At 47.4% G+C, this 70,898-nt stretch overlaps 4 protein-coding genes and 1 long non-coding RNA gene across 6 annotated transcripts; 3 read left to right on the forward strand and 2 right to left on the reverse strand.

Annotated features, from left to right (window-relative positions):
- Window positions 1–9,253: 9,253 nt before the first annotated feature.
- LOC120685774 (glutamyl-tRNA(Gln) amidotransferase subunit A-like) lies at window positions 9,254–16,033 on the reverse strand. The gene is made up of 13 exons (XM_039967862.1): window positions 15,627–16,033; window positions 13,482–13,574; window positions 13,267–13,383; window positions 12,951–13,175; window positions 12,786–12,868; window positions 12,548–12,648; window positions 11,358–11,481; window positions 11,109–11,263; window positions 10,880–11,016; window positions 10,625–10,795; window positions 10,301–10,525; window positions 9,961–10,194; window positions 9,254–9,839 (listed from the first exon to the last, which is right to left on the reverse strand). The coding sequence occupies exons 1-13, from the start codon at window positions 15,852–15,854 to the stop codon at window positions 9,741–9,743; spliced, it is 1,992 nt and encodes a 663-aa protein (XP_039823796.1). The 5' UTR covers window positions 15,855–16,033; the 3' UTR covers window positions 9,254–9,740.
- An 8,904-nt stretch (window positions 16,034–24,937) lies between these two features.
- LOC120686325 lies at window positions 24,938–27,937 on the forward strand. The gene is made up of 2 exons (XM_039968525.1): window positions 24,938–25,360; window positions 26,871–27,937. Exons 1-2 carry the CDS (start codon window positions 25,044–25,046, stop codon window positions 27,364–27,366), a joined length of 813 nt encoding a protein of 270 aa, XP_039824459.1. The 5' UTR covers window positions 24,938–25,043; the 3' UTR covers window positions 27,367–27,937.
- LOC120686326 (germin-like protein 11-1) lies at window positions 27,609–28,892 on the forward strand. Its single transcript, XM_039968526.1, has 2 exons — window positions 27,609–27,781; window positions 27,997–28,892. The coding sequence occupies exons 1-2, from the start codon at window positions 27,770–27,772 to the stop codon at window positions 28,696–28,698; spliced, it is 714 nt and encodes a 237-aa protein (XP_039824460.1). The 5' UTR covers window positions 27,609–27,769; the 3' UTR covers window positions 28,699–28,892.
- A 2,272-nt stretch (window positions 28,893–31,164) lies between these two features.
- LOC120686323 (respiratory burst oxidase homolog protein B-like) lies at window positions 31,165–36,558 on the reverse strand. Its single transcript, XM_039968524.1, has 5 exons — window positions 35,414–36,558; window positions 35,121–35,277; window positions 33,654–35,033; window positions 32,402–32,910; window positions 31,165–31,522 (listed from the first exon to the last, which is right to left on the reverse strand). Exons 1-5 carry the CDS (start codon window positions 36,090–36,092, stop codon window positions 31,413–31,415), a joined length of 2,835 nt encoding a protein of 944 aa, XP_039824458.1. The 5' UTR covers window positions 36,093–36,558; the 3' UTR covers window positions 31,165–31,412.
- Window positions 36,559–39,767: 3,209 nt separating this feature from the next.
- LOC120686108 lies at window positions 39,768–41,959 on the forward strand. Of its 2 annotated transcripts, XR_005679969.1 has the most exons (3): window positions 39,768–39,839; window positions 39,962–40,604; window positions 41,587–41,959. It is a non-coding gene; the product is annotated as an uncharacterized LOC120686108 (long non-coding RNA). The 2 variants fall into 2 exon arrangements; XR_005679968.1 differs by having other exon boundaries at window positions 39,962–41,959.
- Window positions 41,960–70,898: the final 28,939 nt, after the last annotated feature.

Below are 70,898 nucleotides of genomic sequence, written 5' to 3' on the forward strand. Positions count from 1 at the left end.
TTGACGCTCTGCTTCGGTGAGCATGGTCTGCTTCCCCTTCGCTCTTGTCGTCATCTGTGGCTCCGAAGGTTCTGCTTCCAAGGCCTGCTGCTGAGCCCGTCGCGCCTCTTCGATGCGAGCGTCGAAGCGACGCATCGCCGCGATGTCTTCGGCTGGCCATCTGCAAGGGCGTCGACGGAGATGCCCTCGCTGGTAGTCCCGTTCGTCTATGTTGCTGCCACTTCGCCCTGCGAGGGTGTTGTCGTCGTTGTCGTCGTCGTGTCCTCTGAAGTGGCTCCGGTTTTTCCTCTCTTCTTCGTCGCCGCCATGTGGTGTATCGAACCGACAGGTGGGCGGCAAACTATTGGTGGAGAGCGTCTCCGGAATAGATTTACACTACAACAGTAAGGGACAAGTAGTAAATGTTCTCTCTCTCTCTATCCAATGTGTCCCATCAATGAACATTACAGGGGGTATTTATAGGTGGCGTTACGCCTCCAATGTACAATTACTCTTTTGCACCCTTACAACGGTCATATTCCCGGAATATTCCTGGACGTACACGTGATTTCCAAATCTCAGCCTACGTGCGGCACAGCTCAGAAGGGCCCACAACTCCAGGCGACCCTCTTCGACCTGATCGACGAAGACCGTGGGGGCCCACTGACCACTCCTCGTCAGGACGCTTGTGTCGCCCGGTCTTCGCCTGTCTTTGTCTTCCGAACCGAGGACCCACGTGACGGGCCATCTCCGCGCTTGCTCTTGACATCGGCTTCATTGCTCCTGACGTCTTGTCTTCGCGCGCCTTCGGCGACCGGCCCGAAGGTGGTGTCCCCAACAGTGCCCTCGTGGAAGATGGAGGACGAGGGAGCTCGGGAGGATGTGGTGCCTGCGGGCGTTGTGTTGACGGCGAGGAGGAAGAGCTCGGCGTCGGCCTCGGCGTGGCAGTTGGGCGCCAGCCTCTAGGAGAACCACGACGTCGCGCGGGAGGGAGAACCACGATGTCACGCGGGAGGGCCGCCAGCAGAGGCCGCGACGCGGGAGGGCGTGTAGCCGCCATTCGGGAGCACGTCGGCGGTGGGGAATTCGACCAGGTGAGGATCTCCCGTTCGTTCTTCCTTCCTTCACCCGCATGGCATTGCAAGCAATCGGAGTCGGATGGAATTGCTACCGATTCCATGGCTTGCTCTTTTTCTGCTTTTGCGATGAACATGCTCTGCCCAAGCTAAAATTCTGGGCTAGCTCCGCCACTGCACGAGGTTAGTACTAAGGTAAGAGTGATACTGTTAACGTAATCGGAAAGCAGAGCTATATGTTCTAGTTTAAGGGATAGCAAAGCATTTTGTTTGGTTAGACTCGTGAATAGTCAAGTCAACGAAGAGCGGGATGTAATTAGATAACACCGGCAGGCGGGTGGTATCGCTGTTTCAAGGGCATTATTATCCGATATCGCGCTAACTGATTCCGTGTCGAACCAAAAAAAAAACAATCAAATGCCGAACCAAAAAAACAAGCAAATGTGATTCAACGCCCCTGTGAACCAACGACGGAGCAAAATGCCAACCAAACATGTCCTAAGACCAATCTTTATGAATTGAGATCGTAACATATATATCTGCCTGTACTTTTATGAGTTGGTTTGGATCGCGTGGTTAAACTTTGATCCTCTTATTTGGATGCCAAATAGGAGGACTAATATGAGTTAATTATACAGACAAAACTAATTGTTGAATAAAAACCATTAGCCTAAGTAGCCCATTTACACCCCTAGAACAAAATTTAGCCCCTCTATCTTTATCCATCCAAATGGGAGCTGATGATAATCCACGGTACATTTTAGGTCAGTCTCAATGCACAGTTTTATGGTATAGTTATTATCTTGATTGACAACTATATAACTGTCAGATGAATTTCATGGTGATAAAATTCTCCTCACATTCCATGATACTTCATCCTTCTCTCTCATTGCCACGTCAATAAAATTGATCATATTTAATTCCATAAAACCCTATCGAGAGTGAGTAGGGGCATAGCCGGGGGGGGGGGGGTCCTCCCTTAGCACCACTGGTATTAATTATCAAGATTAGCCTATATTAGTCCCCCTCTCAATAGTAGTAACTATTTGGCCCCCGTTAATGCGAGACTGAGACCGGCCTTATATCAACACGTAGATGTTCAAACTGAGTACCACTGCAAACCTCGAGGGAGTAACGTCAATTCAAGCCTTGGCATCCACAGCAAGGAAAGGTGAACACAAATACCCACACGAGTGTCACCCTCTGACCCTCACACACGCACTGGCTCTCCCTGCAAACTGTGCATTTTAATTTGCTCTCTTCTTCTTCTTCGAATTTTTTATGCTCTCTTCTCTTGAGCCCCGCAACTCTCTCTCTCTCTCAACTCTCATCCTGCTGCACGCGTCGTACACAAGGAATCTACTAGTAGATGAAACCCACCCAATCTTTCACACTAGCTGTAGCTGCAGTGCATCCACGCATACACGTTCAGTTCCTCGGCCCTCTAAACAACCCCATCCTCTGCTTTTCAGATCCACTCTGATTCAGACCCCCAACCCAACGTTGAACCACACAACGCAAGGTGCTTGCTCCTCCCGGGGGTTGCAGGCATTGCCAAGTCTCTAGGCACACAACACACACCACAATGCCATCGCATGACCTCAGAGATTGCATGCGTGTGTGTTGCACGCGGAGGCAGGCGAGCGAGCGAGCGTGTGCCAACCTTTTGTCTGCTTGCGTCGCCCAGTTTGTTCAACCGAGGCTAAGGAATCTTTTGCGTTACCAGAGAGAGAGAGAGAGAGAGAGAGATGTGGTGTGTGCCAGGCCCGGCTCAGGGTCTGAAACGAGGAAGAAAATGAGGGTTTGATTGGCTAAGTGTTGCGTGCTTAGGATGTATAAGATCTTGGTTTGGGGTTTCAAGAGGTTAAAAACTGAATGAGGTGGTGCAGAGCAAGCAGGTGAGGAGATAAGGATAGGGGATATGCCCTAGAGAGGATTCTTTTGCTCAGTTCCAGGTGCTAATAATAACCAAGTGCCACTGGTTAGCTTTCTGAAAACACCATAGTAGGGGTTTTGATAATGCGCTTGCAATTGGGATAAACTGAGTGGCTTATATTTTTTGAAAGATTAGCAGAAGCACTGCTATGCCGTATAAAAAGAGGGTCACATGGCCAGTTGCTAGCAACCAATTTATCAGCCAGGTCGTTGCATGGTTAGTCCCTAGCAACCGATTTATCAGCTGTTAAGAGCTTGCTCTGCACTAACTGCAACCAAGCAAAAAAAAAGAAAAAAAACTTATGTGTCGTTTGTTGCCGTCGCCCTGCGCATTCCAAAATGCCATGCCATTCAAGTAGCAGCTAGTACTATGATCTATTGAACTGTGCGACATGTGCGGATTTGTCAAGCTAACTCCAATCAACTTTGGCTGTAGGCACTCACTTGTGAGGGGGTTTTTTTTAAAAGATACTTGTGAGGGTTCGAGGCCAGGATCTTCCTTTATCTTTAAAAAAAACCTCCAATCAGCTGTCCATCTTCAAGTGATTTGCATTGCATGGTCCGGCTGATCTGACAGTGACACTTGCTGGTTCACCAGGTCCCAAAGCTGCACAAACTCGGCCATTTCAAGAAAAGAAAGGAGTACATTTTCAGCTAGCTATACTAAAGAACACCATTCAGAGTCAGAATATAGAGCACGCATGGGAGGGAGGCCGGTGTTTTTTTTAATAAAGAGGGAGGCCGGTGTTGATGTGCCTCTCTCTCTAGACTTTCAGCAAGTACGCTCTCCCTGACGTTTCAAACTGCTCCACAAAACCAGGAACAGTGCTGCACACAGTAGCTTTGACTAACGATTAGTCAATTACCGTATGTTCATCTCAGGCCAATCCCAATGCAGAGTTACTTTCTAGGGATGCCACATCATCTCAAAAGAATGAAACTGGTGAATAAAACTGGAACCCCAGTGCACAGTTTCGTTTCACAGTTTCTTAGGCCATCATCCCCTGTCCCAACCACCACTCGCGCACGCCACCGCACGCCGCCTCGCGCCCGGCCTCGCCGCCCTCGCCGGGGCGGAGCGGGCCGCGCACGACCCCTCCCGCCCCCTCCCCTGCGCGCCGCTCCCTGCTCGAGCTCGCCGCGGCCGCGCGCCCCTGCTTCCGGCACGAGCTCTCCCCGGCCTCCCACCTGCTCTGTGCGGCCATCAAGATCCGCGACGGGCGAGGGGAGAAGGAGGAGGCCTCTGCCGCGCCGGAGGAGCAGGTGCGGGCGGACGGCGGGGGAGTCTACATGGCGGAGGCAGGCTGCCGCGACGGTGGCGGGGGGCGGCGACATGGCGGAGGCGGATCTGTGCGAGCTCGAGCTCGGCGGGAGGGGCGCGGCGTTCTTCGGCGAGGAGTCCACCTGCGCGGGGCGTGGCGCGGCGGTGATGGATCTCGAGCTCGGCGGCGGCGGTGATGGAGCGCGGTGAGGGAGCTCCGGGCTGGGTCGGCGCGCGGTGGGCCACGGCGAGGGCGGCGGCCTGGGGGCGGAGCTCCGTCCGCGCGGGCGGCACCCGCCCCTGCCTCCTAGAAGCCCGAGCTCCGGCGGCAACGGCGGCCCAAGCTCCGAGCTTGCCGGCCGCCTCCACAGCTCCTCGAGCTCGCTGTGGCCTCGAGCTTGCTGACCGTGGGAGCGGAGGGAGAGGAGGCGCACGCGAGGAGCTCCGCCGCCGCCGAGGAAATCGCCACATCCGGGATCTGCGGAAGACACAAAGTCGCTCAGTGCGGGTTTCATCCCGTTTCCTAGCCTAGGTAACGGTGCGGGACTCGTTTCGTCGGGACGAAATGAGGATGTTCTCTTTCTTCGTCAATTCCCTGCCATGTCACCCTGTTGGCCGACGTGTCACCCGATTTACTGTACATGAAACGCCGGTGAAATCCGCACTGGGACTGGCCTAAGGCTAGTTCCAACGCGGAGCAGTGTCGATGCTGCCTTGTAGGCGAGAGAGTGCAGAGATAGTGCATCTAGAAATCACTGGTCCAACGCGTAGTGTCTTCGTCTACCTCGCAATAAATATTTCTGACTCTTTCTCTCTCCTGCTCAGCACTCTCTCAATCTCTCGTTCCGGCGGAGTGTGGGCGGCTGGGCATCGAGGCCTCGCTCTGGACATCGGCGGCGTTGTACGGCCCTGCCGCGGGGTCATCGCCCCGGGAGGCGGCGGCCCACGGGTGGATCACCCAACCCCGCCGCGGGACGCCACGCCTTGGGAGGCGACGGCTTCGATGGCCAGCGGCGCGAGTTCCTCGCGCCCGGGAGCGGTGGCGCGGGATCCTCTCCCCGGGAGGCGGAAGCTCGAGGGCCGGTGGTGGCTCTGGGGCAGGCGGCGCGGAGTCCTCGCACTACCTCAAGGCGCGTCCATGGATGGGAGACCCCGACTAGGGGCTGCAACGGCGTGACCGTGGCGAGCTCGGGCAGTCGCCGGCATCTCGTTGGGAGGTTGCGGGTGCGATGCCGAGGGGATGCGGGAGGAGGTGGCTCGGGGGCGGCGGCGGGGTCGCCTTGGTCGCCGCGTTGAAACGGTGTCGTTTCTTGGATTTTTCCTTCTCTCATCTTTTTAATTGCGCTGCCACATCAGTTTTTGCCAAGTTGGCACCGCTTGGACACCATCCGGCGTTGAGCGTTGGGACCGGCCTCATCCTACTTGTTGCCATCCGATGATTGCTGCCTAGTCCCGGCACCTTGCCTGGCCACACAAACACGACGCACTTTTTGGACTACCAGTGGACACATACCACTCCGGCACTCCCTGCGACCATGGCAGACCAAGCACCTGCCGCGCGGCTGAGAGGGGCGCGCACGCGAGCCAGGCGCCACGCAACGCCTGCATGGCTGCATCGGCAGGCCGGAGAAGACGACGGCGGCAACGGGCAACCGGCCAGCCGACCGGTCAATTACAAGGCGGCGCCTCTCCGGCGACGGCCGCCGCAGTCAATCGCCACCGCATTCGCCGTCTGCACGCCGACTATTCCTCGCAGGCGCCGACAGTGACACCGCCGTGATCGTGACCGCCGCCGGCATCATCGCTGTCACTTTCCATGGATAGACCGACTGTTAGTGGTTGCGATCGTTCCAACAACTGGCAGCCACCAGTCTTCTTCTCTGCTCATTCTCAGCTGGTGCTGGTCTACGTTCCAAGGCATGTGCTTGCCTGCTGGGACCGAGAGAGCTTGCAGTCTCTCTCCAGCAAATTGATCATTGATGGAGACAGAGACCGGCCGGCCGGACGGACGTGCACAGGATGACGACGGCATCCCTCCATGCCCGGGCGGCGGCGGCCGCCGCCGGCTAGCTGCGGCCTGCGGCTTGCATCTCCGTTCAGCCTGGAGATCAGGGCGTGTTTAGATCCAAAACGTAAAATACAAAATTTTTATAAATTATTTGCATGGTGTACTAAATATAGTCGAAAAATAAATCGCATTACACAAATGGACTATAAATCGCGAGACGAATCTAATGAGCCTAATTATGATGTGATTAGACACTAAATTGCTACAGTAATACTACAGTAAACATGCTCTAATAATAGATTAATTAGACTCATTAGATTTGTCTCGTAGTTACAGACAAGATTTATAATTAGTTTTATAATTAGTTTACATTTAATACTTTAAATGTTAAAAATTCTCTTTCAAAAATATAATAATGCAAAATACAAAGTGATCATAGTGTCGTTGAATTCTGTGCAGGGGGATGGAACAGGGGACTTGGTTTTGCTAGGTGTTCCTCGAACAATTATTGACTGCTGCTGTGTTGGCATCCTCGTGTCAGTTGGACAGCTGCTTGGCTGCGCGCTGCAGTGTTCTTCAACCATTTTCCAGATGCTTCATGCTTTTGGGCGCACCTGGAACGATGTTCCAACACTGTGGACGCCAAAACGGCGCCGGTTTTTATTGTGCTCACTGAACCTGGAAATCTGCATGTTTAGTTCCGCGCTACTTTGCGCCACCAGATTTCTTTCACATGTGAGTAAAGACTTATTTGGAAGGGTTTATTATAACTTCGGCTTCACATGTTTCGCACAAATACAGCGTGAAGCCATATTTTACAAACCCAGGCCAAAATAAACTAGAAGCTAGGTACCAGGTGAAGCCAGTTTTTCCAGCTTCACCGAATTTGTCTTCACTCGTAAAACGGTTTTAGGAAAATTCCTCCCAAACAGTCCCTAATTGTTTGTTTTCAATCTGTCAATTTGGTAAAGAAAAAGATATCCAATTGCATGCTGAAATGTTATGTTTTATCTTTTTTTCCCCTCTATGAGCGAATTAGCAAATTGCGATCTCGTCAGATATCCTCCTTTTTTTTCTTGAATTTGCGATCTCTCACACGACTTTCGCTTCAGGGCTGCACCAATTTGTTTCCGTTCCTGGTTTGCAGCTTGCAGGATGGTCGTGTTTTCTTTTTCCACAGGTAAGTTTTTCTCGGTCCACATTGATTCCTTGAGCAAGAACTTTTGCGGCCCGATAAAAACTCGTGCAAAATTTCTGTGGCCCAACCCAATTCTGCCAACTAGCAGGCATTCTGGGTCGGCATGCGCATACAGTTTAGGGAGTTTTTTTATATTATTTTTTTCGATTTTTCAAAAATATATACCACAATTTTTTTTTGCAAATCTGGCATCCTGTCGCCAGTTCAACTGGCGGTAAGGACATACCGCCGGATGAACCGGCGATAGGGGTATTGTAGTGATGTTATTGCCAATTCATCCGGCGGAATATTTTTAACCTGGGTCGCTCACTTTTAAAAAATTATAACTAATTTATATGAACTCAGATGGAGATAAACTTGCTATGAAAATTGTAGATCTCGACGAGATATACAACTTTGTAGTTCAAACTTTTTTCATTTGGAGCCATCTTGATGCTCAAATAATCGATAAATGCTCAAGATCTAAAATTTATTTTTGGATCTGAAGCTTGTGACAATTATTTGAGCACTAAGATTGCTTCGAATAAACTAATTTTGAACTACAAAGTTGTAGATCTTGTTGAGTTCTATAATTTCTGTATGAAGTTTATCTCCATGCGAGTTCATATAAATTAATTATGACTTTTTAAAGGTGTGATGTCCAGTGTTCAGACCAAAATTTAAATTTTAGATCTGAAATTTGTGTCGATTATTTGAGCACCAAGATGGATACAAATGAAAAAAAAATTGAATTACAAAGTTGTAGATCTCATCGAGATCTATAATTTTCATATAAAGTTTATCTCCATCCGCCGATAGGTGGCGTAGAAAAAATTTTGAACTTAAAAGATTAGGCTTTTTCACGGGCCCAGCCCTAACCTAGAAAATGCTCAAACTCCATACACAGCAATTCAGAGCACCGGATTTCCTAAACCTCTCGGGTGACTATGGTTTGTGTTTCCACCCACATTTGTATGGTTCTGATTTTGTGAAGACTCTGCGGCTAATTGAAATCATGATGGGTGGGGGTGCATGCTGGGCTTTTTTCCTACGTGGGCTGCTATGTCAATACGTCATTTTTCTTCGAATACCCTATTTCACTTGCTACAAAGGCACATCTTTCTTTAACTCCCCAAAAGCTCTTTGCATTCATAAGAGGAATATTTTTCTGCGAGGACATGGCCCGGCCCCAGCCGAGTGCCGCGGGTCACTGATGGTATTGGTAACATGGTCGTACCGACCTCCATGTTACTGGTTTGGTGCATTGTTGATCTGTTGGATATCTAAACGATTTCCTTCTATTTTCATTTATATTTCTTTATATTATTTAATCCAATTATTTTAATCGTTTATGGTGTGTTGTTGGGTATATGAGTGATTCGCTTTTCTATTTTCATTTCAATTTCCTTTTGTGATTTTTGGTGCTTGATCAAAAAAGAAAAATTGTTGTATCATTCTTTCCTATTTGTTCCTGTCATTTGTGGGCATACCTTTTCATTTGATAAAAATGCTGGTGATAACTAAATATTTTTTTTCCAGATGTTAGGTAGCTTTTGCTCCCGATAGAATAAATTTTAGTGATTTATGTCTAGATTCTAACTTGTTTTTTCATTGTTTCCCTATGTCGTGTATTTGAGTGATAAGAGTTGTCCCATCAATCACTTTTTCATAGTTGATATGTTGATGAGATGTCAAGATTCTATTGGTTCAGAAGTGATCGATATCCGTAAGCAACACTCGGATGACTAGTAGCAACTCCTGTTCAGCAAACCACTCGAACAAAAAAAAAATTTACGCCATATGGTGGATCAACGATATTTTTAGAGAAAAGGTGGATCGACGATATTCAGGGCAAATGTTTTCTGTTCCTTTTGGTCAAACTGTAAAAGTCAAGATATTCTAGAAGAGGTGCAAAATAAGAAGAAGAAAAAAAGAGAAGAGCCTACAAGTAAAAATGACTGCAGGCCAGAATACCACCGGCCTAGAAGCAATATGGCTGCCCAGCCATTAGCCCATTACGATCCTGGCTGGCCCAAGATCAGGCAAAGTGTCAGGTCCACTGAAACGTTTCAGGACAACACATTTCTGGCCTTTTACGGCCCTTTTAATCACCTGAATCTTGCTACGGACCTACGGGGCACCTCCTCTTTTCAGCTTCCTTCCGTGACTCTGTTCGCGTCATCTTCACTGCATCCAGCCAACAATATTTCTCTCACACACAAAACCAGCACCAGCCAGCAGAACACAGTCCGTGGAGACCATTTTTGCAAGCATCATCTCAACTCATGAGCAGGTTGCCCCTACCTATGTATGTATCCTGTCATTCGGCCCCAGATCGTCGATAGGTGGCCGCTGTTTGTTGTGATCAGTGACAGACTGGTAAGCCATTGCCAGCGCCAAAGCCTGCGAGGAAATGGGAGTTTCTGAACCAATTGCAAACCGCAGAGACAAGTTTCTTGGTCTGAAGGTATGAATGCCTGTTACTGTTAAGACATCTGGTATGTTACGAGAGGAAGAAACTTACAATGTGGTCATGGTCAGGTGGAGCATATATGCCCGTTGTCACAGTGGTTCTTCTCTTTGTGCCACCTTTCGGTGGGTCCTCGATGCTCTTCAAGCCCGTTGGCACCACGACCACCGGCATACCAACAAGGTTTCCGAGACAGACGCGCTCCCAGTCGGTCACGTTGCCGATGAAGGCGTCAATGGTGAAGCCATCTCTGACTTCCTTGATCAGCTTGCCCCGTGCTCTCTGTGCCTGTTTGTATGATGTCCAGGATAGAAATAATAAATCTCAGATCCCATGGCCATGAATAAGCAAGCAGCACCAACAAAGGTGCAGTTAAATTTTATTTGTATAGCACCTGTATATAATCAACTGCTGGGACCAATCGTGCACGGCGAAGCTCCACTGGCCATTGGTCCTGTGCCTCATAGTCATCGTCATGTCCTTCCCGCTGCCAGTTGTCGAAATGCGCAAGCATATCAACGTCCATTGTTATGTTCAGGATGGACTGAACTGATTCCACAGTGTAGTTCAACTTGAAAGGGACCATTTTGACACCTTTAGAGGAAAGAACGTCAACAACCTGGCACGCTCACAACAACAGAACCGTGTTTGAGGAGTGGATCAGGAATGACCAACACATAAACCACATATCAATGAACAGACAAAAACTCTGTGGTACCTCCATTTCAGCATCATCAAGATAGCCAACGGTGAGTTTTGTGATGTCGACACGAAATGGATCGCCCAAAGCAACCTCACGAGATGATGGATCACCGGCATCCTTTCCGCGAATTGCGTCTAGTACAATAGCACAATCTACTGCACTTCTGCAGAAAGGACCAAGCTTATCCTGGAATTGTACACTCAGATCCTCATCAATACAAAGATTGGCACAAAACCTGAGAAATTAACAATGAGTGTTGCATGTAAATACCAAACTCTCAGAGATGCTCATGACATTGGTCCGTGCAACTGTTCCAAATGTTGGGCGCAATGCAGTTACTCCACATCTAGCAGCAGGGTATGTTATGGATCCTGCAGTTTCTGAACCAATTGCAAACGGAACCATTCCTTGTGCAGGGCAAAAATATATATCGTCACGTCATATAGCAGCATATATTTTATAAATTCCTAGTTCACATATACAGATCATATAGACTAACCTGCAGAGGTGCTAGCCGCTGGACCTGCTGATGAACCGGTAGAAAATTCCTCAATGTTCCAGGGGTTTCGTGTCCTTCCACCAAACCATATATCATCATAGGCAAGTGAACCTGTAACAAGCTTAGCTACAAGGACTGCTCCAGCTGACTTCAATCTGAGGGACAATTGCGCACATGAATGGTAGGCAATCAGCACTGATCTCACATGATAGCTTAAAGAATGATGCATAACCTGGAAAATGAACAAACCTTTTGTACACGAATGCTTCGGTATCAAAGACTTGATTCTTAAAGGTCCTTGAGCCCCAAGTGGTCTTGTAGTGTGGTACTGCAATTATATCTTTCAGGCCATATGGAATACCATGCAAAGGACCTGGTATCAATTAGTTTTGACTTTTTAGCATAACATTGAATAAGCAGTAGAACTTGCAGTTTAAATATCACAATATTCGTAAAAAAGGCATAATTAGACCTATGGAGAAAAAAAGGGCATAACTAGCCCATTGATGAAAAAAGGCACTTGTTCACATTTTACTCCACAGACTGGTATGCTTTCAGACTAATAGTCACATCACATGAGCAAAAACTTGAAACTATGGACTCCGCGATAAGATGTACTGAGATGACACCCAAGTGATGCTACTTGTAATGAGAAAGGTCTTGATTCTTAAAGGTCCTTGAGCCCCAAGTGGTCTTGTAGTGTGGTACTGCAATTATATCTTTCAGGCCATATGGAATACCATGCAAAGGACCTGGTATCAATTAGTTTTGACTTTTTAGCATAACATTGAATAAGCAGTAGAACTTGCAGTTTAAATATCACAATATTCGTAAAAAAGGCATAATTAGACCTATGGAGAAAAAAAAGGGCATAACTAGCCCATTGATGAAAAAAGGCACTTGTTCACATTTTACTCCAGACTGGTATGCTTTCAGACTAATAGTCACATCACATGAGCAAAAACTTGAAACTATGGACTCCGCAATAAGATGTACTGAGATGACACCCAAGTGATGCTACTTGTAATGAGAAACTACATATTCCCGGTGAAGCGAAGGGAAAAGGTAGACCAAAGATACAGCCAATAGTTTTTTTTTCTCGAACGGCGCATGAGGACTGCGCGTCATTTCATTTAAGATAGAAAAAAGGAGGTTAGACAACCCCTGTACTCCGTACAGTTTTGTAAAGGTCGACTCTTACAAAAGAAAAACAATCCATGACCATGCCCCTAGGACCTAAGGTGCCAGGGGCATCGACCTATCTAGGAGCTCCTTGAGTTTGGATGCTCCTGCCATGCACCAAAGAGCACACTCGCTGGACACAGTCTGGAGGAGCAACTGAACACTTGGACGAGCACCCTCGAACACACAAGCATTGCGGTGATACAGCCAATAGTGGAGATAACATTTTAAAAATTGCAGGCTGATTAATTATGTACCTAGATATTTTCCTTGTGCCAGCAAGTCATCTGCCTCTTTTGCTTGTTTGTATGCTAAATCTTCAGTATAAGTAACAACAGCTTCAAGAACAGGATTGTACCTAATAAAGATATAAACGTTTACATTATTAAGATGATATAATCGTGAGCCATATGTTGTGTTCACGCAAGTCATATGAATAAAGTTCATTCCAAAAGTCCTATGAATAATGCATGGAAAACAGGAATGCGGATTGACCTCTTTAATCTCCTCAGAAATACATCCGTAAGTTCACGAGATGTTATTTGCTTTGTCCTAATAAGCTCTCCGAGTTCGATTACCTGAAGTTAGCATTACTTATCTTATTTGAGAACAAATAAATTTGTATAAACTATGTGTGGCAAGATGGTTCAGAAAACTGACCGACATAAAAGCAATATCTTCGTCATTACTTGGACGATGCACCGCAGATGCACGAGGGTAGTCAAAAGTTATGGCCTCACTTTTCATGCTGTCACCATTCCATGATGATTTGAAAAGGAGAACAGAAGGGTTGTGCAATCCACCATTCTCTGAGGCGACCAATTTCCGGTTTTCTCGGAATGCAGGTACATTAAATTCTTTTGCACCATCTTCCATCTCACGCAGCTACAAGAAGCAGAGCAGTGTATGTTAATTGACAATGTCAATATATCAACTTTGTGTAAAGGCTATAAAGAGATCATTGGTTCAAATTTACTTTTGAATCATTGAAGAAATCTGCATCGAAATACTTCAAGGAATCCTTTAAAGCAATCACATCGCTAACTGGTTCTTTCTTCAAAACTTCTGTTTCAGAAATAACTCCCTTTGTGTCCTGAAGATGAACATATAAGAATAAGATGGTCCAACAGTCCAGAACAGGGTACACTAATAGTAGTAGATTAAAGTTTTTAACAGTAGAAAAGGTCATGCCTTCCAAATCTTGTGGTATTTGGAAACAAGAGTATATGAATGACACCTCCCACTGTTTGGCAGGGGCAACCATGTACATTTTGATGGCCACGCCTGTGTTCCACAATCAATGAACAATAAACTTAGTTATGGCCTTTCGCATATTGACATACAAGTTCTAGCTATGTGCCTCTTGAACCCTGTAGCTAGAATTAGAAACTGCAGAGGGGCACTTGCCGTCATTAGATTTGGCGCATGACTTTTGCAAAACTGATTATTAAAAATGTGGTTACCTTCGACTGAAGTGGTGGGCTGGTGGCAATACTTAACTGTAGTACTACCAAACGCGTAATCACTTGCATAAGACTATAAAATGCATAGCATGATTGTTCTCTATCAATGGATACAGCCCAATTCGCTGAGAAAACTTAGCCCTTGTTTAGATGAATAAATTTTTGGATGTAAAGCACTGTAGCACTTTCGTTTGTATTAGATAATTATTGTCCCACAATGGGTTAACTAGGCTCAAAAGATTCGTCTCACAAATTATAGACAAACTGTGTAATTAGTTATTTTATTTACCTACATTTAATACTTCATGCATATGTTCAAAGATTCGATGTGATGGAGAATCTTGTAAAGTTTTGGAATTTTGAGTGCATCTAAACAAGGGGTTAATCAACATAAGTGCCAGGAAATGGGTATACGACACATTTCGCTTCAATTTGTACCATTGTGCTACCTGGCCACCCCCTGCACACCTGCAGTTACCTATTGCGAATCAAAGAGGGGGGGAAAGAAGAAAAGAGAAGCACCGAAGATAAGTACGTTAAGCACACCAATTAAACTAAGCTACCAGGTCCAACTAAATATCTTTGTAGTAGGCATTGTCGTTGTCCATGGCCCCACTAACTATTTTATTTTTTGAAGGAGGGCCCTGCTAACTTTGACCGCTTGGCTTGTCAGTTTCTCCAGATCCTAATGCTACGAGTAGCAAGGTCTTGGATGAACACTTGGCTATCGTTGTTGATTGAGCAGGCATGGTTTCGGTCCATCTCAACTAGGCCTGCTAATGGGTTGGATTGAAATGGGTTTTATGGGGTGGGTTTTGAAATGGAGTGTGTTTGGATGATTTAAAATGAGTTGTATTAGTTAATGGGGTGGGTCGGGGCGGGTTCTATATAAATGCGGGTTGAGGCGGGTTGTGGTGGGTTGAAATGGATATTTTTTACAAAATAGTATAACTATATATATAAATGTGGGTCCCACGTGAGAACGGGACTCTGAAATTAAAACCACGTGTTTATATCAGAAAATTTTATCGAAATTGACTGAATTTTGTTGGAGATGACTCAGTACGACTGGCAGCTACTCTGTGCAAAGCAGCGTGGCTAGAACTACACGTGGGCTCCACATGAAGAGCCGGACCCTGGAATTAAAACCTCGCGTTCACACTATAAAATTTTATCGAAATTGACTGAAATTTGTTGGAGATGACTCAGTACGACTGGCAGCTACTCTGTGCAAAGCAGCGTGGCTAGAACTACACGTGGACTCCACATCAAGAGCCGGACCCTAGAATTAAAACCTCGCGTTCACACTATAAAATTTTATCGAAATTGACTGAAATTTGTTGGAGATGACTCAGTACGACTGACAGCTACTCTGTGCAAAACAGCGTGGCTAGAACTACACGTGGGCTCCACATCAAGAGCCGGACCCTGGAATTAAAACCTCGCGTTCACACTATAAAATTTTATCGAAATTGACTGAAATTTTTAGAGATGAGTCAATATGACAGATACTCTGTGCAAAGTAGTGTGGTTAGACATATATATGGTCCCCACATTAAGTGTAGAACCACTAAATTCCTATGCATAGTAGAACCCATGGGTTTTTATGGGTTACCCGCTTATAATGGGGCGGGTTGGTTAGAGTTGGGAAATTAATTAATTGGGTTGGGTGGGGTTGGGTATCTAAATATGTTAATTTTGGGTGGGGTTGGGTATGGGGCGGGTTCCAACCCATTAGCAGGGCTAATCTCAACCATCAGCCCCAGCCCAACACCGTTGAAAGCCAGAAAAAAAAAAGAATTCTTTTTTTTAGGACAACCAGAAAAAGATCCCACAATGAAGCAGAGCTTGAGGTCGAGGAGTGATGGCGTACCATGGCGGGCCAGTCGATGGCGGCGGCCCTGGTCCTGATGATCCCGCCTTCTCCGCCCGTATCCCCTGCTGCTGCTGCTGGAGGCGCCCCGGCGGCGGCGAGGGCGGGCGTCAGGAAGGCGAAGCAGAGGAGTGGGGCGACAAGGAGGTAGAGGTGGGAGTGGAGGCGGCGGCGGCGGCGGTGGAAGGGGAAACGTGGCGGCGGCCCGTGAGGACGTGGCGGCCGCATGCCCGACACCTGTTGCTCGCACGCGCGCGCTGGGGGTGGAGGTGGAGCCGAGGAGAGAGAAGGGAACAGGCGGGGAGGCGGTGGCCGGTCGGCCGGTCGGGACGGGGCTCGCAGATGCAGCTCGGCTCACTAGCTTGCTGCCGCCTCTTGGCCGAGTGGGAGGAGGAATTTTGGCCGGCGGGCCCCGCCTCACTGCGGAGTGCAGGGAGGAAGCCGCCTGGACAAGACGGTGACAAGCTGACAAGCAAGGCGCTACCACTTACCACTTGTACCTAAAATTCCAAAACTTTATAAGAATCTGTTACATTAAATCTTTGAACGTATGTATAAAATATTAAATATAGCTAAATAAAATAACTAATTACATAGTTTGTCTGTAATTTGCGAGATGAATCTTTTGAGCCTAGTTAACCTATTATCGGATAATAATTATCAAATACAAACGAAAAGTGCTACAGTACCAAAATTCCAAAAAAATTTGCAACTAAACAAGGGCTTGGCCCTCGTTTAGTTGCGCGTGTAAAGTTTTTGAAATAGAATCTTTTCATATTTGAAGTATTAAACATAGACTAATCATAAAACTAATTACAGAAATCGTCTGTAAACTACGAGACGAATCTAATGAGCCTAATTAATCTATCGCTAGTGCATGATTATTGTAGCCATTACTGTAGCAATTTAGTGTCTAGTCATGGCCTAATTAGGCTCATTAAATTCGTCTTGTAATTTACAAGCAAACTATACAATTAGTTTTTTATTTCGTTTAGATTTAATACTCGATGCATGTAAGATTCCTCTTCGATGTGATAGTTTTGGAATTTTGAATTTTGCAATTAAACAAGAGGTTGGTGATTGGTTGGAGGCGCACTCATGTGAACAAAAAATGTGTGGTTTTTATCTTTGATATTTTATGATCAATCAACCCCTCGACTAACTGAATCGACTCGCTAACCGTTCCTACCTCATCTTAACAGCAGTGCTAGACAAGTAATCATCCGGCTAATCTTGTTTAGCCGTGTCGTGACATGGCAAGGAAAGAGAAGTATGCAGTTTCATGGAATGGGCACGGTTATCTAGTTTCTTGTCTGGCCTTATGGTGGTTAACTAGCAAAATTTTACTTTTAGTTTCAGTATCACTACTCAAGAATGATACACTCACCTCACAACGATGAGCCGATGAATATGGAAAAGCACTACTTGTTTTTTTTGAACGAACCACACATGATAGTGCGTGTTTCATTGATATAGCACAAAAGTACAAGGCTACGGCCCTGGAAGGTTATAGCCAGGAAAAAAGAAAAAAAACTCATCCGATTGGATTGGAACGTCAACACGGGAAACTCACAACTCAACTCACCCGGTTGGATTGGGACATCAACACGGGGAAACTCAACCATTGCGGAGGAACACGCGACAGATAGAAAGAGACCAAGCCGTCGCGACCAACCACCTAATTGCACATGTAGTTGCCATGAAGACACAGACCCGCGCCGAATGGGAGAAGAGTGAAGCAGACGACACCAAACCGAGCAGCCACCGCCATGCGGAACCTGTCGCAGTAGCACCACTGCAACGCCACACACCATCTGATAGAGTGGAATCACCGAATCCAGACCTCACGCCAGCCACCTCGCAGTCGCCACCACGAAAACACAACGCACGGGGGCCTCGCCACACCCGCAGTTGGATTCCTCCTCGCTCTCGTCGCCACGTCGAAGACACCGCATGCGGGGGCCTCGCCACTGCCGGCTCAGTACTCCGTGTCTCGGATTCGTATATAAAATCGCCATCAGGATGATGCATCATGTTGCCCTGTTTCCAATATCTCCATCAAACGGCCGAGTCGCCCCACTCGCGCGTGCAACCTTCGTCGCCATGCCAACAAGCCAGGTTGTCGCTTGCGCCGTTTTCCGACGATGGACCGCACCTGAGTAGCCACAGCGTAGCTGGACCGCCGCCACAATCCCCGCCGCCACAATCCGCTGCAAGCCATGTCGTCCCACCTTGTCGTTGCCGCAAGCGCCATCCTCTGATGCTGTCCCACGCCGCACTGACAGCTGCAAAGCAGTGCCAGCTAGATATGGCAGCGGATCGGGTTTGGTGCGGGTATCCGCGGGTTTCGGTTTTTCGGGTTTCGGGGTTGGTGTTGGTTTTTTGCCCACGATTTTCAGGTTCGGGTTTGGATTTGGTTTCGGGTTTCGGTTTTGGGTTTTGGTTTATCCAATGGATATCCGAAATAAATCATTTGGAATTAAAACTCATATTTTATAATATTTTAATGATAACTTGTTTACTTAGACTATTAAATTTATTGAAAGTTGACTCATGGAAATATTTATTATTTGTTGCCTGTTGTTTATACATGTGAATATGTGTATATTTATCCGCGGATTTTGGGTATCCATTCGGGTTTCGGGTATCCGCGGATTTGGTTTTGGTGATGGATTTCCACCCGAATCGGTTTCGGGTTCGAGTTTCGATTTCGGGTTTCGGTTTTGGATGCACGGAGACTCCACCCGATCCGAACCCAACCCGTTGCCATCCTTAGTGCCAGCCGCAGCAGTTCGCTGCAACCAGCCGACCCGACAATCACAAGGCGACCCCCGATCACCAGCACAAAGTTGGTCGCCGCCGCAGGAGCTCGGCAACTCCTTTCAAGCTCGCCACCTGCACCGAGCCGCCCCGCCATGCCAGTGGCAGGCCTCCCGCCGCCTGGCCAAGAAGTGTCTCCACCAACAATGCCTTCAACAAGGTAGCGACACCAAAGGTGCTGCCGTCGCTCATCCAACAAGTGGACAGGGTTTTCACCCGGAGAAACCCGCGCAGAAGGGATGGGCTCAAGATGACACCCCCCAACAGGGAGAGCGACGCCTTCAAATGCCGTTGTCATCACACCAGCAGAAAGCCGGCAAGTCTTTCGCCCGGAGAGTCCCGCTCTAGCTGCACGTCCCGCGGCCGGCAGCGCAGCCGTGCCACCACACGCCATGGTCAACTTGCATCTTCTCGCGCTGCACCATCCACAATCGCGGTGCCGCTCACCACTGCCAATCCACCTCGCACCACCCCATGGCCACCGCGCGCGGCCACTCACAGGCGTCGCCGTCGGCCGTGGACCAAACGCAGCCCCGCGGCGAGGACCGCCGCATCTGCTGCCTCCACGACCGCGGCCATGGAGGCCTTCCCAGGTGCAGCACCGCCCCAGAGCCATCGGGCCGCAGCCAGCACCCGACAGCCTCCAGGCAGCCGGCCGAAGCAGTCTCCACCTCGTCTTCAATGTCCGCGCCGGCCGTCACACCACCAAGGCCGCAGACGCTACAACCACCGCCTTGTCACTCCTCGCGGCTGCGCAGTAGCCGCGCTGCGCACATCCCAATGCAGCCCCTCGCGTGCCACCGCTGCGCAGCACGGCGGCCGCCCACTCGCAACCCTGCAGCTGCCGCCGACGCCGACCCGCAGGGGCCGCCGCGCGCGCCAAGGCCGCATGGCCGCCGGATCAGGCAAGCGCCATGCCGGATATAGCGCCAAGGGGGCCGCCGCCTACGCCGGCGAGCACCCCCACCGCGCAAGCCCCGCTCGCCAAGCGCGTTGTCGCCGCCGTCTCCACACTGGGCGCCGCTGCCGCGAGGGCAGCACACCGCGGGGGCGCGGACGCCGACGAGCCCCCGGGCGCCTCCACCACCGGCCGCGGTCCCCGCCGCCGCCCTCCTAGGGAGCCGCGCGGACTTTCTGCAGCCCCCTCCGGCGACGGCGAGGAGGAGAGGAGGGGGAAGTGGGGGGAGTGGCGGCTGGGATCTGGGTCGCCGCCCGAGTCGCCCAGTTGGGGGGTGAAGCGGGGGCCTGGCTCTCCGCACTTGCCCAGTTGGTGACGAGGAACTGAATGAATGAATTTCTTTTCCCCTGATGTTAAGCACTACTTGTTGATTGTTGTAAAGCGCATGAACCAAAATGGAGCACAAGATAGTTTGGATGGTTTATTATCCTTTGATCAATTCCCGAATTCCCACTAGACATTGTGACATGAATTAGTCAGCAAATGACGTGACTAGCATTCGTTAGCCAGATGATTACATGGCCTAAATCTTTGTTAGATGACGCTAAACCATTATTAAACCAACGTAGGGATGATCAGTGCATCAGTTTAGTAGGTTGATGGTTTTTTCCGCACTAATTAGAGCATATAAGGTTGGAAGCCAAACTAATTAGACCCCTCTTTTTTCTATCTTAAAAAACAAATCGACGCCGTGGCGCTCGCCGTCGCTGACACCACAACCGCTGCGGCGGGGTCGCGAGGGCGGAGGATGATGGGACCAGCGACTGCAAGAAGACCCACGAAGAGCTGCCTTTCGGATCGGAGGTGCAGGAAGAACGGCGACGCAGGGTACTTAGAGCCGTTTGTAAGTTTGCAGCTTTGATTCCTTTAAGTAGACAACAACTACTAGTTCGTAGTGGGGATGGATTGTTGTCTTGAACGACTTCAAGCCCCTCCGTTTGTATCCTAGGAGGACGGTGGCCCTGATTGACTGGAGTTGGGGATTTTCATCTTGGTAACTCTCATAAGCTGCTTTGCTTTCTCATGTTGTTGTTTATGAATTTCACTCAGTTCAATCGAACTGCTATTGTTCTGTACATTGTTCTAGGAATGGGAATGTTGGAGGAGTTCACTGAACTATGGCTATATGCTTCTGTAGGGCATGCGCTGCACGGAGTTGACCTTCTTCACATCAGCATTCATGAGAGAAGTCCATGCAAGACTGTAGTAAGAGCTGGGTGAAGTATCACTGAAGATTCTGCAAGTGCTGTCGTGCGAGGTGAGCCCCCAAAGCACAGCATTCAGAATAAAGTTGCAGAGCTATATGGTACCTGTTAGTTAATGGAAATTGGAAAGAATTGATTGGTTAAAAGTTAACCTTTTAAGTTCTCCACGATACAGTCCACCCGCTTGAAGTTTGGAACAAGAATGTATTTCAGATTACAAACATAGAAACTTTAGGATTAATTGTATTCGTGCTATTACAATTTTGCAAGTTCACTGATCTGCCATTACAATTCGTCTATTTCGAATCGTGTCATCATAAATTTACAACTCTTCGAAGCATACCACTACTTACCCCTTCGATGTATTTCTTGAAATTTATGGACAAAAGTACCCTCATCTTCTTCCTCCTCTCATCCCCTCTCTCCTTCGTGCCCCTCCTCTCATCCTCTGATTCCACAACATGCATGAATGCAGCCAAGGTACTTAGCTTACCGGGTTCGGCTTCCCCCTACTGCCGGCATGTAATTAGTGTTGTTCAAGCTTGATCAAACAGGACCAACAACGAACGGACCTTAACTGACACAGGCAGGTCTACATATCTGAACGAACATCACATAGACCATTGTCATCCCTGCCCGGTCCCAATCTTTCCATGTGAAACAATTGCAATAAATAAATTTTCCATAATGAACGAACAGCACATTGACTTCTACCGTCTTAATTAAGCATGGCAAGGCTAGCGACATAAACATACTAGTATAGCCCGAAGGAACATAGGGAACATGCATCTATGGTTTCATTCAACTCCTAGAAACTTAATGCATAAATACTTAAGTAAAACATTGCATAATTTTAAATTAGTGGGTTATGCTCCAGGGCTTGCATTGCCTGGGGTTCGACACAAAGTCATTAGTCAGTTAGCTTGCACTGGCTTGACAGCATCTCCGGTCTAAGCATTTACTCCAATCAGCCCTTCCATCTTCTAGATACGTCCAACAAACACCATCTTATTGTTTGGTTACGTCATCACGTGCTTCACATCCATGTGTTGTACATCTAGCATAGCTAAATAAGATGCAACAATGATGATGTATGAATGCATGGGAGTGCAATAGAAGATACATGAAAAAGGGCAAGCAAGTCAAGCACAAGGTCACTATTGCATGGGCATGAGCATCCGTATGAATAAAGGTTATTATAAGCTACCTTTAGCAAACATACAAACAACATCGAGCTTAAGCAATCAACTCAAAGCACATGCACCAAATTTGAGCAGCAGCATAGTAGGCACTTGTGTTAACCATAACTCAATGTTATAGGTATCCAAAAAGGGTGATTATAGACTTTCTGGAGGGTTCATGAAATTGTCTACAACTTTTTTATTGCCATCCAGATCTGATTCACAAGTTAACCAGGTTGAAAAACACAAAGAAGTAGAACTGCACAAACAAGAACAGAAATTTGACATCAATTTCAGAGAAGCATATATGGAGTTCTCAACATTCAAAAATAATAATCATTAACTTTTTGAAAAGCTTATGAAATAATATGACTTTCTTATTATCATCTCCAGGTGATTCCACAACTAACAAGGTCAACCATTGCAAGGAAACAATTCTGTCCAGACTTGGACAGAATTTGGCTTTAAACTTTAGACGCATGTACCTGGAGCTCTAGAGCATCAAAAGGTGTGTTATTTATCATTTTGGAAAGCCTATGAAAAGTAAGCAACTCTTTAGCTACCAACAAGAGATGATCCCAAACTTAGCTAAGTCAGACAACACAATCTTTCAGATCTGCACATAACATAGGAAAAACCTGATAGAAAACTTGTAAAAAGCACAACTCCTAAACCAACAGGAATATGCTTATGAAAATTTAACACAAGCAAGATAAGGAAGTTATCTCCAACTTTTGTATTCGCCTTATCTACATAAAACATCATTAACATCACGAAAATAAATGCACAACCAAAACTCATACATGCAACCATTTCAGAAAGTAGAAGATTTTGTTGTTTCACTTGATAGCCAACAAGGAGCTATTCAGTTAGCTTCAACCTTCCCTAACATACTTAGCAACACTCTAACCTAAACATCAAGCCACGCAAGCATCACAAAATATATTATCACGCCCATCTTCCATAAACTTTCATCAACCTTTTTTTATATAATAAGACATATGGATTATTTTTAGTGATATACGAAAACAACAAGTTTGGAGCTGAAATTTTTATTAGGAGTAGGTAATATCAAAACATGACCAATGTACAAAGATTACATACTCAGGTTTTATAAATTAATTATTACAACCAAAATAAATTTTAAATGGAATTAGGCATGTGAGAGCAAGATAAATCTATAGATCACTATTTTCTGTAAACACACAGATATATTAAGGTTTTATAGGTTACAACAACACCATTCAAATCTAACGGAACCATTTTTTTATTTTTACACACTTTTAGTATTTACAATTATTTATTAAGCACTAAACAAGTTAAATTATTAACATAGGCATACATGCACCAATAAATATGAAACTTTGACCTCAACACATGAATCACATGAAGAGCCTACCATAAAAATTTCATATCAAAAGAAGCAACATATATGAATTTATCCCTAACAAGCATGGGTAAATATCTCGAGCAACAATTTTCTACTAAAACATACAATATTATATATCTACAGCATAGGTCTGCTCACAAGTATTATAAAACATCTTCATTTTCCTTTTTATGGTTCTTCTAAGATTTACTATGCATTTTCAAATTTTGCAGCCATTTAAAGTACCATTTAAATTAGACCAAAAACTATTAGGAAGTTCATGATGAATCTGTAAAATAAGTTGTAGATCTAAGAACAAGAAACTCAACAAATTTTAGTTTGCATTTTTCTATTTTTTGTTTGATTTTTATTGAATTTTCACAATTTGTAGATCTATACAACAAAGACACATACTTTCCTTTATGAACTAGCCCCTGATTTTTAGCACTAAGGATCCCCAGAAAGAACTTAATCGCAGCAATGTAGTCCCTGGGCGCAGCAGCCATGGTGGAGGCCAAATTCCGATGAGGGGTGGCCGATGGAGGTCGAGGGAAAGGCCGATGAGAATGAGGCAGATGCGGGGGAACCCACTGTAGACTCGGTTCATGCGGAGGAAGGCCGGAAGGAGGGGGTTGACGGGTGGCTCAGAGCTTGGGATGGGCTTCAATGGTGGCTGGTCGGAGCGGGGTTGATTTGGCTAGGAAGGAGCTCGGTCGGTGCTTGAGGAAGGTGGAGGAGGTGGAGGGTGGGGCGGTGCAGCTGCTCGCGGAGGGAGTCGTGGTCAGAGCGGGGTTGATTTGGCTAGGAAGAAGCTTAGTCGGGGCTTGAGGAAGGTGGAGAAGGTGGAGGGTGGGGCGATGCAGCTGCTCATAGATGGAGTTGAGGCACGGCAGCCCGAGATGGCCGGAGCATGCAGCGGTAGTGGGTCTGCTTGGCTCGGACGGAGCTGGAGGAGGAAGATAGGAACGAAAACAGGGGCACTCCAGGATAAGGTCATGGTGGAGTTAAACGCCGTGCAGTGCGCAAGGACAGGAGCAAGTGAAGGTGTCCAGGGGTTTTGACCCATTTTTATCTGGATTTGACTGACGAATCTTCAAATGTCGCACGAAAACTTGAATTTTTAGCTGACACGGAAGTTGAGAGGAAGAAAAAGAATTACAACATTGGTGTTGACAAAAGTTGATTTGAGTTTTGGATTCAAAGTTGATTTGAGTTTTGGATTTAGGCGAAAATTAAGTAATCATCTATGTTTTAGACATTTTTAATGGATGTGCAAGAACTTTGTCTCCAGTTACAATACACTAGGTGATACCCCGCTCGTTGCCACGGTTTTTTTTAAATAAAACTTTAAGCTGAAATTTGAAAGCAGAAACAATAAGATGATTGCATTGCAGTATTCACAAAAAATCAATGGAAACATAAATAGATGACTTAGTGGATGATGACGTGGATAGCTGACATGTTGAGAGAAATATAGTTAATGATTTTAGAGGCTCAATGTGGCCTGACAATAAAACTGTGCATGCGCACTTTTTGGGCCGTGTTACAACTATTGGGCTTGTATTGGCTACGCGGGCCATACTCCATACTGTACTCCGGGCCCACTCCCACTCCCGAGTCGTCCAGTTACAATACACAGCGCGCTCTGCTGCCTGGCAGCCCGGCCCCACAAACCTCCTCACAGCGTGGTACCCCGTCCAACCGCACGATCCAGATCCGACCGCCCGCGTCCCCTCCGCCACGTCAGAACCGGCTTTAACTGCCATATCCCCCACCGCACGGCGTCGCCGCCGGCCCGGTCTCGCTCGCCGCGTATACGCAGCCGCCACCACAAACAAGCCAGGCCAGGCAGCCAGCGAATTGTGCTCGGGGGGAGGCCGGGGGATGGCGGCGAGGCGGGGCAGGGGGTGGGCGCGCGGCGCGGCGGCGTTCGCGGCCGTGGCGCTGGCGGTGGGCGCGGGCCGGCGGTACGGCTGGGACGGGGCCTCCGCGGTGGCGGTGTTCCGCGAGGCCCGCGGCGCGCTGGGGCCCTGGGCGGTGCCGGCCTACGTGGCAGCGCACGCGCTCACGCTCGCGCTCTGCCCGCCCTACGCCATCTTCTTCGAGGGCGGCGCCGCGCTCATCTTCGGCTTCCTGCCGGGCGTCGCCTGCGTCTTCTCCGCCAAGGTCCTCGGGGCATCCATCTCCTTCTGGATCGGCAGGTCGCCGCGCTCATCCTCTTCTCCTATCCTATGGTCTCCTCGCGTTTGTGCTCTGCTCTGCGTTCCTGGCTACTTTGTCTGTGCATAGGAGTCGAGATCTGAGAACTCTGTTGCTTTGGACGCGCGATCTGAAAGTAGTTTGTGCGCGGCACGAATCGTTGGATTCAGGACTGCCAGGAAGAAAAGTAGATTTGAGATGTTCGAGGCAATCAGGCAAAAAGAAGTGACCTTTTTTTTCTGTCGGTTTGCCATTTTGTTCGCTTTCTTGCGTCCACGGAATTTCGGAATTATGCAGTATTTGGCCCTTTGTTATTGTTCAGTCGTACATAATTGGGGTCACAAATATAGGATTTCTAGGTAACTAGTGAGATCTAGGTGCTACCTTCTGCATGACTTGTTTTCTTGTTTGATGTTTCTAGACAAAAGTAGTGAATACTGAATTGCAGTGTTCTCGTACTTGGCACTTATAATTGTTCAGTCGTGCTGCATTCGGGCAACATAGTCTGTAAGGAAGTAAGTTGAACTTGAGACCGAAGAGGGGGAGGATAGATTGAATTGACATCACGAGGGAGGGCAAGAGCGTAGGTTGGAGCAAGAAAGTGGCTAAAGAATAGACTGTCTCACGGATTGATTTTAATGGATTACTACTGCTTATTACACCTGATGAATTCTGATGTCTGATAACACCACTTACTTCTGATAACCATATTTTGTTAGTGCTCGTTTGTTTCATCTTGATTCATATATCAGAAAGGTGGCGAGCAGCTTATTGACCACAAACTACTTAACTGGCCTTTGAGTTATCTAAAAAATTATTTTTACATAGTATTCATGCACTAGGCTTCTCCATGCAAACTCATACTAACATTTGAATACATGACGCATCAACCTAATTATGTATTATAATGAACAACATATTTATTTTAGGTACCACATGTGTTTTACTAGGAGTTAACATATGTAAAGATAGCAATGGGTTTTCTTTTACATAAATAATGGACTCAGCTACTCATGCCCTCAGATGGTTGATGATAGCTTAGTGCAGCTATGCAACAATTGTTATGCAGAATATTGTTTGCTGTTGATCACAAATAGTGATAGGCTATAGAGTTGTAGAGTGTAGACATCTAAAAAAATAAACCAAATCACAATCTAGATGTTGCATGAAAAATGCTCAATTCAGTTAATAATTTGTTGCGTGAAACTCAGCCATGGATAGGAGTAGAATAATCAGGATGACAGAAGACACTGCAATATATTATTCTAACCCATTAAAAGTACAGTGCAGGGATTTTATCACTAGTGACAATTGCACTGTGGCCTACTCTATGTTGATGTTCATCTGCTAACTTGGCTGATTATACATTCTGGATTGGTATTATTTTTCTATCAGCTTCTGTGGACAAGGCTTTGTGTTATAGATCACAGTTTTCATTTCATGTGTTTGTTTGCACACTAGTATCTTCTGTTCTAGCTTTCTTTCCTAACCAATCTTTCTGAATTTCCTCAGGGCAGTTTTCAGATATTTCACTTCAGCAATGGAATGGCTACAGAGGAACAAGTACTTCCATGTTGTGGTTAAAGGAGTTGAGCGGGATGGCTGGAAATTCGTATTGCTTGCAAGATTCTCTCCTTTGCCTTCCTACATCATCAACTACGCTCTATCAGCCACGGATGTTGGATTTTTCAGAGATTTTCTCCTTCCCACAATTATTGGCTGCTTACCAATGATACTACAGAATGTTTCAATCGTAAGCCTTGCTGGTGCAGCAGTGGCCTCCACTACAGGATCTAAGAAGTCCCATATCTACTCTTACCTGTTTCCAGCAATTGGTATTGTGTCCAGCATTCTGATTTCTTGGAGGATTAAGCAGTATTCTTCTGCACTTGCTATTCCTGATGAGCTTAAGAGTGCACCTGCTAATGGAAAGTCTGACGGTGATGCTAAGCTGGCTTCACCAACATCTACAAATACCGACACTGGGAAAACTAGGAAGAGAAGGTGATTGGCAGTTTCGGCCCTGTATTCGCAGTGACATCCACGTAGTATCAAGTAGCTACAGTCAGATGCTAGTTAAAGACTTAAATTTCACATTGGTGCACCACTACCCTGTTCGGCTGGTTGGTGGCTGGTGGCTGGTGCTGATTTGTTGTAAGAGAAAAGTACTGCTGACTGGCTGGTGGCTGATGTTGATTTGGTGCGAGAGGAAAAAAAACTGCTAGCTGGCTGGCTGACATGATTTTTTGGGGCGTTAACAGATGCTGCCTTCTCATTTCTATATTTGATCTTCTCTTATTGTGGTGGATAATACCGCAAGGTGAATCATAGAAGCTCACATGTTGTTCACCAAGTAATCTGGTGTTTTAGATTTGGCATATTCAACTGTATCTTGTATTGAAACTCGATGTATGTCCAAACAGGTAATCAGATATTCTTCTGGGTCAGAGTTTGATTTAAGAACTGCGTTTGCTTTTTGTGATGTAGGACAGCTGCTGTGACATTCTCTGTGACTACACGTAGTTGTCTGTACTCTTTTGCTACAATCCAAAGCAAATCATGCAGTGAACTCCAAGCAATATTTACAATTTCAACAAACTTTGGTTTCACTCCTTTCTCATCACACTATTTAACCCAGGTTCTGCTTCCTTATGCCCAAAAATTGCAAGAGATGAAGCTCTTCGTCCCCTTGTGTTCCTACTTTCTTCTCAGTGGCATCTATGCTCCAAAAGCCCTGTCAGATAGCCCTCCTCTGCAGGATGTATGCCCCATGGCAGCTCAGGGTGAGAGGAACGTGTTCATGAATGGTCTCCTCTGCAAGGATCCCAGCACTATCTTGGCCTCCGACTTCAAGACCCTGCTGCTGAACCATGCTGGAGACCTGAACAACATGTTCCGGTCATCAGTGAACATGGTCACCGCCACTGAGTTCCCTGGGCTAAACACCCTGGGTCTGGCCATGGCACGCACCGACATCGCCCCCAGTGGGGTTGTGCTCCCCCACTCACACCCACGGGCATCGGAGATGATGTTTGTCCATGGTGGTAGCGTGGTGGTTGGCTTCTTTGACACCAATGGTAGGCAGTTCCAGAAGACCCTGGGGGACGGGGAGGTGTTCATCTTTCCCCGTGGTCTGGTTCACTACATCATCAACTATGGTTTTGGTCCTTCGACGACATTTTCAGTGCTCAACAGCCAGAACCCTGGTGTTGTCGGCATCACCCATGGGATGTTCACGACAGATTCAGATGTGCTTGAGGGGCTGATGGCAAGAATGTTGAAGTTTGGAGAGATGGGACTGAGTGACAACGGTACTGCTGGTTTGCCATGGACATTCTGATAATGTATAACTCAACTTAGTGATACAATTTGATGAAAATTATTGACGATTTGGAGATCATTTCATATAAATGGATTCTGCTTTGTGATGTAGCTGCTTAATTTATGTAACAGTTCTGGGCTCCTGGCCTTTAATCTGAATTGTCAGGGCACCACATAAATTAAGAACAGAGACTTCTCTGCCTTATCTCTGCAGGATCATGATGTTGCAACCTCTGACATCTCTTCCATTTCTTCTCTGAACTGATATATCTTCTTTTTGTTTACACGGTCGTTATTGGATGATGCGATAATTGCGTCATGCGATGGTCGCCATCATCTTCGCTTCATCATCACCACTAAGTTTGGCATTCCCTGGACCGTTTAGCCTTCCTTTGCCTTTTGCTTTACTCAGTGGATCTCTACACCTTTTGTTGTTTAGCATTATCTCTCAGCTCCTGGAAGGTGATATCTCTTTCTTTTTCACGGCTTCTCTTTCACACTGAAAGCTCCTGCACCTGATTAAGGTAGACTTTTAGCACCAGACCAATCCTACCATATTCACACGCTGCTTTGCAAGATGCTCTTGTAACTGAAATTGTTAATGATTGATGCGCCCTGCAGGAAATTGCCACCCTGAGTCTAATTCGATGACTTGTTAGGTGATCAATTTTGAATTGGATCCCTACTGTTCTTGTCAGATATTCCTTTCTGCTGGTCTATTCCAGTACAAGTGTGCTGTTGATAATGACCCGTTGTAAAAAATAAAAAAATAAAAGAAACTTGTGGAGCTATACGTTTGCTTTTGGATTTAGCAGACTTGGTTGATCCATCCTTTTAGAGACTAGATTTTTCACCATTGTTGCAAATTTTTAGGATATTGAAACGTCAGTTCTTCAGTGACGTATTTCCTCATTGACAGCGATAATTCATGAAGATAGTTTTTCTTCTTACAAGGAAACAATTTAGGAATATTGATTACAGAACTTTTCTAACAAACTTGATGAAAGAACCATAACAATTAAATAATCTTCAAGTTGATTCAGTGGCGTGATCTGATCTTATCTGACCAAGAATCCATCAACAGAAGATCAGACAATTCAAGAGCTTACTATGACAGATTGACAGGTGAGAAGCATTTATCTGCTCTGACTGAAAACCTCAGAGCCAAAGAACAAAGAAATTTCATTGAAGCCACATCACCTTTTTCATTTTATGGTTCCACAGCACCCTTTTCTGATTGAAATATCATATAAATCAAGACTATCTGACTCACAAATTAGAGTTCTCCAAGCTGACCATGGAAAAACAGAGGTGGATCAGTTTGTATTTCATGCAGCACGATTTACATAATTATTAATCTCACACTTGGTCTTTGTCTGGGATTTATTATTTGCAAACACATGATTTATTCATGGATGTGACAACAGTAAACAATTCATCACGCAAGTATCCTGTATAGTCAACCCGCATAACTTTCTTGCAGGTTAAGATGGAGGGCTGCATGCTACTTTTAAATTAAGAACTAGAGGAAAATGACCATAGCTCCCTGCTGAATGTTTAGCTCGTATGAAGTTTGTTTCTCTTATAAATCGCCCTTCATCAGACTTACTGGCAAAATGGACAAAGAAATTAAGTCTCACTAAACAAGCACGTAATCCTTAACTTAAAATCCTTATTCAAATAACATCTTGCTGTCTCTTCAACATCTCAGCTTCGTCGGACAAACATGATAACTTCACCCTTTTTATGTTTGAATTTGATAACTGGAGTTTAAGCTGTTTCAGGTACGAAAACTGCAGAGAGAATTTGGAACCACACCAAAAAGAGTACCAAATTTTGTTATTCAAGAATCTGTATGAGTCGCAGAATTGCACAAGCATTATTTTGCCATATGCAGCACTCTTGCATTCCAACTACAGTACATAGTATACAATGTGATAAACAAAACACTAAAATGCACATAAATAAACAACCAACCAGCGATACCGACAAAAACAAAACGCAAAGGTAACTACTGTGGGCTGCTGTGGGCCAGGGCGTATGCAATCACGCTCATCATCCTCTAGAACCCTAACGTGTTAGCACCACTTATTGGTTGAGGCCGTTCATGGTTGTTGCCCACCAGATAGATGGATGTTCCAACATGAGAGATATGTGGCCTGCAGAGCCACCACAGCTGATAAAAGGGGCGTACCTAGTGCCGTAGCCTTCCCGCACTGTGCGGGGTCTGGGGGAAGGATTGTTTTTAAGCCCCAAGCCTTACCCACACAAATGTGCAGAGGCTGGGGCTCGAACCCGGGACCTTCCGGTTACAGACGGTAGGCTCTACCGCTGCACCAGGTCCGCCCTTCCCACCACAGCTGATAGCAGGCACAAAATGTGTGCTCTTTCTTTCGTGCATTGGTTCAACTTTCTTGATGCTGCCAGATCAGACATTTTGATGCCTTTGACCTGATCAGGCCATCAAACTCTATATCAAGCTGTCTAGTCAAACTGTCTAAGTGACACAGTATATCAAAGAGAGATACAGAGAGGATCTTACAAAGGCATTTGTATTATTAATTCTTCTAGAGCAAACAAAAAACTGATGGGATTTTGACCCAACTGGCCGGTCACAATCAAGCAATACCTACTTTGTTCTACTCCCTCCCTCTACATCCATATATACGCTACACATATCGAATACGGTATGTACCGAACTTGTCATGCGAAAACTTGTCGAGGCTAAATGAATTAGAAGTTCTCCTTGTGGAAATCGAACTTTGTGTCGGTTCTCCGTGAGAAATCCTGTGCGAGCTCACGCAGTTCCTTGGTCAGCATCGGGGCACCGCAGTAGAACACTCCTGCAATATCCGAGAACAAAGATATCAGTGTTGGTCCAGAAATTCAATTATGAAACAATGAATTACTGTTGTGTGCACTAACTAGGATGCTGACTGGCCCTCTTGTTAGTGTTATCCCTTTTTAGGTAAAGACTGAGCTGACAGGCGCGCCTGATTATTTGACTGAGATAGGCAGGGGAGCACCCCTTGGGAACATGTTAGAAAATCTCATGTCTTTTGACTGGGCTATTGATCTTTATCTAATAGACTGACTACATTGATCTTTTTTATTTGTGATTGCAGTTATCAGCATGTTACAGTGATTGGGTAGCCCCTAATTGCCAATGCCAATGCAAACTCTTGTTTGCCTCATCATTTACTTATTGGTAGTGGTGGCTATCGGCAAGCAACAGTGACTGGTTGGCTTGGCTGGCCCCTAGGCTGTCAAGGTCCCCTATCCAACTTCAATCCTAGCCATGGCAGCTAAGTCTGAATTGAACGCAGCAAGCACCACACACTCTGGTGCGGTGGTGCTTGTTCATGCGTAACAATGTCTCTGTCAGCTAGGTCCGGCGGCGAAAGGTAGGCCAGCCACATTGCGCTCCGAGCTCAATGCCTGGCTAGGTAGGGAAGCATCAGGTTTGGTAGAGTGCTCCTTTCACCGCGATCGAGCGAGTGGGAGAAGCGTGGAGGCTTGAATGACCTACCCTTTTCACCGCCATGAGATGCCGACCCTAGCTAGCTAACAATGCAACAACCCCCATTTTTAACTAGGAAAGTAGGAAGCTTTTTACGGTGCGGCTCTGACCATTCCTGCTTTACCCTAGCTTTGTATGCAGCATGTTGACAACGACAACGATGGGGTTGGACTTTGGAGAGAAATACAGAGAGAGAACTCACCGACGCGCTGGTCGCGGTGGTTGAGGGCGATGCGCTTGTAGACGCTGCGCCAGTTGGGCCGGGCGAAGTGGGTCCGGACGCGGGTGCCGGAGACGACGTCGACGCCGTTCTTGGCGTGGTTGAGCTGCTGGAGCATGGCGATGAGGGCGGAGCGGGCGTCGCCCTCCTCGTAGACGCTGGTGCAGTAGTTGTGGAGCTCGATGACGCCCTTCTTGTCGGTCTCGGCCACCTCGTCCATGACGCCGCGGAACCACTCGAAGGAGCCCTGCTCCCGGGTCACCCAGTAGAAGTAGGCCCGGCGCGTGCGGAAGGAGGCGTCCGCGCCGGCGCCGCCGCCGGAGCCGGCCTCCAGGTCGCCGTCGAGCGTCTTCATGTTATTGATGATGTCCTTGATGATGGAGATCATGGGCGTGGCGCCGATGCCCAGGCCGACGAGCAGCACCACGTCGTACTGCTTGTAGTCCTGCGCCGGCGCGCCGTAGGGCCCGTCGATCAGCACCTTCGGGAAGCTGCGAGGAAAAAAATGCTTTTTTAATGAAAAACGTTTAGTAAAAAGACGATTTTTATTAGAATTAGCAGCGTGCAGACTGCAACATTCTCAGTTTCCAGAAGGGGTTAGAATTAGCAGATACTTAAAACACTTGTTTGCACTGGGACGGCGCAGTGAAAAGGAAGAAATAAAGAAATGAAAACGTCAAAAGGTGGGGTGTTCGTTGGAGAGCCGGGGGTCAACGGTGCCGGATTAAACTAGTCGGAGAACCTAACTAACCCACTCTCACAAGTCACAAGCCAAGCCAAGGCAGCCGCAGCCACGCTTGCTTGCTCCGTTCTTGCAAAGAACAGACAGACAGATGGGACGACATGGCTTGAGCAGAGAATGAATGTCCTTTGCGCCCCTGACCTTTGTTTTAAATAAAACAAGTATTTTTTCTTTGAAAAAAAAGGATTTGGGATAGGGATCCGTTGGGCATACAGACACGCATAGGCGCCGCAGACCCTTCAGCTTTTATCCCCAACCAGTGACCAGTGACTCCCTGGGCCACGCAAGGGGAGACCTGGTCACTGGTCAGGTTCAGCTCCGGCGGCCTCACCCGAGTACCCGACCCGGCTCGAGAGACTACGCCGACTCGTCCACATCCGATCCGAGCCACCCACGCCCACCCCTACGCGCCGGCGGTCCACGTGCGTTTTCCGCTCGTGCCATGGGCAACACTCGAAGAGAGAGTCAGAGGTTGCTCGATCGATCACTCACCTGGGGTTGGTCATGGCGCCGCCGTCGCGGTCGTACTCGGCCCGGAGCAGGCCGCTCTTGCCCTCCGGCGGCGGCCGGCACACCCTCGAGAAGACGGTCTTGAGCTCGCGCGTCCAGTCCCCCAGCGTCCTGATGTGCACGCTCACGTAGTCGTCCTGCGGCGCCGACGTGATGGAGAACGGGTGCCACTGGAACGGCGACACGGCGGCGCAGTTGACGAAGATGTACTGGCCGCTCCTGTACCGGAACCCCGGCGGCTTGGAGAAGTGCAGCGAGAGGACGTTGCCGGGGTACACGGCCACCTTGAGGATCCGCACGGGGCGCACGCTGGAGCGCAGCGCCCGCGTCAGCCGCTCGCCGGCGTACAGCGCCATGGGCACCGCCAGGTACATCCACGTCGTCTTCTTGTACCACTCCTTGGTCAGGTACAGGAAGTGGCCGTGCACGATGAGCAGCGCGTACACCACCACGAAGCAGTGGTGCGAGTACCAGAAGGCGTTGAACCCCGTGAGCCGCCGGAGCGGGCCGGGCAGCCGCAGCCGCCCGCGCCGGAACCACGGCGTCGCCAGCGTGAACGCCGCCGCCATGAGCGCCAGCATCACCAGCCCCGTCCACCCCTCTTTCCCCTTCACGAACCACCAGTAGTTGGGCGGCCGCCGCTCGCCGAAGTTCTTGGCCAGCGGCGCGTACTCGGCGTCGGTGGCGTGGAGCAGCCGCGGGAAGTCGCAGGTCAGGTGGGAGACGATGTGGAGCGCGGCGCCGGCGGTGATCCCCGCGGCGACCACCTTGTGGAAGTTGAGGTTGTCGTCGAAGGGCACGGCGCGGGCGGCGGCGGTGCGGTTGCGGATCCAGGTGATGGTGTTCCGGCAGACGGGGAGCAGGATGAGCGCCATGTTGAACTTGAGCGTCTCGGCGCCGCCCTTGGCGACGCACACGCAGTAGCCCATCACCTCGAACACGTAGCGGCGGCGGTACTGGACGAACTTCCAGGCGAAGAGCCCCGCGCAGACGGCGAGCCAGAGGAGGAGCACCCACACGCGGCGCCAGTTGTCCTCGAGGAAGTAGCCGGCGCGGCGGCACCAGCGGCGGAGCGGGTTGGGCTCCGGCGTGGGGCGGAGGCTCTGGCTCAGCATCTGGCTCAGGTTGCGGCTGTTGGTGGTGCCGATGCGCACCGACTGGCTGGGCGCCTGCAGCAGCAGCATCTCCAGGTTGTAGAGGTCGATGTAGCCCAGGTTGCCCGGGTCCAGCTCCTCCATGATCAGCCGGGCGTACTCCTCCGACTGCTCCTGGATCTTGGACAGCTTGTTCGCCGACGCGCTCAGCGTGATGATCTCCTTCACCTCCTCCTCGGTGATCCTGCCGTCCGCGTCCTTGTCCACCCTGTTCGCGCCATTGATTAGGGGCATGTTAATCAACTAATTAATTAAGGGGAGGGGTTACTGGCTGCAGATGCTAGCTGCGACGTACATGTCGAAGAAGGTCTGGAGGCGGCCGTCGAAGCTGGTGTCGGAGATTTGGTCCCAGAACTCGAGCAGCTCCGCCTTGCTGATGCTGTCGCCGGAGATGTTGCGGCGGCGCGCGAGGGCGTCGAACAGCTCGCCGGCGAACTCGGGCTCCCGCATCCCTGCCACCGCGCGCGCGGCCATGTCAGTCGATCAAACGCATGCACGGTTGAATTATGTGCTGATGATGGTGTCGCCGGAGATGCTAGCTCGAATGAAGCAGCGGCAGAGCAATCGGAGACAGAGAGAGCAGCTCACCGATGACCTCGCCGAACTTGGAGCGGGGGAGGAGCCCGTTCGGGAGTTTTCCCTCCCGGTCGAGCTTGTCGAAGCGCTCCTCGACGGCCTCCCAGCCCTTGGCGCCGTCGGCCCTGCTGATGAACTTGAGCCCCTTGAGCGCGTGCGCGGCGGCGGACTTGGAGCGGTCGAGGCCGCGCCCGGGCGCGCCGCCGCCGCGGCGGTTGAGGGAGGCGAGGCGGCGGAGCTCCTGCGACACCTGCTTGATCCGCGACGAGGCGCTGCGGATGGCGGAGTGGCCGTAGGACGAGGACCGCCGGCTCTCGAGCGTGCGCGCCAGCAGCGTCACGTCGGGGTCGTCGGCGGCGGCGCCGCCGCCGCCGTGGTGGGCCGGCTTGACGCTGTGCACCGCCACCGAGTCGTCGCGCACGTCGAGGGTGATCTCGACGTAGTCGTCGTCGTCGCCGGCGGCGGAGGAGGGGGACGCGCGGGGCGGCGGCGCGGAGAGCGGCGCCGAGACGGACTCCGCGAAGCGCGCGCTCTTGCGCGGCCCGGACTTCTTGCTCAGCGGGCCGCTGTGCGGGATCACCCGCTCCCGGTCCCGGTCCCGCGCCTCCTGCGGCGGCGGCGCGGCGGCCGAGGACATCTCGACGATGTCCCCGCCGCCGCCGGCGTCGGCGCCCGGCCGGTGGCTGTGCATGGCGCCCCCGCCGCGCTCAGCTTGTCCGAAACGCTTGTGCGCGCGCGGGAGCGGGCGGAGGGTGTGGTGGCGCGGCGGCGGTTAGCCGGTTACGGCGCTCGCTCTCTGGTCGGGGAGGAGGGGGACGGGGACGGGGACGGAGGTGGCGTTTGGGAGGAGGAGACCGGGGAAGTGGAGGCTTTATAGCCAGCCGGCCGGCGTACGTTTTAGCGGTCGTCGCCTGGGCGCCGCCGCTGACGCGTCGTGGCGGTGCGGTGCGGTCTGGCCCGCGTGGGGTTGTTGCGGCTCGGCCCGGGGGGTGGGGTGAGGTGAGGGGGAGGAAGAATCGATGCGGCCGGGGCAGGGTCAAGGAGGAGGCGGCTGAGCCTGACGCACGCGGAAACGCAGCGTGCCCGACGACGACGATGGCACGATGCCCCTCCGGGCGGGCCCCCCTCGTCCGGTGTCGTGTACGTACGCGGCGCGTATATATACGCACGTGTCAGTGAGCCGCCGGGGCCCCTAGTGAGCTGCTGGGTGGGTTGGATCAGGCCGAGGGCGCCTCGCGACATGGAATGGGATCTTTGGGTCTGTCCGGTTTTGTGGCGCCAACGAACGCGGATTAAGGAAAGATTGATTATTTCTCTCTTTTTTTTGACAAAGCAGCAGGAGAGATTGCTGCTACTGGTTAATAAAGCTTTCGGTTTCCAAAGTTCGATTCATGAAGCAACGTTATAGACATTTTAGTCGTCAGAGACGTCGTCTTGGGGTGAAAAAAAAACAGAGAGGAGGATGCGATGCGAGAATTGTAACGACCCTTTAGCCGTCAGAGACGTTGTTCTTGCGTTTTTTTTCAAAGATAATGCACGACCTTTATATAGTGTCTACAAAATACATGTTCGTACTAAGCAACATTAATGACGACGTTTCAGCCAGAGCTTGAGGTCAACTGACAAAGTCTAAAACAAAAGGGAACGTGTTTATTTACTTCCCAGCGCCAAATAAGGAATTGTACTAGCTAGTACTATACGTACTGTGCACTTGAGCATTGGATGATCAACTTTATTGCTACGTGTTTTTTTGTTCCTCTTCCTCCTAAAGGATCTTACTATTACTAATTGAAGGCTCTTTGGAGCCTTCACGTGAAGCCACCTATGATTCTAGAGGACATTCTGAAAAATAGAGAAATTCTATAAATTTTCAAGCCATCAATCCAACAACTCTAATTATAATAACCATCAGATCATATTTCCTAATAAATTATCCACCTCTGCCATTATGAAAATAGACTAAAATAACCCCCTAAATATGTATCTAAATTACTCACCTCTGCCATTATAAAAAAAACTAAAGTAACATCTAATCTTTATAAAAATTACCCACCTATGTCATTATAAAAATAATACAAATACCCCTCTAAATTTGGGCCAACGTATAGCGACACGCATTTACACAGCTTCTGGGACAAGGTAGATTAGAACTAGGACTAGACAGGAATAAGTATAATAATGGGAATAATCAAGCGTGATAGATGGTGTACTGCCGCCCTGACTTGCTAGCTCGATTGGCATCTTTATTTAACGCTTTAAGAGGAATAACGACTAGGGTAACGACCGTTGGGGCCTCACTCTGCCGCGTGCTCTCCTGTCGCCGACACTTGGGCCCAGAAAGCAGCGTGGTAATTCTCTTGCTACGGTTTTGCCCGTTTGGAGCAGTATAGATCGATCGATGCCATTGCCATGGGTATTATGTTATTATTATTACAATTTCAATTACTCATAAATCTAAATCTAAATCATATAATTATAATAATATATTAAAGTGCACCAATATAAAATTTTAAAATTACTATTTCTTTCATTATTATTATATTATTTATATAAAAATATTACCCACGATATATGTCACCATATATTCATACATGATGGAAGAGATAAGAATATCAATTCACAAACAAATAGTTCAACTAAACATATATTGAATAAATATGGATGTGCACAAAATGAAATCTATTATAACTAAATAATGATAAAATATATATTTTGGAGTACGCCTTGGAATATTTAATAGATGAAAATGGCGTGAGATAGATAATTATAGTTATTGACCTTATTTTTATATTAATTCCAATTAGCCCGTGCGGGAGCACAGATTGATAGACTAGTGATCACCGATGGAAATGCAAAGAATCCCATTTTCTCGCGTACCCTCCTCGTACTAGTCACATTGATGGCAAAATAACCACACGCCATGCATACAGGTCTGAATTCTGCAAAAGCCGCCGATCGCAAGTCCACGAAAATTCGGCGCGCTTGCCATGATGCTTTGACCGTTGGATGAACGAAGACGATGGCTTGCAGTTCGGGCACTCAATCTTGGTGGCCCTAAAATGAGGCGGAGCTGACGCCGGCATGCTTCGATCAGACGAGTGGGAACGCGCTTGAGAATCTCCGGCCGGCAGCTCTCCTCCGCCGTCCGTAGCGACGGCAACGCGTGCATCCCCTGGCGTGTCCCAGGCCTACACGTACTGTGCAGTGTACACGGCGGGTCACGAGAGGGGAGAGGCCGGCAGTAATGCGCTCGTAACGGCCGGCCGCCGGGTGTTGCATTGACCGCCGCCCGCCCAACCGGGCACGCGCATGCAGCAGTGCTTTCAACCCTCCCCACCTACCAGCCGCCACGCACGGCCGTCGCTGTCACGCGTCCGATCCTCCACGGACGTTTCCGGCGGGTTCTGTTGCCCTCTGCCTGGGCGGCAGCGATCGAGCCAGCCGGCCGGGAGCCCAAGTGTGTGCGTGCGCGTGTGTGGCCATGGATCGCAGAAGGCACGCACGTGTGGACGTGGTTGGCGATGGGGTGCGTACGTACCGGCCGGGACACGCGGTTTCTACCTGGCGATGACCGTTGGGCGGGAACTAATGGAGAAGTTCTTAGGCCTTTTTTAGCAATGGGTTTTCTTCCTCCCCCGCCCCCCACCCACCAAAAAAAAACCCTTTTCCGATCCTAGGCTTGTATTGGCAGATAAATAAGCTGATGCGGGATTTCACCATGATTGGTTTTTTTAAATACACCGTTAAATTGGGCAAAATGCATGTCGGATGCTACCGAAAATGCGTGAATTTTGGAATGAAATCCGAACCGGCGTTCAGAGAGGCAAAAGGAAAACATAATTTAGAGTTTATTATTTGTGGTTTTTAGTATACGTATTAGCAATGCAAAAAAAAATCAACTTTGGACATTTTTTTTTGGGCCGATTGGATTTTATTTCGGTCCTCACCAAAACGCCCAAATTCACTCACTGCGGACCCATCTTAAAACCCTGGTCTGCTGGATAGTCCATATTTATGTGATATTATATATTAATTTTTTTTCTGAAAGTCTAGTCAAAGTTGGGCAGTTTGATTTATGACAAGGTTCGGTAGGAGGAAGCAGCTGGCAACCGCATCACACACCATCTCATAGCCGTACAGCTTCCAAACTCCAACACAGCAGGCCAGTGAAAGCACACACCACAGTACAAATGACAAATGAACAGTGCCGTACGTCCCAGTCACTACGTTACGTACATCTCTTTGCAAGTGAGCTAGGCTTCCCCCATAGACAGATGCCAGTCACTGATCCCAAATGTGCTGCAGATGGGTGCCTCCTGTTACAGTATGTGGAGGAGATTCCGATAAGATCAGGCTGGTATGGTAGGAGAGAGAGTAAAAAGTGCGCTCCTGAACCAGTCATCTTCGTTCCGCCATCGCCGGCCGCGGCCGATCATGGGTACGTCTTGCTCGGCTGTCGTCTCTGACTTGAGGTTCTTGCCGAGGAAAGCTTTTCGCTCGCTTCTGTTCAGGCGGTTTGTGCGCCCTGATTGCTGCCTTTTTTTTTTCTTTTGGGTGCAGATTGATGATTGTGATAATGTGCTCTGTAAAGGGATGGGGAATGTGGCACGCAGCAACTGGAGCGTCCATCTCACCTCGCACCTGTCCATGCGGCACCAGTGGTTTCACCTTTGTTGGTCGTCCAGCTCTAGATGGAGCACTAAAAGCACGTGCGGCTGGAGATGGATGCACTTCAGACTCACTCTCGGTTACTGCGAAATGTTGACGCATATATATTTGTTTTTGAAAATTATTCAACCGCGAAGATTTTTTTTGACGCATAAAGATTTGTTCTCGAAAATTATTCAACCGCGAAGATTTTTTTGATGCATATATATTTGTTCTTGAAAATTATTCGACCGCGAAGAACTTTTTCTTTTGTAATTTTCCCTCTGAATGGAGGTCACTAAAGTTGTTTTTCCCTATATAGGGTTGACGGTGAAATAATCTGACCTCATCCCCATGAACGAAAAAATATGAAAATTTTTTATGTTGCTTTTTAGATTTACTACTTTGTGCGGTCAAGATATTGTTGTTCCTCATGGTGACGCCATGCGATCTTTTTTTTTCAGCGCGTTGAAACATTAGTAGAAGGAATGCGGCTTCAAGAAAAGAAAAAAAAAGTGCCAAGGGTTTCCCAAACGTACAGGGGCAAGAGGATGAGGTAAGTGAGAGTGTATTTCCGGACCACACACTGCTGATATCATGAGGATATCCTATATATTGATAATAAGCGGCGTAAAGGCGATGGCAAAGCGACCGTGTGCTTGTCACTGGACCTCTTCTTTCTCCAAGCCAACTAGATTCAACTGCTCTGATGATCAAACATTACCTGAATTATCGCCCTCCGTGGAAGACAAAAAAAAAAGAATCTGAATATGACATCGTAACTGCATTTTTCTTGAAAAAAAACATGCAAATCCGCATTTATTCGCCTTTGATAGTTCAGTGGATGGTGACACATTGGTAGGTGTGGAGCTGAAGCCCATGGGACTGTTTCAAGCTTCAACACAATTTAACAAGGAGACACTGCGCGTATTCTACGCATACAGTTCATAATAAATTTTTACGGGACATTCCAACAGACTTTGAGAATGCAAGAAGGATGACGCATGTTGGAACTTGCTCTGCCTACATCATCATCCTAATCCATGACCTTCTCTTGGTCAGAGGTTTTTACATTGGTTTTGCTTCAAACTAGTACTACCACTAGTTGGTCTGAGCCATCCGTTGTTTGGATCAAACAACTTTTTAAAGTTAACTAACTCTGCTCAGGTCAAACAACCACTAGATTTTCTCACTGGTCAGCTTGCTTAATTATCTTCTGGTATTATTCTGTTCGTGCTCCGTCAGTCTCTGATTGTAACTATCACTCTGCTTGTCCAACAACCTCCTGTGTCAAATATCTGACAAGGCCTTCGCCTCTCAGCTAGGGCAGGCAGGTTCATGCGGTCTCACACATGCATGGGTGCTGGGTTTGTCAAACTGTCTGACCTGATTTGCACGAACAAATGAACGTTCCTGGAAACGCTCTTGTGCTGCGTGCATTCATGCGTTTGCTTGGCAATTCCGCAATTGCATATGTTTTCCATTCATCAAGTCCTTTTCTAGCACATCTTCCCTTGACTCCATTCCTTAATGTGCAGGTCCATAGGTTTATTTTGCTTAACTGAAGCATGTCCAGAGCAGGACAGATGCTTTAGTTCAGAATAGAAGATTCTTGGCAATTTTGCACGAGCTTAAAAGTTTGGGGGTTCATGCATCCATGGACACCTATGCTGCTCTGCTGCTCAAGGTCGACACGCAAGTGGCTATGTTAGTACTATGTTAGACGACTGATTTTAGAAGCTTCTGTGTTTGAGCTCTATTTTTGCCACTTAACCTTTTGCTTGTTCCTTCTTCCTCTCAAATTCCAGATGCAATTACTGCTGCAGTCAAATTTGTAGGTAAGCCAGTCCACGAAAAAAAAACTGTATCCTTTTCTTGAGCCCATTGAAACGCCTCCCCTGGTTTCTGACTCTTGAGGCGTGAAAGCCTGAAAGGTCTCTGGAGAAGTTTCACCTACCATGCGTTTGGGCCGATTTTGTAGTCATAATTCGTACTTGACTCAGTTGTTTCTACAATCTATTAGTATACCTTTATCTGTTTAGTGAAGAAATTTGGAAACTGTTGAGGTGCTAATCATGCATGCTGCTTTTTTGTTTTTGGGTTTGGACTGGGTCTATGGTACTCTAGGACCACTGTTCGCTTGATTGTTTCTTGCAAGCAGGGGGAGAATTCATACCGGATTTCTTCTATTAGACAGAACCAGTAGTGGCGCGGCACCTTATTTTTTTCAGGAAAAGTAGTACATTTTTGGCAGGAAAAGGAGTACATAATTTCCAACGACAAAAAAAAACACAAGGAGGGCAAAACAAGAATCCATGCCTTATTCTGGTCAGTAGATGCTAATGCCGTGCAGATTTCCCTATCAGCACACGTATAGACATATAGTGCAGACGCTTTTAGGATTTGATTCTTCGAAACCGTGATCCTGACGGCTCGATCGCTATCGAGGAGCAGATCAAATTGCTAAAGTACACTACGTGACTAATTCCAACAGCACAGCCTTGAGGATGAAAAGGCCGTCTAGGTTAGAGGCACAAGCAGACGTGACTAGTTCCAATTGCTATCTATGATATGGAAGCACCTGCCAAGGAGATGTCCACTTTTGTGGGACGACTGGAACTTGAAGCAGACATTTTTTGAAACGAAGTTGAAGCAGACATGAAGCTGTCGCTGAATATGCGCTCTACCTCGATGAAGTTATGCTGATATGATCCTGGAGAACTTGTCATGCCGCGATGCATGCAATATAATTGAGCTTTTCGAAACTTGGTTATGAGATCAATACAAAATGAAAATGACATGCCTATTTTGAGCTAATATTTTTATATTAATAGTGGTAGAAATGAGTAATTTAGAAAATGACTTGGTTAAGGGTTTGTTTCATTTATTTTTAATGATGATATAGTTGGGTAATATAGATGCAAATTTATGGTTATTTAGCTTTTGTCATAGCAAACATGAGTAATTTATATGCAGACTTAGAGGGTCACTTAATCATATTATCTTTTATGATGAGAAATGTGGATAATTCAGATGCAAACTTAAGGCTTTCCTTACATTATCTTTCATAATAGCAGATGTGGGTAATTTTTAAGCCAAAATTACTCCTATTATAGTTAATGATGGCTAGTTTCTACCGAGCTGATGACTAAACATTATATTTCTGCTAGATTTCTAAAAATTTATCTCTTTCTTCACGCGCACTTGTGCGGGTTAAAGTTAACGCGCTCGTTGACTAACCCGCATCGCAATTGCAAGGACGGAGCAGCACGATATGTAAGTTGGTTCGTTCATGGCCGGTCGCGCCAGCCGTTCATCATCGGCTAATATAATCGATCAGTAGTAGTTAAGCGAGGAATCTAGGACGGTGTCATCGTCAGATTATTAAACTCAAAGAACGGCTAATATGCTGACGTTCTGACCTGCTTACCTGACTGGAGATGAGTACGTTGACACCCAACAGGAAGCCGAAATGAAAGGGGAAGGAATGGTGTTGGTTGCGTTGGCCAGCAAGCTACTCGGAGCAGGAATCGTGCACGTTTTTGGATAATGCATGGTTGGGATCAGATTAATAACTGTCAAGTATTCAGATTACATTTGTGGAGGATGCTGTGATTCATGCATCACTTGTTTCTGAATCTGAAACCACAGGTGCATGCTTCTTCCTTGCTGCCTCTTGAAGCAGAGCAATGCGAGCATAAGCTACTCACTGAAACTCAAGTTAAGAAAGGGTTTTGTAGATGCATCTTTTTTTTCGAAATGTTTTTAAATGCATCGAGAGTGGCAGTAACCAGTTTCAAATTAACAGGTTCAGTGGAATCGAAAAGAGAACTGCGAAGGAGTTCTGGGAGAATCCCAATCGGAGTATTGCAGCGGTAGACAGACAGACAGAGTCCACCCATTTCACACTGTACAGTCTGCTGCGGCGCACGTTTCGCACGTGCCCTGGAAGGTCCAGTCAGGCTATGCGTTGTCTCGGGTGAAGCGGATAGCGATTAGGATAGAGATTACACGTTGATAAAGTAGCAAAAAAAAGTTTGCCACAGTGTCTATACACTTTTAAAGCTAGGAAAGCTTTTTTTTAAAAAAATATATAACATTTTCTCTAAAAAAAAATCTAACCGCCGTCAACCAACTGATCCTGACTTTTTTTTTCAATGCCGATCGGTGTTCATGAGCCGCACCGGCCTGGACAGCGCATTTTTTCTTTTGAAAGGATGGACAGCGCGCTTCAAACTTGGACAAGGATCGTCTTGTTGCGTTGTGATCAGGGGCGGATCGAGTAGGGGGGGGGGGGGGGGCTCGAGCCCCCCTGCCCCCGGAAACTCCATTGGAGCCCCTCTGAGCCCCCTCTTAATTTTTTCCCTGCCATTGACGAAAGCTCAAGGTTGAAGATGAACAGTGTGTAGTTGAGTCCCCCCTCCCTTTCTAGTCTGGATCTGCCACTGGTTGTGATCTGGCAACTTTTTAAGGAGATGGAGGCATCTCCATCTGCATAGGCTGATGAGATTGTCATTCATAATTTTTGGCATGAATCTAGTGGATTTGTATTTAGGGTATGGAGAAGCATTGACTCGTAAGCACAATTGAATTGACTCCTACGTAGTATCCCAATAAGTCATCAACTCATTATGCATTGCTCCTTTTGAGCTGTTATTTTGACACATGCATGCTACTGAAATATTGGACTCCCCTGCTTGTCGTATCATTAGCGACTAAGCATATACATGTGCCCATGCATCTCTTTGATTCATACAATATATTGCTGTTGAAAAATGCTCAAGAAATGCACTTTATCTTTATCTGTGATGGAAGGAAGCACCACCTTTATTGATTCTTTTTTATTTTCAATGTAAAGTTCCATGCATGGTTTTCCTGCTGTGCGTGTTGAAAAGGGCATTAGAAAATCCATATAGAGGGCATCATTTGAGGACAAACTGAAGTGTTTCTTCTTGTTTTCTACCCTTTTCCGCATACTAAAAGTCACAACTTGGCTAGTGGAAATATCAAAATTAATTCAGAATTGTCTAGAAAACTTTTCTTTTCTTTTACAATAATGTATACCACATCGGAAAAAAAAAGATGACAAGGAAGCTTCCAATTCCGTGCATGGAGGTTTCACGATTTTTTTTATCGTAGATGGGCCCATGTAAACGACGCCAACACAGTAGGGACCGAACTCTGGTTGCATCCTCCTTGTGCTGTCTTAGAGAGTCGAACAAGCATTTGAGGTGGCCTTAGAACCGAGAGGTTGTACCTACCATTTTTTGTTTTTTAAAAAAACTAAATTGTCTAGTTGTACTACTCTCTGCTGGTGTTGCCACACTCTCTACAACTAGACATGTACACCTACACCATGCTTGTCCAACAACCACCTGGCTCACATCTCTGACGAGGTCTTCGCCTCTCAGCATTCCGTGCATGCATGGCTGGTGTACGCAGGATTTCGTCAACCTGTATACGTTTGACCTAGTTTTAGCATGACCAACAGATGAAAATTCCTGCGTATCAACTAGGGCAGGCTCATGCAGTCGCCGAGTCGCATACTTGTGCTGCTTGCATTTCCCTGGCTGTTCGATGATCCAGGTTTCGCATTTGAGTCGTTTCATTTTCTAGTGTATTTTCCTTAACTCCATTCTGAATGTACAAGTCCATGTCTGTTCCTTTTACGTGCTGGGGCAACATCAACATGCCTTGGTTCAGGCTAGAAGCTTCCTAACAATCTTGCACGAGCAGAAAAGTCTGGGCAGTGTTCAAGCATGGACTGACAGCTATGCTGTTCAAGGTGGACACTGTAACGAACATGGCCCCATTTAGACAATTTCGAGTGATTTTGGTGATCAAGTGACAACGCAATCAATGGGACTAACGAGTTTGCAAGATCGTATTTGTAGGATTCTTTAGGTCCCTTGGATAGAGTCCAAGCAATATCCAAGACGTCCAATGCACCGTCGAGACGAAGTGTTCAACCCACCGTAGAGATATCAAGTCGCAGTGAAAAAGAAGAGATGTAATATATTTGGAGTGTCCAAATGACTGCTGCGACGAGTTGGACAAGTGCAACAAGGGAACAGGAAAAACACAGTGTGACCGGATAATCCGACACCCCCATGGTCGGACTATCCGACCAATGCAGCCGGATAATCCGACGCCAGAAAAGAAGGGTCGGAATATTGCTCGGAACATTCTTCAGAGAGGATGTTTTCACAGGGTGAAAACTACCTTCACGACCAGATGATCCGACGTAAGAAAGGACCCCGTCGGACTAATGGTCGGATCAACGTCCAGAGAGCATGTCAAAGGGCGCAGCAGAAAAGCCTTCAGCACCGGATGATCCGACGCACCGTCGGACAAAGCCGTCGGAGTAATGACGTTATGTTTGCAGGCGCAGAAGAAGAAAAGGTCTTCAGGACCAGATCATCCGACGCCCGTCGGAGTAACGTGTCGGACTATCCGACGGCCTCCACGTCAGCTGGCAGAAGCTCAACGGATACCCAAGGACACAGAGTGGTCGGATGATCCAACGCCCTTGGTCAGAGCACCGTCGGATTATCCGACGCCCTATGCAGAAAAAGGATTAACGGCTCTAAACAGCTAGTTCAACTTGGAGGGCTATATATATGGGTTCCCCCGATCATTTGAAGTTTGCTGGAGACTAGAGATACCTCATACACATTGAAGAACATCTCTAAGCCAACCAAAGAGCAGATTGATCACATCCTTAGGTTTAGTGCTAGTTTAGCTCTTGAGTGAGTGAGAGGCAAGGTTGTTTTGCCTTGAGAGCTGGTTCTTGAGTGAACCAAAGTACATCTCGGTGCCCCAGCCATCCTTGGAGTCTTGGTGGCTCGCCGGCACGTCTTCGACCCTCCGGCTTGGTGTGGAGCGGCGACTACATCTTTGTGCGGGGGACGTGGAGACCCCATTCCTTAGTGGAGAAGTTCCTTAGTGAAACCCGGGATCAAGGTGACCATGGACTTGGTATCCTTGGAAGAGACTTGATTGCCGAGAAGCAATACTCATTGTGAGTGCTTCAACAATGTGGATGTAGGTGTGCCTTTGTGTCTAACCGAACCACGGGATAAATTCTCGTGTCACAATAGTTTGCTTTCTCTCTTCCCTCCATTAAGCTTCCACATTTACTTATCGCAATTTTTGTGTGCCTTTACTTCCATAGAGTAGCATCTTAATAGGATTGGCTCTAGGTTGCATAACTCTTTTGGGATAAGGGTTTTACACTAGCTAAACCTTAGTGCACATCTAGATAGCATGATATAGTTTAAATATTGTGCAAATTAGTTGGAGCTTGAGGTTAAGGTTTTTAATTTGCCTAATTCACCTATGACGGCCCAGGTTTTTAAATAGCCAATTCAGGGTAATTAGCACCAAATCATGCATCATTAAATAGGAAACTTTGAAATATTGCATGTGTATGTTTGTGTATTTTTGTGTAAATAAAATTTTACACATGAAATGACGAGTTATTCAAATCAAAGTTTTTAGATGTTTAAAATATCTTTCAAATTGAAATAAACGGGTTTTAAAAATGAATTTCAAATCATTGCTCAAATGAACTTTTGCCTAAAACCAAAGTTGTAGAGTTTTAAATGACGAACAACTTTCTTGTTCAAAGATTTTCGAGTTACCACACAAAAATGTGAGAAAAAGTTGATTTCCGAAACATATAGGACATTTTCAAATGCACTCAAGTTTCAAAATTTATTTTTCAAACCATTGTTCAAATGAAAAAGTGTTTAAAATGAAAGTTGTAGATCTCAAAATTTTAAGTAATTTTGGTATTTAAAGTTTTTCGTTTGAGCCTAAGAAGAAGGAGAAAAATTGAGTTTACAAAACGAAAATTTGAACTTCGAGTTATTTACAAGACTGCCCTCACTCAATCTCTCTCCTTCCTCTGTTTTCTCCCTCCCTCACGCCGTTTGCCGCCGCACGCCGGCGCCGTCGGCCACACGCCGCGCCCCGGACAACTCCACCTCGCGCGGCCCCGGTTTCGCTAGAAACCGTTCCCTCCTGGCGTCTCGCGCAGCTGCCACGCACCCCCCCCCCCCCCCCGCTGCTCTGCTCGACACGCCACGGACGCCATCGCTGTCTCGACATCGGGGCCGTCGCGCCGTGCCATTGAACTCTGTCACCGCTCTCCGCCGCTCAAGTCGTCTACGAAGCCGACTTCGATTTCTCCTCCCCTCGCTCCCTCACTCCCCAGAGCCCAAACCCCAGCTCCCCTCACGCCCAGAGCCCCCGTCGCCGGCCATTAGGGCTGCCGCGAGCAGCTCGCCGCGGAGCTCCCTTCCCCGGCCCTCCACCGCCAGAGCTAGTACCCAAGAAAGCTTCCCCTTGTCCTACTGTTGCTCCCCGGCTCATCCCCGCCGCCTCCTCCTCGCCGGAGCCGCCGGAACACCTTCCGCCATCGCCATGGCCGACCGCCGCCCCTAGGCCACCGTCGAGCCCCACCTCCGCCCTCTCCCCGACCAAGACAACCCGTCCACGGGCTCCCCCTCGCGCCGGTGAAGCTCCCAGGCCCAAGCCCGCCCTCAGACCGCCACCGGAACGCCGCCACCACCGAGCCACACTGCCGCCGCCACCACTGTCACGCCGACGAGCCGCCTCCGACCACCCCAGGCCCCCCCGAGGACACCTAGAGGTAGCTCTTGACGCCGACATCCTCCTCCACCCCGGGGCCCCCGCCGCCAGCGAGCTCCCTCGCCAGGAAACGGCGGCGCCACCCTCCATGTCCCCTCCCCTGTTTTCAAATCCGGCCAAGGGCCTATTTGTGAGGCCCCAATTCTTCCTAGGGTGTTTTCTGCAAAATCTAGGGACCCATCTGCAATATTTAGTTTGTTTTCAAATTGTTGCTGTGAACCTGTAAATTCAACCAAAAATCATAGAGAAATCAAAAAATGCAAACTCAAATGTTTTGGATTCCTTGTAACAAGATCTACAAGTTTCATTACATGCACATATTCAGTTTCTGATTACTTTTTAATCTAGGATAATGAATAGAATAAATAGCATATGATGGTTGTAGGAGTTCCACACATGAACTAATGATGATTTTTGGACAGTAGCTGTACATCACTGAATAGAGTACTCCATAAAAGTTTCATGACCAGAAACCAACTTTAACTAGGTGTTTTATCAGATCTTATTTTAAGCTAGGATCAAATATCACATTTGTGTTCTTGATGTTCTAGTACATATTTTTGAGTGAAACTTTTTCAGCACACTTCATGTACTACTAGAGCAGTAGGATAAAATTTTGGAATCCATTACAACTGTTTAACTATGGTTTTGATTTAATCCATGTGTAATAGTACTATTTCATGATAAATAGTTCTAGTGCTTCGAAAAATCTGAAATTTATAAAATTACTTAGTTTTGAGTAGATGAACCTGCATGCCAAGTTTGAGAATCAATAACTTCCTATTTTGTCCTGTAAAAATAGATCTTTATCCCAGCAGAAGTTGTTCAACTTATTATTCATGTTTAATCTGCTTCAGGAAAATAGCTGAAAATTTTATTGTAAGTTGGTACTTCAGTTTTGTTCCTTGCATAAGAATTTCAACCCCATAAGCTATGGGTAACTATAGCTTTGGACAAAGCATGTTATCTTTAGTTTTGTTAGATGAAATAACTTTTGTATGTTTTGGTATATGATGAAAACCCCACTTTGATTTTATGAACTAAATTATGTTAAATTACTACTCTATAAATGACTGCCCAGAAAATGTTAATTAAGAAGTTTCACATCCAACTCACTTTATGTTAGACTACAACTTTATCGTGAAGGAAAACTAATAACACCTAAATCGCTAAGCAACTCGGAACTTTGCATTCATACTTATGCATTGTTGTATTTTATTTAGATACGGTAGATGAACCACGTGAAGATGTGACGTTGGAGCCGAGCCAGAAGACGGTGAAGGATGAACACGTCTAGAAAATGGACGGATGGATCCCAATGTGCACGGCCAAAGGAAGATGCTCGTTGAGCAACTGTTCTCTAACTAACACTGACCTAGTGTTAATCCCAGACAAGCCCCGGAGCATGTCCTATATATTTTAAATTTATGCAACTTATTATTATTCCTATCTACTTACGCATTTAAGTTTAAAAGAGTTGCTTGAAACTGTAGTTGCATGATCCTAGGTACCTATACTTGAATACTAATATGTGTAAGTCGCTAGTTGGCTAGGCTAATGGTTCGGTAGAAGTCGAGTGATTTCCTATCACTCGCGAGAATTATAGGAGTTAAATGTCTACTACATGCTACAACTATAAGGCTTATGGGCGGGGTTGTGGTACTTGTGATACCCTGTCTGTTTAGTGAAAATGGATAAGGCCGCAGTGTATGGTAGTGGTGGTTAAGCGTTTGAACGTACTAACCACGTGCCGAGAAATATGGTAATCGGTAAGCTTAAGTACTGAATTGAACCGCGACCGGAACATACTCCCCACCGTCTTTGAACGTTGTTCTCATGCGGCCACATGCGGGTGCAAAAAGGCTCATGACCCAGCGTCGTACCGTGGCGTGGATTCTTGTAGTCGATGGCGGTGGGCCAGTTCCGTGAAGCGGGAATTGAAGGAAAAAGTCGCGTGGGCGAAGCGAGACGTCGATCCCATGCGTGTGTGTTAGGTCTGCCTGGCCAGGTTAACAAATTCGATTCGAATCGTCCGCTTCTCACGGTTTGGGACTGCTTAACCCTTTTGCCACATAGAGTAAGAAGTGAAAGATGATGATGATGATGAATATGATTGGTTGGATGATGAAAGATAATTGTTTCCCACCATGTATGCTATTGAATAGATGCTCACCTAGAATGGTTAATTGAACTAGAATTTGGAAGCTAATACCTGAAATTAAGGATCTACTCTTTACTGCTTTTCGGCAAACCAAACCCCACAAGACAAAATCCTTGCATGTCTAGATTAAGGGCTAAGTATACCCTTAGTCGGGTAAGCCTTGCTGGGTATTAGTATACTCAGCCTTGCTTGTGCCTTTGTTTTTCAGGTGGTACATCTGAGGATGTGGTTGACGTCATGTACGGGCTTCATCATGACGTCTTATTTCGCCGCTAGACTATCATTCATTTTTCCATCAAACTTAAACTATGTTGTCTTTTTATAAATTCAAACTCGGTTTGTAATAATATTTCAGTTTCATACTCTGTACAGTAAATTTTGCGGAATGTTGTATTCTCTGAACTGCTTTATCGATCCGGTTTCAAGTGGTTTAATCGGGATTTTACCCGACAGCACTGCCGGATTACTCCGTTTTAAGTGCATGTTAACCCTGGTTGCCGTTTCAGTGATGGTTAGCGCACTTAAGCCGGATTAATTTAGACGGGGCTGCCACATCACCTCCTCCCCCTCTTAGGCTACGAGCACCCGATTCCTTTCAGACACACAAGTGGCATGAAGAGAAGAACTTTTGCCGACAACGAACTACTTGTAGAAGTTAGTACCATGTTGGACTGTTCCTTGTGTAGAGGTTGGTATGTTGGTGGAGCACTAATCTTGTCAGTTAACCTTTTATTTGTTAATCAGCAGAGGGACCTACTGCTGTAGTCAAAGTTGTAGGTAAGACAGTCCGTGGAAGGCTCTGCGTCCTTTTTTTCCTTGAGCACATTGAAACGCTTCCCCTGGTTTCTGACTCTCGAGACCTGAACGATGGTCTCCGGAGAAGCTTCACCTACCGTAGCATTTGGGCCAATTTTGTAGTCATTATTTGTGGTTGACTACCAGGTTGATGTGACAAGCTACCGTATTATTGTCAATATGAGTAAATTCGTCGAAACCGTTGTAATTTGTATGACTCCCTTCATTGCCATTCAAAATTTTCAAGTTCCCTTCACTGCCACTGGTAGAATTTTCCTCTTCCTTGATTGCCATTTCCGCTAGTTGAGGGAATTTACTCAATATTATTGAAACTGTTGGGGTGTTGCCACTACTCAATCGTGGTGCTTTGTTGGATCATTGCCTGATTTGTAGGTTCTTTCATGCACCGTAGTTTTCCCTATGCATTTTCTGTAGATTCTTTTATGGTTTGAACAAGAGCAATCACCCAACTATGTGCACCGTACCGTTTGTTCATTATCCATCCCTGCATCAGTTCCCTTTCCACACCTGAACCTGATACTCACATGCCACGGTCGCTGCTGGCTCAGGAACGGCCCAGTACGTCCAAACACCTACTCCCTCCATTCCATAAAAAGCTGCAATCCTAGAAATTGAATCTCAATTACGTGGTTTAATTAAGTGATAAAATTCGATTTGCATGCCAAAACTAACTACATATGGCTAACAAATAAGCGCACGTGAGTCTTTTCATACCACCACTAATCCGTCTGAAAAAAATTAGAATTGTACTTTTCATATGACGGAGGGAGTATAATTGATCTAATTATCAATTCAAACATGGTTGCTTGCTATCTCTATGATCTTCCCATCACCGCACAGTAGTGCACGGCGGCTTTCGGGATCGGACGATCGAGCCGTGATCCTGACGGCTTGTTGATGATCGCTGTCCACGAACAGTCCAAACTGGCAAACTGAATTGCGTGCGTGGCTGGCTCGAACAGCACACGGATCGGTGCCACTGTATGTGTAGATCAGAGGCCAGCAGGCACAAGAGCACAAGGATGCACAGTGTGTGGAGCAATGGACGGGCCCGGGTGCTTGTCATGGACATGGCCACGTCAGCGTCACGCACTTGTGGAAAGAATCGCCGGGAGTCGAGGTGGACAGGCTGCTATGGCGGCTATGCGCTCTAGATGATGGTGTTCGTTGCTGTGGCACATGATGATCGATGTGCTAGCAGCCGTGTAGCCCGTTCAAACCGAACCGGCTTGGCAAAAATAGACCTTTTGTCACTTTGTGAGGAGAACAATGACCCTTCGGGGAAAATCGATCCTCATGTCGCGATCGACACACCGAATTAATCACTTTGTACAAATTTTGGTCTTTTTAAAGCTGTTAAGTTGCATATATTAGTGCCATCTCACGAGCTAATAAAACTATAACCTACGGTTTACCATACCATAATTTGCTCAGAAAACCCTTGCACCATGTACAACCCCGTCAATGCTCGCTTTCAAATCTTGATTTTGAGAGCAAATTCTTGGATTTGGAGAAACTTGCTCCCAAATGCAGAGCTGGCTTGCGTGCCAATTTTTTTTCATGAAAAACTATAGTGGTTCCAGTTTAATAGCAATCAGGATAAAAATGATATATCCCGGTTGGAAAATTGGGACTAAAAGTGTTCCAAACCAGGGCAAATGTGCCTTTGTGTAGTAGTGTCTCCTCGTTGGTTGCATGTTGGTGATCATGGATATGTACATACCACACTGATTATTATTGACCGTTTAGCCCTGGCCACACGTAGAGGCAGGCCAGGCAAATTCAGTAATTCCTGCCAAGATTGCAAGGGCAGTTTCGTCCATCTGCAGGCGGAGGCTTGGACGGTTGCTCCCAATCTTCAACGAACGAACCTGACCGGCCGGTCGCGTCAGTCCTTCATTATCATCACCTAAGTAATCGTGGGTTTCCGGGGTAGTTAAGCGAGGAATCATCGAGGACACTTTTGGAATTGTTAAATAGGTGGGGTAGGGAAGATGCTGACTTTTTGACTTGGTAACCAGCTGATGAAGATGACCGCGTTGACCACCAGCAGAAGGAAACGCCTGTTCTTTTCTTCTTCTTTTCTTTATAAAGAAAAGAAAAAAAGGATAGCAAATGGAGACTACTGAAAGGAATGTTGTTGGTTGAGGTGCGCAGCTTCTAGCCTTGGGAAGTTGGGATGCCATGTCATGATTCATGGACGGTGCAGGGGTTGTCGACGCGTGTCATCGCAGAATAATGTTCCTTGGAAATAATGGGGGAAAACAAGAGAAATGCGGGGTACTCACTGACTGTAAACTCAATCATAGAGAACGGGGGCTAACAAACAATTGTTTTTTTTAAAAAAATAATATCTGCATTCGCTGCATTTAGTTTTTCAGGCCAAGAAAAGGAAAAGGAAAAATAAATGAGAGTGCCATAGATTTCAACGGCTCTTCCAGAAGACGACCCACTCGATTATATGTAGTACTGGCGATGGACTGCAAGTCTGCAAGAGGGGACCAAAAGGTTACCAGTTTCACACTGCATGTCCTGATCATTTGGCGCATATTATGCACGTGTCATGGACGGTCCTTCAGCACTGAGTGGGGTTTAGGTGAAGTGGGTAGGGACTAAGTATAGTGATTACGCGTCGGTAACAGTGCTGCGGCTGATGACTCCTCTGCAGAACCGCCACAAAGGATGATCACAGCGGCCGGAACAAATAGATCATAAATTCTGCATCTGTTTTCTAGCTAATAGAAAAGTCTCTTGCTAGTTGCTACCTGTCAACTGACCGTAAACAACGAGATCATGCCATTGTCTGTTAGCCATCAGCTGCATCTGGACAGTGCTTCATCATGCATGTGTATACAATGTGACATCTAGACAAATCAAGCGCATTTCTACCTGCATATTTTGATGACACTATCATTGCTAATTCGCAAGTGATCTTGGTGAATAAGAAATCCAGAGCAGTTACATTGACTCATAAGCAGATTTATTAATTTGTCTGATGTGAAAGCGTTCCAATTATATGCATATATATATATATATATATATATATATATATATGGTGTGGTAGGTGCATACCAATCAATATAGAAGTCGTTGGTGCGTGTTCAGATTTTGCTTCCGTCATAGCTAGTAACCTAGTTATGTGATTGTGTCATTAGTGCAACTGGCGAATCAAGTAGTTATTTATATGCTTAACTTAGTATCGAGTACGACGAGTATTAGTGGAGCATAGAAAGCAGAGGTTTACCTAATTCTCTATGATTGAGTTGATAATAGTACATTCTAACTTACTGACTGAAACCATGAACCCTTGAACGTACTCTTAATTCATAAATCATAATTAAGTTAGCCCACTATGATTGTCCATGCTATTATGCTCCCTTGCTTACCATATGTTTAGTCACCCTACTTATCTTCGATACAAATACTACTCTACAAACTACTCGATAAAGGACTTCGTATTTTCTCCACGAGGAAAATAAAATTGAAGGAGCACCTTTACCAAAAGTTTTTGAATGTCAAGTTCTAGATATGTGTGTTCCGAGAAAAAAAAAAGTTCCAGATATATATATGTGCTCTGCAAAAGGGCGAGACAAGGGAACACGGACGTGTGAGTTGTGAAAGTGCAGAAGCTCCACAGAGGTTGCATCATAGTATAGTGGATCCTCTCGTTTTCTCCCCCTTTTCATATAGAACACACAGCTGGGCTTAACTTTTCATAAAGTTATTGTGGAAATTATTTGATTTTATTAACAAAGAAAGTGAAGTGCAACGACATATATATATCGGGGCTCTGTAGCTGCCGTACTACCAAAAGAACCGTGTAATATAATAGCGCCTTCTACGACCTTTACAAGTTTAATTATGCTTCCAGTTATTAGCACTTACTCTTTTTTTAGTTTCTTTTTTTGACACACACAAAGTTATATAACGTAGAAGAAAAAGTGGAGTACTGAAACAAAGCTAAACAAAAGTACTTCCACCATGCAGTGATTTCACATCAAATTCATGGTAGGTAGCTAGAGACTTCTTCACCCAAAAATATATTATGCATGATATAGTACATTATTAGGACTCCAATTGATAGTCCAGGTGAGAAATAAAGAAAGAATAATGACTTAACTTGGTGTCTTCCTTCCACTTGCATATCCAGATTTATTCCTCGTCCTCGTCCACCTAGCCTGATTTCAGATTTTCCCGGTTTTTAACGTGGTTTTGACAAGTGACATGACATAAAAAATGCCTGTGTTGCCCAGTTTTAATATATTTCTTTTTTTTTATCATGATTTGCCAAATTCCATCCTCACATGGAACCTTCATGCATTCAATATTGTAAGGAACATGGCACATTAGCCCATTGTTTGTGATTTTGGTGATTGTGTGACAACATAATCAATGGGACTAACAAGTTTGTGAGATCACATTTGTAGGATTTTTAGGTTCCATGGATAAAATCCAATGTGCCCAATTCACCGTAAAGATGTATCCAATCCACCGTTGAGACACTCAAACCATAGTGAAAAAGTAGAGATAAAATATATTTGAAGTGTCCAAATGACTGCAGCGACGATTTGGACAAGTCTTGCAAAAATTAGTAGCACTGGTTTAACCGATGACCAAGCACCGGTCCAACCGGAGGTCTTCGGATAAACAGACGCTGGGGCATCGGTGCATTGGGCTGCACAGGAATCCAGCCGAGTGAAGGAAGCCAAGAGGCACCGGTTAAACCGGTGGTGCCAACTTGAGGCATCGGTGCAAGCACCATACTATTGACCAGAGAGCATGTCAAATGGCCAGGAAGCAAGTCTTCAGCACCGGTTGAACCGACAGTGCACCGGAGCAAGGCACCGGTGCAACGCCACGTCAGCTGAGAGCAAAATAAGAAGACCGGTTGAACCGACGGCAAGGCACCGGTCTAACCGGTGACAACCACGTCAGCTATCAGAAGGCCAACGGCTAGTTGCAGGCTGTGTGTGACCGGTTACACCGGTGCCCACCCACCGTTCTAACCGGTGCCCTAGCAGAAAAGTGGGTAATGGCTTGTAACGGCTCTCTCGACTTGGTGGGCTATATATATGCCATCCCCCGGCCATTTCAAGGTTGCTGGAGTCCAAGTGAAGTCCTAGACAGATCCAAGAACACCTCCAAGCCATCCAAGAGCTTATTGATCAAACCTTTAGTCCTTAGCACATATTTGAGAGTGTAAGTGCTAGGTTTAGCTCCTAAGTGAGTGTGAGAGCAAGGTGTGCAACCTTGTGTGCTGGTTCTAGAGTAAACCACAAGAAGATTTCGGTGAGCCGGCCTCCTTGGAGTCTTGTTGACTTGCCGGCACGTCAACGACACTCCGACTTGGTGTGGAGCAGCGTCGACACCTTTGTGTGGGGAATGTGGAGAACCCCACCTTCTTGGTGATGCTTCTTAGTGGAAATCGGTATCAAGGTGACCGTGATTGTGTTCACGGAAGGGACTTGATTGCCGGGAAGCGATACTCTTAGTGATTGCTTCAACAACGTGGATGTAGGTGCACCTTGGTGGCAATCCGAACCACGGGATAAATCCCCGCATCGAGAGTTTGCTTCCTCTCATCCCTACCTTTAAGCTTCCTCATTTATTCTTGCAACTTGTGTGCCTTTACTTTCTTAGTATAGTTTCTTGCTAGGTTTGGTTATAGGTTGCAAAACTCTTTTGGGATGAGAGTTTCACAATAGATGAACTATAGTTGCACATCTAGATAGATAGTTTGTTTTAGTTTAATATTGTGCAAACTAGTTGGAGCCATAGGTTAAAGTTTTTAAGTTGCCTAATTCACTCCCTCCCCTTCTTAGGCTAGAGCACACGATCGCTTTCAAATATGTTTGCTCACATTTCCCCTTGCGTTTTTATATCAACAGAGTAGTCTCAATGCTGATGCACCACCCACGCTCTAATTTGATCAGCATGTATGATGCTGCCTTCTTTCAGACGTACTCTATGGTGTCAAAAACCCTTGGAAGTGTGTACGTCAGAGACAAAAGTTTCCGACGACATCTATCTAGCTTGCTGGTACTATTCCGGTAGGCGAATTCATGATGGTTCGCAGTCCTAAGTCATGGCCGGTACGATAGACCTAAGCTCTTAGCTAGTAGAAAGGAACAGATCATGATCTCATGAGATAAGCAAGGCCAGCTCACACACGTAAGTCGATCGACGACCGACGAGGCCAGTGAGGCACCCGGCCGTCAGCCTTTGACGCCGGCCGGCCGGCCGGCCGGCGAATTCTTCCCAGGGTTGGGCAGCCGCATTACCGCCGTCCTACACATACCATGGGCGCTCAGTAGATGCATCCAGCTGGACGGCACAGTGTGTGGCATGCATGGTTGAAACATGGACGACAGGGGCGATCGATGGTACAAGAAGGAATGTTGTTGCCGTCAAGCAAGTTATTACTGTATGGTCCAAAGGGTTCGGCTTCCATCACAGGCAGCAGCTTTACTTTGATTTGGTTCATTTCAAGCTTTGTTCCTTTCTTCACGAGCTGAGCTTAGTCGCTCTGCTAATCATGTCTCCCTAGCTAGACTTCCTTGAAAGCACCAAGAATGTTATTGTGTTTGATCACCTTAGCCGGTCAATGTAGACATGTAGTAGTAGATAGCTGTATATGTAGGAATAAGATGCTATTGAAGCTGGAGCTGTACCGTCCCTAGCTACACATACAGTAAAAAGGTTTTGACCCAAGAACCACTTGTCGATGCAATAGTTCATCTCTCTTTTGGAGTCTCATCAGCCTCTCAGGTGGTCTTGCTTCCCCACTACTAGTCTACGAGCTAGTGCCCTACGAAAGAGGCTGACAGCCAGAACGTAGAAGAATCAGATCATATCTCAGACGCGGCGGTGATTGACCAGATCATAGGGAGAACAACGAAAAATTGAAGAGCAAGTGCTGCTTGGCAAAAGAGGGGAAAAAAAGAAGAAGAAGGTGGTACTTTGGCTATGAAACTAACCTTCTTCAATTCCTAGCTAGTCCAACTCGTGTCCAACAACGACCCCTCCTTCTGCCCTGCCCTAGAACGCGCAAAGGCGTGTGGCAGGGCACCGGCCGCCGGAAACGGCGACGACGACGCTGCTAGCTGCCAGGCGCGAACCCGACAGGCACGGCGGCATGGGCTCGCGACGACGACTGTTCCGAGCCGCCACGCGCATTGTCCTGTCCATGCAGCAGCAACAGCAGCAGCAGAAGGTGGACTGGGTGGGCTGATAGTAGACTAGAGGCTAGGATGGTCACTGTCTGACTCAAAACCGTTTTGGTCACCCACATCAAACATGCATGGTTGGTGAAAGGAAAAAAAGAGAGAGAAATACCTCTCATTTTGTCTTCTTCTGGCTGATGCCACGTGGATGTGCAATGGAGAGTGGAGTGCCTGCCTCGGGCGCCGGGTCAATTCCACGGTCGATCAAATCAAACCGGTTTGGTAGGAAATGTGCAGTAGGCTCACATTCATGCGCAGTATACTAGTATTATATATTAACCTATACTAGCTAGGTACATATACGGATATAAGGATGGATGAAAAATCTGGTCTACTTTGTCAACGAATGAAGGAGAGTTGACCTAGAATGTTGACCTATATATCGCTGGCCTATGGACCTTTATTTACTTCTTTGTTCCCTATTTTGTATAGAGCAATCTCAGTGCACAGTTACCAAATCTAGGTAACAATGATAGCTAAGTTTTATAAGGGCGTCCGCAATGGTTAGCTATTTGGCTAGCTAGATCTGATGTGGCAACTAAAAAGTAGGAGAGAGTAGTCACTAGTGACGAGTAAATATCTGGTCTATTTCACATAGTCCAAGAATATGTGAGAGGAGCGTGTGGGTCCAATAGTATAAAATAGTTTTTTCTTTTCTCTCCCATCTCCACATCAGCTGACTACGTAGCTAGTTCTAGCTATTACCATTGCAGACGCCCTAAGGATGAAACATTGAAACTCCTCTCTTATTCTATAAAACTCTCTCTCATCTTGTCTCTTTATAATGATATTGCCAGATCACCAAAATTGGTGATGTAACATGTTATTTAATGCTTATAAAACTCATCTTGAGAATGGCCTTAAAGATGACTAGATGACTGACTCTTTCTTGATTTCCTGTTTTTGCTTCCCGTTTTTTTTTCCGAGTGGATTTTGCTTCCAGTTATTCAAGTGTGTTAGCCCTGAATTGTCAGAGGCCCAGCTGAACCGGTCCTTCAGCCCAGCCCAGCCCAATCTAGCTACTAGCTAGGACAAGTATGTGCAGACTAGATTGGGCCGAGGCTGTGCTTGACTCGACTCTCCAGGACATGCTGCGTGGCTGTGCCTGTGTGCCTGTGAGACATGTCGACGCCAAAAGAGAGAGAAGGCCAGCCAAAGACTCCAACTTTGTCATGAATCCTTCCTCCGATCCTCTCCGAATCTCGCTCCGAGTTCCTTGAACGACACGAGTTCTAGCTCGCTTAGCCGACCTCTCTCGGTCCATGCACCATGCAGAATCATCTTCATCGAGCGGTTGGTGAAGCTCCACTACTTGCTTTGCAGCTTAGTAGCTCCGTAGCTCGCTGCGTGCCAGAGCAGGCACGGATCAATGGTGATCGAGCGATCTTCTTCCGTTCCGGGATTTGCCGCCAACCGACCGCGACATCCATGGCGTGCAACACCCGCTTCCGATCGATCCCTGTTCAGGCTGCGAAAGAATATAGTGCCGGTTCGCCGGGGACCGCGTTGATGGTGCGAGGGATTTTGATACTTGAGGTCCAATTCGTGAGCCTCGTTCTCGCTCATCCCAAAATGACAGATGGGATCAATCTGAATTATTGATATGAGATAGAGTGTCAAATCTTCAAAGACTCACGAATTGGATGCATGTCAAGTTTAGAAAATTTTCGGATGGCGTCGTTGCGGCGGCCGGAGTCGATCCTCAGACCGGTTCGGTCGGCGCCGCCGTCCGTACGCACTCGCATTGTTGATCCATGCCTGATAGATGGCTCCATGCCCATGCGGCAGCAAACTAAACTGACCGTGCTCGTTGGTCCAAAAGAATTCCTTTCTGGGTTGGTGGTGAGAATTCCTTTTTCCGGGTTGGTCAAAGAGAATACTCTCTCGGTTCCAAGTTTCAAATTATATTTTATTTAACTTTTCGATCCGAGTAGATTGAATCAACCATGTTATTGGGTGATTCAAATCGATCGTTGAGTATTTTTTATTGCAATATATAAATACCAGGACTAGACACCAGTAACCTAACGTGACATGAAACAAAGGGTTGGACTTTGACTAATATGTGCAGAGCAAAGTTCCCCTGCTTTAATTTGACCCAATGTGTAGTGTTGGGAAATGGAAGAGACAGGGAAAATAAGGTTGAACTCTGAAAGAAGATACTCACAGAATTGCATCGTGGTCAAAGGTTGGTGTAGTGATGTCGGCCATTTTCTTTTTCCTCCCTCCTTTTTTAAAATCTTGCCTAACTATAAAAGGATGATCTATCAAACTAGTCCCCAAAAATTACTTGGCATTATTGTTTATCTGTTATGGCAGGTAGATTCTACCTAGCTAGTAGCTAGGTGCTACTTTTCCATGTCAGTCGTCGTCTCGGGTTGTCTAACTTTCCCGCTGGCGGCCACTACTGCCAACAGAGGAAGCCGGAAGAAGAATAATATCTTTAGTTGGTGTCTTGGTGACCAAAGAAAAGGAAGAAATGGGGTTTGAAGCCTTTCTGTTTTCTGGTTGTGGTTGGATGTCGATGTCGTCGAACCCTGGTGGTGTGTGTGCTGCATAGCCAGAACGCGCAGAGGCGTGTGGCACCCCGACGACGCTCATGATAGCCAGAACGCGCAGAGGCGTGTGGCACCCCGACGACGCTCATGGCTACCAACTCAACTCATGTGCTCCGTCATTTGCCTTGGAAATCAGTCGTTTGACCTGTTGAAATATTAGACAATTGCATGATTAAATTCCGGAATAAATAAATCATGATAACTAAATCTAGCATGAACAACTCTATCATACTAGTGGCAAAGTACAATAGGATAATTAACTCTGAGAATATGATTAAGAACTGGATGGAAAAATAGATTACGTACTAAGCCTTGGCTTTTGGGAAGACAAACGGAGATGACCGGACGAAGACAGTCCTGTTGACTGAGTGCAGCAGCCGATGTCGCAGACGACGGTTCGCCGCGGCGCCTGACTTGGACGAAGGACGAGCCGTGATGAAGAACTTGGAGCAGTCGTGCCAGGCGCTTCTGAAAAACCTTATTCGTCCTCTCCCGGTGCAAGATCTCGAGGACGGAGATTCCGGAGACCTGCTCTCTCGATCGTCGGTGCACGCCGACGCTCGGGATGGATTAGACTACGATGGCGGCGCAGCAGCGAAAAAGAGGCAAAACTCTAGGTTTTGTAACCCTAGCTCGGTTTTATAACCTTAGCTTGAGTTGATGTGTTCTCTGGTGGTAGCCTATGAGTTAGATATATAGGAGATCCATAGGACCTCCTCGACTTCCCCTAGCAATGTGGGATTAAATGTTTGTACCCCTCTATTACTTCCTTATGCTCATATAAGTATTTGAGATTTATTTGGAATAGCTGAAATATTTAATGGGCCAAGCCCAAATTCCAACATGACCAGGCAGCTAGCAGCGACACAGACCATTGACCTGAACTGCTGTTTTGACTCAACATTGATTTCCATTTCTTGGTCGCGTGTGCGTGTAAACAAGATATAGCTGCCCGTTCGAACTTGATGATTCCATTTTCTTTCTGCGAGTACTTTCGAACTTGACCTGGAATAGCGCATGGATTTTAAGATGAGATTCAAATTAATTGATTGATGCCCAACCATCAATCTACTCTAATGAAATCTTGATGGAAAATTTTTGTTTTGAGGGGATCTTGATGAAGATTTTTTTTTTGATGAGGGGGATCTTGATTTTTGTTTTTTTTTTGTTTTTGAGAGGAAGGTAGGCTCTTAATTATTGACAATGTTTTGAGGTACATGCAATATTTCTGGACAACCAAAGAACCACACATATTGCCCTGGTGCCAAGTTACAAACACTTTTAGCAAGAACATGAGCCTCATTATTGGAGTCTCTACCCTCATGCTTGAAAACTACTTTCTGAAATAAAGTGGTTCTAGCTTTGATTTCATTCAGGATGGCAGCATAAGCATACAAATTTTGCTTCTGAATATTCATGATCACCTCCAAACAATCTGAAGCTATTACACATTTGCCCACACCCATATCAATAGCCAAGGAAGTTGCTTCATTGCACGCCAATGCTTCCAAAGAAGGTTGACCAACAAGACCATTAATAACCACAACACTAGCAGCAACATAGTTCCCTTTGCTGTCTCTGCAAATTACACCAACAGCTCCCTTATCTCCAGATCGTGCTAGCGCACCATCAACATTAAACTTAAAGAAAGCTTCAGGAGGGGGAATCCATTTGGGAGCAAGTTGCCTGCTCTTTGTTTTCTGTTTTGATTGATTGTCATCACAAAAACCAGTTAATGTCATATCATCAAGAAATTTTGAAATAAAACCAAAGGTTGACAGAGGGCTTTGAAATATATTTTCCTTCAAAGCCTTTCTTCGTGCCCCCCAAATTACCCAACATATGACTAGAAGTTTCTAAAACTCACTTGCAGATAATGTTTCTTGCATATAGAACAACCACTGCTTTGGATTATGGATTTGTGTTGCAGTAATGTGTTCAGTGATGTATGAGGGGGATCTTGATATTTTTTTGAGAAAACCGGGTTTGTATTTCATTGATAATTTTGGTGATTACAGCCCATTTTACAAAGACACTCTTGATAGAAGCAAAAATTACACTCAGGTCCTTGTAAACACCTCCCGGTCTTCTTCGCCTCCGGCAGCCGGAATCCGCTTCCTGGAGCCGACCTCCTCCTAGGCGAAGAACTGGAATTTTTAAACGCCGTCTTGAGTAGAACATCAACGACATGCTTTGTTGACGCTGAACGACCCGACTTCCAAAGATGACCAATGGTCATCGCATCGCCAAACCTTATGGAATCTGACGCCCCATGGATTGCCAGAAACCCCAGAACGCCGGACGACGAAGTCCCAAGAAGGGGAGCAAAACCACCAAAACAAGTGGTAGCACAAACCAACCCGGTTTCGCATCGAGTCGGTAAACATACCTCACGGGCGAACCACCAGAGAAGGAGCAGAAGCAGCCAACACCAGAGGACACCTAGAGGGAGAAGAACCTCCATGCGGAGGGGCTGAGGAATCCACCGCCGGCGTCATCACTGTCGATGTCTTCTTCAACACCCCCATAGAGGGAAGTAATCTTCCATGGCGCATCACCACTGAAACCGTCAGCGATGCCGTCGCAACCAACGGTGGATCCGCCATGGAAGAAGATAGTACTGGTGGCATGCATACAAACAACCAGGAAACCTAAAATACTAGATCTATAACTAGAACTAGCATATATACATACCAGACTGTACCCGCTTCCACGCCCGATTCCCACCTCACCCAGCGCCGGCGGCGCCGCCGGAGGCGAGAAATCAGGGAGAAGCGGGCATGGGATTGGAAATCGCCAGGAACTCGCCTTGCGCAACTGTAGCTCGGGGAAAAGAGAGGTTCCCGAAGCTCCCCTCACCTCCCACACATGAGGGGGATCTTGATGGAAGATGGACTTGAAGAGTTGTAGTGTTGGGGCGGCCCAACTTTTGGAACATGCCCCAGTCCGGGCCGCCAGGGGGTCTGACTCACAACAGGCCCGCAGCGCGCGCCAAGCCGCATCCTCTCAGGCCCAGCAGTACATTCTAGTCTTATACGGCCCAGGCCTGAGGCCTGTGTATCCTTGAATTGGGCGTGAGGATCGGACCATGCAGGAAAGCAACCGGCCCGGCCTCCTGTGCGCGTGGCTGTGCTACGTACGTACGACGACGGATCATGCATGATGGGGGGCTGCGTGCGTGCAGTGGCTCTGCCCGATGGTCATGGGACGGGACGGCTAGCGCCTAGCGGAGCCAGGCAGTTGGCCCGCGCTGGAACCGCCCCGGTGCAGTGCCGTCGCCCATGCCGTGCGGGTCATCGTGCATGATCCTTGCCGCGGGCGATCCGCTACGTCGGCGTTGTCGCCTGCTCCCTCCCTCTGCTCCCTCCCTCTCTCCCTGCGCACGCGCGGCCGCGCCGCACATGGCTGCATGGGCGCCGCGCGGCGCCATGGATCGGAGCTCCTAGCTGTTGCTCCGGCCGATCCCATTTGTTGTTGTTTGTCTTGATAGGGTGGTGTGGGTCTGTGCGTGGGATCAGTCGATGCTTCCGGGTGTCTCGATCTGCTTCTCGGTTTGGACAGCGTACGAGACCAGACCGCGCGTCCGATCAACGGTCGATCCGCCGCCGGCCCAATGCATGCATACGCAACGACCAGGCCGGGGCGCGCGCGCTTGCACGTGTGGTGCAGTTAGTAGTTACCCTGTTTGGAGTGTGTGGTGTGGCCACACCGTCCTCACAGCACAGATTTATTTGGTAACATGCAGTGCGCCCGCCGGCCAACGACAGCATGTGCCGCGGCGCAGGTCGCCGTCGTCGTCGTCGTCACCGGCTCGGCCACCACACCACTCGACGACGACGACACCTCGTCCCTTCCCAACCCAACCGTACTCGTGCATGTTCTGGGGTCAGGGCGTCAGGCGATCGAGAGACCCCGAACCCGAGGGCCAAGCATGCATGCGCCGCTCTGCATGCAGGTTGCAGATGGGTCCGCACTCGATTATCCCTGCACACACACCCGCGGGTAAAGAACACACCGCTCATAACCCACGGATGTGTTAACAACACAACAATTACTGTGAACATATTAACCAAGCATCAATATTTTGTTATACAAATGGTTAACTACGCAACAAAAGAACATAAGTCATATATAACAATCAGAAGTCGTGGTATGCATGGAAATGCTTACACAATTATGGATTTTTTTTGTTCATATCAGCCGGTCATATGCATCTCTAAGTCTAAATTTTTTTGAAGAACATCTCTAAGTCTAAATTTGTAGAAGAAAAATCTTATACATGATTTTATTACGGATCCCGCGGTGCACCAGTGGCTGAAAAGAAAGACCAGCATAGCCGCACCCAACTCGTAAGGCGAGTCAATGGCGGATCCAGAATTTTCTAGAGTCTGGGCCAACATACCAACCAATAATAAATTCATACATGGTGGCATGGGTTGTTGTGCTTAACAATGTTTTTACCGTGGTGGCATGGGCTGCAACTCGACCTGGTTTACCTATTGGGCTGGACCATTGAAGTATTTTTGAGTTGGGCTGGCAGTGGCCCATTGTATTATTCTACTAGGCTAGAGTGCAAGGAGCCGGGCCAATGCCCAGGCTCGCCGCCAGCCTCAATAGGGGCTTTCATTGAGAATTTTATGTCGATTTTGCTGACATGTTGAAGAGAGAGAAAGGAGGAGTTTTATGGGATGATAGGGGAGTTTCATCCCCATGAAAAGTAATCCAGCTCAGTTACCTAGTTTCAATCTTAATAATCGCGCTATGAAACTGTGCACTGAGACTGACCTAAGTATCTCAAAGCCCGATCCACGAGGTCCAACTACCATCCTTATTGATGATCATCCTCCTTCCGCAAATAGCAGAGTAAAATCTGATCTAGGAGAGATGTTATTAATTGTAAGAAGTCATGTTTAAACCTTTTGATCTATTATAAAAGTCAGATTTCAACCTTCAACTACAAAACCAGATAATAATGGTCATCCAACTATTGAAACTGAACAAATTTGGTCCTTAAGGTGGTTTCAAAGTGGTCTTATTTTTTTAGAAAAAATAAAATTCTAATTGGAGTTAAAAATCAAAACTAATTTGTTTTAAATTAGAAAAATAAGAAACTTGAACCAAATTTTTTCTAAAAATGTAACCTATCAATGACTGAGGTACATATCCAGATATCTGCACCGAGTGGGGCCTGAATCTTCAGGAAGTGCCCCCATGTTACGACTCAGCTTACATGCACCTCGCCAGATAAGGAAGGCTACTTTTGAGTATCAGTTACGACCCGAATTATGTATCCCCAAGCTATCGATCTAAACTGACTCACTTTTTTTGAAACAATCCGATTAGGATCTTGATCTAACTTGTAACCCACAACATTCGTGATATAAAGGGTCGTGGGGGGCACCCATAGAGACATAAAGTAATTCATTCAAAAATCCTAGCAAATCAATACAATCCAGCACATATGACCGTAGTGTGTTATGCTCTCGACAGTCCGAATTTGTCCAAAGCCTTGCGTCTTGTGTTGACATCAAGATTCTCGTCCCTATAATCTCCCTCACCTTAAATCTACTACATGAGCATATCTCGGATGGACTTGCCAGAGTACAAATCCGATAGTATATTAATGATCTAATTGAGTCTTATTTATTTAAAAATAATAGTCATAACTACAAGCAAACAGATACTAGAGATATAAAAAAATGGATCTGAATAACTGAAAAGTAGAGCAAATATTTTTACAAAAATTTGGGTACTAGTTCAATATTTTCCTAACTAAAATGAATTATTTATGATTTTTTAGTTTAAATTTAAATATTTTTAATTTTCATATATAGAAAATCCACATTTGAAACCACAATAAGGGTCAAATTTGTCCATTTTTGACCGCCTCTGTTGTCTTGTTTTATAGTTAAATGTTGACAATTGGATTGTCGTGATAGTTTGAACGTGTAAAGTAGATTTGTCTCTTATTACTTTTTTCTTTCCTATGTGCATGGTGCGGTTCCTGGGCGTGTTCGGGAATCAGTTATCTTTTCTTTCCTATGTGCATGGTGCGGTTCCTGGGCGTGTTCGGGAATCAGTTATCTTTGCTTGATGCCTGCCACCAACACTTTATCTGACGGTCGGTACGAGCGAGACACTACCGGAAAACGCTAAATTGCCGTGTGCCGTCGTGGTTGATTGCCGTAGAGGTTTCACCGTGGGTCGCGCACGGTGAACATATATGCTGTGTGTTTTGGAGCCTTCGCCGTGTGCCCAAGACACACGGCAAATGACCGAAATCCGATAGCGAGAGCTAGTGTGGATGGTTACCACCTCCCTGCGGAACGAGATGCTGCAGTCGGCCTCCACGACTGCTCTCGGCAGGCAGTCACGCATCGCTGCCGTCCATTGCCATCCAACGGAGCAGCAGAGCCGAGTCAGCCAGGCACTACTTCGTTTCGGCGGCCCAACAACATGGCCCGCTAAGCGTAAAAAATACGAGACAGCCCCTGCCGAGAGGTTCCATGTCCTTGTGGCGGAGCATGAGCAGCATGCGGCGGCCTTCGAGCAGGAGCCGCTCGTTCTGCAGGCACACGCGCTCCATGTCGTGCTCCTTGTTGATGCGGAAGCGCTCCCACTTGAGCCGCTGCTGCTCCAGCTGGTACGCGTGGGCCTCCAGGGCGATCTGCGCCTCCTCCACCTCCACCGCGCCTGCTGCGGGTCCGCGGCGGCGAGCTCGCTCTGCAGCTGCTGCACCGTCACTGATGGTGCCGTCGCCCTCGCGCGCTTCCCGCCGCCGCCCGCCTCCGGCTCGTCGTCCAGGTCCTCCGCCGTGGCGCCGCTGTCCTCGCCACGCCCGCCATTGCTGCGCCATTGCCGTTGCCGGCGCCTCAGTGATGGTGGTGGGCGCGGTGGCTGGCGTACATATGGCCGTCCTCGTCGTCGTAGTCGTCCCCGTTGTTGTTGACGGCGTCCTCGCTGTCGTCGTCGTCATCCGCCGCGTCGGCCGAGGAGTCCTTCATCCCTATCGGGGACGGGGCCGCCTGATGCGCAGGCTGGCGCGTGGCGGATGAGGCCAGCGCCGGCGCCAGCGGCAAAATTGGCAGCTCTGGATGAAGGGATGACGACTGCGCGGCTCTGGGCGAGAGGATGACGACGGCGCGGCTCTGGACGAGGGGATGGCGATGGCGCGGCTCTCCATCCGCGGCGCTTGAGCAAAAGATGGCGACGGTGCGGCTCTCCATCCGCGGTGCTCGAGCAAAAGATGGCGACGGCACGGCACTGGAGCAGAACACGGTGGCGGCGCGGTGCTGGAGCAAAAGACGGCGGCGGCGATTTTGGGAGCTCTCGGTAGGGGCTGCCAAAGCTTAGCAGGCCGTGTTGTTGGGCCGCAACATGTGCAAACGAGATAGATTGTCTGGACCAGTGGCGGACCCAGGATTTGAACCTTAGGTAGTCCTAGCAAAAAAAATTTAAATGCAATACGGTATAAACCAAACATAATCCATCAGTTCGGTACTTCGGAATGTCTCCGAACAATTCGGAAATAACCAAAAGTGCATTAATACATTAAAAATATCTCCAAATAACAACTTAAATTGGACATAACAGCCCTTGATTTAACCCTCTCCCACTTTTCTGACAAATGACAACACATAACAGTAGCAAAAAGAACATATCAACCTCTGATTTTAAGGCTAAATTATTGCAATTTGTAAATCAAGTGCTCTAATGACTAAATCCCTAAATGGCTCTACTACTAATTCACTACCACCAACATATCCTAGTCCCAAATTCAATCCAAAATGGAAAAAAAATTAACTCCTTGGAGACACCCTAACCTTTACTGAAGGGCCAGACGGTCGGGCGGCGGAGCTTCCAAGGTCCTGGCGCCCCATCACCGCGTGCCCGCGCTGGACGGCAGGCGCCGCCAGGGGCCGGCCATGCCGCAGCCCGCAGGCAGGGGCGCGGCGCTGTGAGTCGCTAGGGTCGGGGCCTGGGGACGAGGGCGTGGGGCTGGATGGGTGGCGGTGCTCCGGTAAGCCCCCGCGGGCCGCGCTGCTGTAGCGTTGCTAGTCGGCGATGACCACTCGAGCCGCGCCGCCGAGCCGGGAGATGGGGGAGAGGTGAGACCGAGACCGCAGGTTGGGACTCGCGAGAGGAGATGCGGTGCGGGCGGTGGCGGCGGAGACTTGCGGAGTGTGGACTGCGGCGACGGGAGACGGGAGACGAGGGCACGAGGCTGGGAGTGTGCGAACTGGACTGGGCCTCCGATCGGGTAAAAAGAACCGTTAAAATTTGTTTGGGCCAAAACATCGGGTAGGCCCAGGCCTACCTGGACTACCTGGGTCCGCCACTGGTCTGGGCTCAGCTGCTCCGTTGGATGGCAATGAACGGCATAGATCGCGTGACTGCCGAGAGCAGTCAAAGAGGCCGACTACAGAGGATCTTGTTCCCTCCCTGCCCCATGGGCGGCGCACGTTTAGTTTCCAAGTTGGGAGTTTGATCGAGCACCGCCACCATGAGCACACGGCCGGCTCACCAGCAAAAGCGGAGGACGCGCGCGCGCGGGCACAGCCGTGGCCGGATTGGGTAGCAGTGTAACGAACAGGGACGGCTGGCACCGGCGGGCCGGCCGCCAACAGCATGTGCGCGCGGCGCATGTCGGCGTCATCACCGGCTAGACCACCCCTTGACGACACGACACCTCGCCTCCCTTCCCGACCCGTCCATGTTCTGGCCTTCTGGGGTCAGGCGACAGGCCCGCGAGGGTTGCGGCGCCGCTGCAGGCCTGCGCGAGCCTGCACAGCGCATGCGCCCGCTCTGCTCCCGGCCCGGAGCAAAGCTGCAAAAGGGACCATGGATCATGGATGTACGTGGCAGGTCCGCATTGCCCACGCACGCGGCGCCAGCAGCTTTTTCAATCCGCCGTGCCACTGTGGCTGTTTGGTTCAGCGCCACAGTAGCGCACACAATTTCCGAGAAAAGAATCTCATATGCATGGAGTACTAAACCAAGTTTATTTGTAAATTTTTTTCACGGATGGGTGTAATTTTTCACGACGAATTTACAGTAATTAATCGATGATTGACTACAGTGATGCTACAGTAATCATCCTCTAATCGTGCGATCAAATGCCTCATTAGGTTCGTCTCGCGAAGTAGCGCAGGGCTATGGAATTAGTTTTGTAAATTGCCTTTATTTAGTACCCTAATTATTGGTCAAATTTTTTGTGCGACTCGTGCTACTACGAACAGCCCCGCTGCATCGTCGTCGCTAGGCTCGTTGCTTGGGCGACATTGGCTAGTGTTTTTTTTTGCGCCGGGCATCCGATCCTCGTGTGCCTGGCACCTCATCACCGGCCGTGCGCTACGCCGCCCATGTGGAATCAGAGCATCACACTGCAGGATCCAGGCCAGAGACAGTTCGTGCCCCTAATGGCTTGTGGGCATGTG

The sequence above is a fragment of the Panicum virgatum genome, chromosome 8N (genome assembly GCF_016808335.1).
Source record: "Panicum virgatum strain AP13 chromosome 8N, P.virgatum_v5, whole genome shotgun sequence".
Classification (NCBI taxonomy): domain Eukaryota; kingdom Viridiplantae; phylum Streptophyta; class Magnoliopsida; order Poales; family Poaceae; genus Panicum; species Panicum virgatum.

Excerpts from the sequence above, each read along its gene's own strand:
- LOC120685774 (XM_039967862.1), bottom strand. The coding sequence starts at position 15,854 with ATGCGGCCGCCACGTCCTCACGGGCCGCCGCCACGTTTCCCCTTCCAC. Across the intron at positions 13,176-13,266 it reads ATTTCTTCAATGATTCAAAA|CTGCGTGAGATGGAAGATGG; the intron begins GTAAATTTGAAC and ends TGCTTCTTGTAG. Across the intron at positions 10,526-10,624 it reads TTGATGATGCTGAAATGGAG|GTTGTTGACGTTCTTTCCTC; the intron begins GTACCACAGAGT and ends TGAGCGTGCCAG.
- LOC120686325 (XM_039968525.1), top strand. The coding sequence starts at position 25,044 with ATGGCGGCGAGGCGGGGCAGGGGGTGGGCGCGCGGCGCGGCGGCGTTC. Across the intron at positions 25,361-26,870 it reads ATCTCCTTCTGGATCGGCAG|GGCAGTTTTCAGATATTTCA; the intron begins GTCGCCGCGCTC and ends GAATTTCCTCAG.
- LOC120686323 (XM_039968524.1), bottom strand. The coding sequence starts at position 36,092 with ATGCACAGCCACCGGCCGGGCGCCGACGCCGGCGGCGGCGGGGACATC. Across the intron at positions 35,278-35,413 it reads CAAGTTCGGCGAGGTCATCG|GGATGCGGGAGCCCGAGTTC; the intron begins GTGAGCTGCTCT and ends GCGCGGTGGCAG. Across the intron at positions 32,911-33,653 it reads GGCGCCATGACCAACCCCAG|CTTCCCGAAGGTGCTGATCG; the intron begins GTGAGTGATCGA and ends TTTTCCTCGCAG.